At 53.6% G+C, this 68,334-nt stretch overlaps 5 protein-coding genes across 8 annotated transcripts in view; 3 read left to right on the forward strand and 2 right to left on the reverse strand.

Moving 5' to 3' along the window:
• The window catches only part of UBE2L6 (ubiquitin conjugating enzyme E2 L6), a 12,276-nt gene extending 8,631 nt beyond the window's left edge, over positions 1-3,645 (forward strand). Inside the window, exons 3-4 of the mRNA XM_021684852.1 lie at positions 934-1,120; positions 2,969-3,645. Coding sequence (XP_021540527.1) covers positions 934-1,120; positions 2,969-3,120 — 339 coding nt within the window. The 3' untranslated portion in view covers positions 3,121-3,645. The remainder of the gene's footprint in view (positions 1-933; positions 1,121-2,968) is intronic.
• A 1,856-nt stretch (positions 3,646-5,501) lies between these two features.
• On the reverse strand, positions 5,502-12,163 carry SMTNL1 (smoothelin like 1). Its single transcript, XM_021684851.1, has 7 exons — positions 11,432-12,163; positions 11,085-11,217; positions 10,920-10,971; positions 9,563-9,730; positions 9,256-9,370; positions 8,993-9,144; positions 5,502-5,646 (listed from the first exon to the last, which is right to left on the reverse strand). The coding sequence occupies exons 1-7, from the start codon at positions 12,161-12,163 to the stop codon at positions 5,502-5,504; spliced, it is 1,497 nt and encodes a 498-aa protein (XP_021540526.1).
• A 10,330-nt stretch (positions 12,164-22,493) lies between these two features.
• TIMM10 (translocase of inner mitochondrial membrane 10) lies at positions 22,494-25,340 on the forward strand. 3 transcript variants are annotated; one of them, XM_021684848.1, is made up of 3 exons: positions 22,494-22,624; positions 23,055-23,170; positions 24,884-25,340. In XM_021684848.1, exons 2-3 carry the CDS (start codon positions 23,100-23,102, stop codon positions 25,083-25,085), a joined length of 273 nt encoding a protein of 90 aa, XP_021540523.1. In that variant the 5' UTR covers positions 22,494-22,624; positions 23,055-23,099; the 3' UTR covers positions 25,086-25,340. The 3 variants fall into 3 exon arrangements, with proteins under 3 accessions (XP_021540523.1, XP_021540524.1, XP_021540525.1); XM_021684849.1 differs by having other exon boundaries at positions 22,510-22,559; XM_021684850.1 differs by lacking the exon at positions 22,494-22,624 and adding an exon at positions 22,684-22,712.
• Positions 25,341-37,546: 12,206 nt separating this feature from the next.
• SLC43A1 (solute carrier family 43 member 1) lies at positions 37,547-60,225 on the forward strand. 2 transcript variants are annotated; one of them, XM_044919383.1, is made up of 15 exons: positions 37,547-37,744; positions 39,212-39,213; positions 46,470-46,642; positions 46,752-46,807; positions 46,943-47,019; positions 49,344-49,436; positions 51,231-51,364; positions 52,253-52,431; positions 53,526-53,672; positions 53,768-53,803; positions 54,016-54,154; positions 57,122-57,263; positions 57,479-57,552; positions 58,252-58,375; positions 59,473-60,225. In XM_044919383.1, the coding sequence occupies exons 1-15, from the start codon at positions 37,591-37,593 to the stop codon at positions 59,617-59,619; spliced, it is 1,677 nt and encodes a 558-aa protein (XP_044775318.1). In that variant the 5' UTR covers positions 37,547-37,590; the 3' UTR covers positions 59,620-60,225. The 2 variants fall into 2 exon arrangements, with proteins under 2 accessions (XP_044775318.1, XP_021540522.1); XM_021684847.2 differs by lacking the exon at positions 39,212-39,213 and having other exon boundaries at positions 37,576-37,744; positions 46,465-46,642.
• A 7,316-nt stretch (positions 60,226-67,541) lies between these two features.
• The window catches only part of RTN4RL2 (reticulon 4 receptor like 2), a 13,677-nt gene continuing 12,884 nt past the window's right edge, over positions 67,542-68,334 (reverse strand). The window contains exon 3 of the mRNA XM_021684846.1: positions 67,542-68,291. Within this exon, the coding sequence (XP_021540521.1) occupies positions 67,542-68,291 (750 nt within the window). The remainder of the gene's footprint in view (positions 68,292-68,334) is intronic.

The following is a 68,334-nucleotide window of genomic DNA, read 5'->3' on the forward strand; positions in this document are numbered from 1 at the left end:
GGGATCGAGTCCCGCGTTGGGCTCCCCGCTCAGTGGGGAGTCTGCTTCTCCGTCTCCCTCTGCCTCTCTCCCTGCTCATGCTCTCTCTCTTTATCTCTGTGTCTCAAATGAATAAATAAAATCTTTAAAAAAATAAAATAAAACATTTTTTCTATCATGGTAAAGTACACAGTAACAATATTTACCATTCTAACTCTTTTTTTTTCTTTTTAAAGATTTTATTTATTCATTTGAGAGGGAAGTCGTGGGGAGGGAGATGGACAAGCAGACTCCATGCAGAGCTCGGAGCCCGACACGGGGCTCGATCCCAGGGCCCCGAGATCATGACCTGAGCCAAAACCAAGAGTCGGACCCTTCACCGACTGAGCCACTCCAGTGCCCCCCTTCTTTTTCTTTCCTTTTTACTGTATCTATGTGAGAAGATGGATGTTAACTGAACCCACTGTGCTCATCATTTTACCATGTATGTATATCAAACCGTTACGCCGTACACCTTAAACTTACGCAGTGATGCCTGTCAATTATTTTTCAATAAAACTGGAAAAAAGCTAATTATCAAAAAGAAAAAAAAAACCCACAAAAAAAGCAGAGATAGTCCTTAGAGCTCATCTAATCAAACTTGCCGCAGTCTTCGATGAGGAAACGGGCCCTAAGGTGAGAGGCGGCTGGTCCACAGTCAGTTATACGGCCTGAGCCAGGACCTGACGTTGGTGTCTCCCAGGCCAGGGTTCTTCTGTGACTCTATTCTCCCACGAATCCAGGTGGCGCGGTCACCAAGTGAGTGCAGGTGCCACCTGGGAGTGTGGCAGAGAGGATGCCTGGGAGCCCGGGGTGGGGCGGAGTGGGGGGAGCCAGACCGAGGTCCTAGGAGGAAACCAATCTTTTCAAAGCAGACCTGTCTTGGAACAGAGCTTGACCCCTTCTCTTGCACAGGAGAAACCACCCTACAACCTCAAGGCCTTCCACCTGCGCATCAACTTCCCCGAGGACTATCCGTTCAAGCCCCCTACGGTGACATTCACCACCAGGATCTACCACCCCAACGTGGGCCACAATGGAAGCGTTTGCCTGCCCATCATCAGCCGTGAGAACTGGAAGCCTCACACCAAGACCTGCCAAGGTGGGACTGGGCCTCGCTTAACAGGAGGGACTGATCCTGGGTGCGGGGTTATGGGACTGATTTTGAGTCAGAAAAGCCCAAAAGAGAGGAGATGAAAATCGCGGGTCTCAGCTGAGCCTGTCTTTGTTTTGTTTTGTTTTTAAGATTTATTTATTTATTTATCTGAGAGAGCGAGGATGAGAGAGAGAGAGAGTACATGAAAGGGGGGAGGGTCAGAGGGAGAAGCAGGCTCCCCGCTGAGCAGGGAGCCCGATGCGGGACTCGATCCCGGGACTCCGGGATCATGACCTGAGCCGAAGGCATTCGCTTAACCAACGGAGCCACCCGGGCGCCCCTGAGCCTGTCTTTGGATAGAAGGGATGCGTCCTGAGACGCTGGACTGGCTGACCTGGTCCTGCCCCTGCTCTTCTACCTGGACAGGTGCGACAGAGCAGCGTGGCTGTGGGTCATGGGAGAGAGAAACCACGGGCTGTGAAGGGAAGGGCTCTGCTGCTCTGCCTGCAGACCTTGGTGAGGTCTGTTCCTTCCCAGGCTCAGTGCCTGAAACGACAGTTGAGGAGACTGGCCCAGTGACAGCAGTACATCCCGATGAAGCACTGTGAGCACTGTGCTAGGAGCTTCACACGCCGACTGCATCCAATCCCAGCAGCCCCATGCGTGGTGCTGTCATTGCCTCTCGAGTCGATGAGGACCCCGGGGCACATGACAGCTAAAGCACTTGCCTACGGTCACATAGCAAGTGGCCGAGCGGGGCTTCAAAGCCAGGCTTGGCTGACTCTAGAACAGTGCTACCCAGCAGAACGTTCTGGAGTGATAGAAATGTTCCACAGCTGCATAGTCCAGTTCCTAATCAGTAGCCACAGGTAGCTACTGAGCACCTGAAATGTGGCTAATGTGACGGAGGAACTGAATTCCTCATTGCGTTAATTTTCATTCATTTCAATGTAGATATATACATGTGGCTAGTGGCTACCTTGTATATCGGACAGTGCGTTCTGTGTGCAGTCTGTCCTGCTTCTGGACCGGCTCAGGAGTTCTTTTTTTTTTAAATTAATTAATTATTTTTTAAGAGAGAGAGAGAGTGTGTGTGTTTGCACGAGTGAGGGTGAGAGAGGGGTGAGGGAGAGGGAGAGAATCTCAAGCAAACTCCCCACTGCACGAGGAGCCTGATGCCTCAATCTCATGACCCTGAGTTCATGACCTGAGAGCACAAGCTGAGCTGAAATCAAGAGTCAGAGGCTTCACCGACCGAGCCACCCAGGCACCCCGACCAGCTCAGGAGTTCTTAGCCTTTGGGAACAAGGATCCCCAGGGGGACAGGAGGAGTGGTCCAGGGGGACTGTGGAGCACTCTTAATGTCGAACCACATGTTTGTGTGTGTTCATACGTGCACGTGCCTTGAGCGATGGACCACTGCCTTCACGGGGTTCCCAGAGCCACGGGCAATAGTGGTTTCCAGTCTTTAGCCTCAGAACCCTTTTTCCCAAATAAAAGTTGATTTGGAGTCCTAATGTCAAGCAGAAAAACAGAGTGGTTCTTGTTGAAAAGGGAGTGGGACCCCGAAACCCCAGTTATCTCATCGACCCCCGTGATGGGAAGCTTTTCTAAAGCATGGAACATAGTTTGAAAGCACTGGTGTAGCCAGTCAGGGCTTTGAGCATCATCAGTGAGGAACGAGGGGCATTTGACTTGGTCATAGAGTCATCCTCATCCTGAGAGATGGAACCTCCCTGGGAGTCTTCCACGGAGTGAGTGTGGAATGCCGGGGCATCTGGGGGTGGGCTGCCATCGCCTCCTTCCCCGGGTTTTTCTCTCATCCTGCTGTCCTGATCTGGCCTCTCTCCCCAGTCTTGGAGGCCCTCAGCGTGCTGGTGAATAGACCGGACCTGGGGCAGCCGATTCGGATGGAGCTCGCGGATCTGCTGACACACAATCCGGAGCTGTTCAACATAGAGGCCAGAGAGTTCACCCTCCGGTATGGAGCGGACCGACCCTCCTAACTGTTCTCACCCATCCTCTACGTGATGGATGGACACGTGTCATGGACTGGGGGCTGGAGCCCCTCTCCTTTGTTCCATGTTTTCCTTCATAGATTGTTAGTCATTAGTCTGTGTGTGTGATGTGTGGGCCCATTCCCAGGTTCACCTGGCCACAGGTGGGCTTTTCCCGCTCTCTTTCTCTGCCCCAGAGCCAGAGGAGTTCACGGCTGCACAGTTCTCCAGTGCCCTAGGGCCTGGAAATCCTGGTCTCACTAATTGCTCTGTCTTACAGTCACAGGTCACCTCCAGGCCGGCTGGCAGGAAATGAGCCCAGAAGGCAACCAGAATCCCCGCAGGGCCCAGGCATCAGGGGGCAGAGGGCACGTGGGGAGGATGCATGGAAGGCTAGGGCACTCAGAATCATATTTACAATTGAGCAATTTGTTTATTGAGTGACTGCAGTTGGCCAGACTGCTAATAGGTATTACATGTCTAGATTTAGGTGCTAAACCTTTCCTTTTCCACTGATAAATCACGAAATGAAGAATTTCCATCCTGGAAATCTGACTACATGGTTTGTTTGTTTTTTTAATTTATTATTTATTTTAGAGAGATCGAGCACACGAGTAGGGAGAGGGGCAAAGGGAGAGGGAGAGAATCTCAAGCAGACACCCTGCTGAGCACAGAGCCTGACACACGGCTCCATCTCATGACCGCGAGATCATGACCTGAGCTGAAACCAAGAGTCGGTCACTCAATCGAATGAGCCCCCCAGGTGCCCCTGACGACATGATTTTAAACTCTTTTTTTTCCTTTTTCTAAAGATTTTATTTATTTATTTATTTATTTATTTATTTATTTGGAAGAATGCGTGCACAAGCGGAGGGCAGGGACAGAGGGAGAGGGAGAGAAAGAGAATCTCAAGCAGATTGTACCCTGAGCGCGGAGCCTGATGCGGGGCTCGATCCCACAACCCTGAGATCATGACTTGGACCAAAACCAAGAGTCAGACGCTTAACCAACTAAGCTGCTCAGGTGTCCCCTGACTACATGGTTTTAAAGCCACTTGCTACCCCCTGAGGTTGCTGGTTTCTGGAAGCCAGCCTTCAGGCCGGGAGGAGTGTTCCCTCCATAGTTTCCAGTCCAGGGGGACCCCAAAAACCATCCACTTGTCCACCCATTAAAGTCACAGATGAATTTGGAGGCTGGCTGAGTGTTCGTTGAGAGGATGGGGTGGTTTCATTGGGAGAAGGTGAGGCTGAGGGTTAGCTGCTCTCTACTAAAAGGTGTGACCCTGCTCCCCAAAATGGACGGCTCGCTCGGCTCCAAGCCTCATGTAACCCCAAACGCTGTGGGGAAAACTGGCCATGAGGGACTAGGCTGTCAACCCATCCACAGGGGGAGCACCCCCATTTTACAGATGAGGCAACTGAGGCACAGAGTGCTTCGGTGGATGGCCGGGTCTGCCCTGCCAGTCAGGGCGGCGTCCACACCTTCGGCCGCAGCGCCAAGCTGGCTGGTTTTCTTTTCCGTGTTTCTCATGAGCTGTTCTTGTCAGCACACGTGCTCCGAATGGCTGATAAAGGCAGACAGGCCTGTTAGCAGGAAATTATAAGCAGCTCAGGGGAGCATCCCCAACGAACAATGGAAAAGCAAAAGCAAGCCAGAACTTCAGCCCAAACAGAGGGATTAACTTAACCCGAAAGAAGGACCTTCAGGGAGTGTCGGTGTAAGCTTCTGGAAGGCCGCTGCTTGTAAGAGACAGAGTGCAGGGTATCACCCCAGGCCCTGCTGACCTAGCTTGAGATTCCCAGAGAATCTTCTATCCCAGCACCTAATCTGGGACAAGTGTGGAAAGAGGGAAGAGAATCAGGAAAAGCACCACCAATGGCTCGAAATGTATGAATGCATTTACTTTTGGCCTCATTTAGGGAACACTTAAGTGACAGGCACCAGGCAAGGCTGTTTGCTCGTTTCATTATCTCATTCAACCCTCACAACACCTCCATCACGTTTGAACTCCTGTTATCCCTGTTCAGACGGGAAGCTGAGGCTCAGAGAGATTAACTCACTGGCCCAAGGTCACACAGCTGCGTAGTCGCGGGGGTGGGGCGGGGGGGGGTTGTGGGAGGCTGGGTGGCGCCCAGGCCACTGTCCTTTCCCAAATGACCATGTTGGTTGTTGAGAAGATCGTGTCAGGGGAGGAACCCTGGGGGCGGGGGGTTTTTATTCCAGGGGGGGGGGGGGGGCCCGGGGGGGGGGGGGGGGGGCGGTATGGAGAGTGCACTGAGGGGCCAGACAGGATTTTATAAAAGTACTTTTAATGCATTTAAGACTGGTGCCACCTGCCCTGGCTCAAGCCCCAGCTCTGCCCACCTCCACCCACAGGGCCGGTCCGCTCCTCATTTCTTCTTGGTCTTCACCAGCCCCTTCTGCACAAGGCTGCGGTACAGCTCCTGGATGTAGGTGTAGACGCACTTGGAGTCAGGCACCGCCAAGCGCACCATGTCGTCCACCTCCAGCAGCTGGGCGCAGTCGGCCAGTTTCCTGAGGGGCAGAGCCAAAGCTGAAGGATGCGGGGGCCAGGGGGAGGGGCGCAGCCCAGCCAGGGTGAAACCCAGAGAATTGTGTATGTTGGAGCTGAGAGGTCATCTAGGCCGACCAACCCATTGTACAGATGAGGTCACTGAGCCCCTGACAGTCCAAACTCAAACGCAGCTTGGTCTGATCCCAAAGCCCACGTATGTCCTCTGGGTCAAAGTGAGTTACACAGCTGGGGCTCAATCCCAGGCTTGCCTGTGGCATCCTTGCCCTGAAGCTGGGTCTCGGCAGTCCCAGCCCATCAGACTGCCATGGTGCTGGCAGAGGGAGGATCCAGGCTCCCGGTGGAAACCCTCTCTTGGGGCAGAGACAGCTGGGCTGAAACCCAAGCCGGACTGGCCTGAGAGCCGGGGGAGGGGCACAGTCTGGAGGATTGCCAAGAACGGGACATGCTCCCTGTCGCCAGTGTGGTGACTTCCGTTCCTGGGGGTGGGTCAGGGTGCTGTCCCCCTACACAGGAGAAGCTTCATTCCCACTGGGCCTGAGGGGCGGTGGGACTGGGCTCCTCTGGGAGCACAGCTGATGGGGGCCGGGCGAGCACTGGCTGTTCCCCCACGTCCCAGGATTCCATGGGAATCAGGTGAGTTCTAGAACAGGGGCAGTGGGAGGTGATGGCTGGAGCAGGAGCCTCCTTACTTTGCACACTTAATCTTCACACCAAACCCAAAGAGAAGGGAAGTCAGCTGCCAAGAGTCACAGAGCTAAGGCCGGGGTGGGGTGGGGTGTGTGTGTGGCAAGATTCGAATTCTGCAGGTCAGCTCCTCCATCCTGTGGCCCCACGCATCCCTACCAACAGCCTTCCCTTTTCACTGCTGCCTGATGTCTCCTGGCAGCCCAGTCCTCGTCACCTGATTATTCAACTCCCCCCCCCCCCCCCGGCTCTGCCTGGCTTGGAACTGAGGCAAGGCAGGTGCAGGAGGACAATGATCTGTGTCCTGCGGGCCAGGCACACTTGGTTCCTGGCGTTCACTTACAGCTCTCAGTCTCGACTGGGAGTTTCACATCTATGTCACGGCTCTGCCAGGACCTCCTGTATGAACCTAGGACGTCGAGGGACCTCACTACTCATCCGCCCTCTAAGATTGCTAAGAGCATAGAATGAGATGATCTAAGGAAAGCTCTTAGCAGGACGCCCGGCACCTAATCACCCTCAATTCATGGGGCTTGTCATCATCATTAAAGGTGCTTCTGAACCCAGAGCAGGACCTGGTACTCCTGACCCCCTCAGCTTCCCACCCCAGGGCGCTCACTCCATCCCTCGGCAGGAAAATGTGAAACTGGAAGGGGTCTTCTGGAATATCAAGTCTGGTGGTTTTCAAATTGCATCCTTGGTGCCCTAGGGCCCCGTACACGTGCCTCAGGGAGCATCTTGGGAAGGGTGTTAGGTGGGGAGCTGGTGTGCTCCAGGAACCCCTCCCAGCCTAGAAAGGTCCCCTTGTGAGTAATGACACTGATAGACCATGAATTCGGAGCTGGGGAGTGAAGACATAAGGAAGCTGACCAAAAGTGGAAAATGGTGAGGTTACTGGATTAGAAGTCCCCACGGGGTTAAAAATCTCTTGGAGTGGGGCTGCTAACCTAAGTGAGTTAGAGAGGTGAGGGGTGGGGACAGGGAGAGAGTGCTCAATGTCTGAAACCAAGATTCTGAAGGTGGTACAATTACTGGCAAAAACTCTAGGTCATAACCATGAGCAGGTGGCTGAGAAGAGTGATACGCTCAAATAACCTAGAGGCCAGTGGGTTGTAATGATTCCTCTTAGCGGGTCACTTTATCCAGTGTCATCCAGGCTACGGGCAATTATCATTTGGGTTAGGACACGCTTTGGGCCTTCTGTACCAGTTTCACTACATACAAGTTACAGCCATGAAGGTCAACCTCTAGGAATGAGCTAGTGTTTTGAAGCAATATGTACATTTCATAAGAAAAGTGTTATTTAGTTCAATGAAAGTTTAAAAAAAATAAAAAATAAAAAGGTCCCCCTGTAATCTGGTTTATATGTCGGGCATTCACTTAATATTTTGTTTGAGGGATCTGCTGAAAAAAGAAAAACCCATTTGCAAAGCACAGCTCCACATCCATTTTCCCCTTTTGCCCCCGGGGGACACGCAGGGCAAGAGAGGGGAACGGTGCTGCCCCAGGCTTCCCTGTGGGTTGGTGGCCAGGCCTGGGCTAGACCAGAGGGCTCAGCGTTCCAGCCCCAAGTGTTGCTGACATCCCCAGGGACTCCCTCCCTGTCCCGAGGCTTTGGAGGTGCCCTCATCTGTCCATTCTGGGCCCTCAGAGTTGACCTCACTGGCAACATCCTCTGCATAATCCATTTCTATCGGATGGCTCAGAAGCCTCTCCCTGGGGCTGGAAAGAAGAGGTGCTCCTGGCATGTGCTCCTTGGGAGCCCTAAGGCCATCAGGATGCATTCAGGCTTCCCAGGTAGGTAGAGACAGAGGCCTCCGGCCGAGGCCGGCTCTGGTACTTTGGTGATGGGAGCACCTCCCCTCACACCACCACTTAGCAGCACGTTTTTTGCCTCTCAGGTTCTTCTTGGGCCACACTGTTCCTCACACTCCTCCTGCTTTTCCAGTATCCCTTTCTCCATCCCACCACCACCACCCCCGGCATCCAGCCGTGTGAGCCTCAGCAAGAAATCCCCCTCCAGATTCCAAAGTGATGAGTAATTATTGTAAAAACTGTGCTATCATCCATCATCGTATAGGAACAACAGCTCAGATTCTTTTTTGGAGGGTTTGCTCTGGGTTAGGCACTGCTAGAGAGACTTCACCTAATTATTTACTTAATTCTCGCAGTAGCCCTTCAGAAGAGGAAACGTGCCCATTTTAGAAATCAGGACGTGAAGGCTCAGAGAGGTAAAGGAGCCTGTTCGAGATCACACCGCTAGGAAATGGCAGAGTCAGACTGTGGCCCCGAATCTCGGGGCCCACCGTGTCTAAAACGGCAGGCCTGGGGCTCTTCTACGGCTTGCCCTGCCTGCGTTCTCTTTAGGGCACGGCCCCCTGCGCCCCGTTACATTTCACACGGAGGGCTGAGCTTATGATCCGTCTCGCCCTTTAGACTCTAAGCCACGGCAAGCGGGCTTTCTGCCCGGTTCACCCACGGCTGTGCCCTGACCCAGCTCCTGGCGATCGAAAAGCGTCTGTCGGACGCGTGGCCGTGTGGCCGAACCACCAGCGCGCTCCCTGCCCCGTGTGAATCCAGCGCGCGTGCGCAGCCCCTCCCCCGCCGCCCCCCGCCCCCCCCGCCCCCGCCCCGGGCCTGCCGTCCGCCCCTGCGGCTTACTCAGCTGTGGAGAAGGCCAGGGTGAAGTTGTGCCGGCGCTGCGTGGGCTGAAGCTCAGCGTAGTCAAAGGCGTCGGGGAAGAACTTGTGGATGAGCGCGCAGAAGGCCATGCCGCTGCTCCAGCTTGAGGAGAAGTTCTGGATGTCCACGTGCTGCCGGTGAGCGGGGCCCAGAGCAGGCCTCGGTGAGCCCCTCGGGCTCTGCGCCACCTGCCGCCCGGGGGAAGGGTCCCCTGCCCCACACGGCCCCTGCTCCCTGCCCACCTCGTAGTTTCTGGTCATGGCCCGGCACCACTCCAGGAGCATGTTCTTGACGCCGCCGATGGCTGCCCCGGCTGCCTTCGTGTTTCGGAACAGGGCCGTGGGGCCCGACGCTGCCCTGCAAGGGGAGGCATGGAGAAGGCCCAGCCAGAGAGGCGAGAGGCCACAGGACGCCCCATCGGGGAGGAGCCCCGGCCCCAGACAGCAGCCCTCCCACCTGGGCCCGGGCAGTTCCCACGCCCTCAGGCCTCCCCACGAAGCGACCGTTCCGCGGAAAGCCCAGCCCAGCCCAGCCCAGCCTGCATTGTACCCGCCAAACTTGTCCACGATGGCTTTGCGGTTCTGTGCCCGGGGCCCCCGGGGCCCCCGCGGCCGGGCAGGGGCTGTCACCCTGTGCTCTGGTGCCTTCTCTTTCTTCTTCTCCTGGGAGGGAGGGGGCTCTGTGGGACTCTGGGGCATCTCGCTGGGTGAAGACTCACTATGGAGAAGGTTCAGAGCAGTGTGAGAAGGGCTGGGACCAGCCCCTCCAGGGCACAAGGAGGGGTTAGGAGGCAGGGGGCCGGCTGGGGGGGAGCTCCCTGCAGTCAAAAGAGGCGTATGAAGTTGTGGCCCCCACTCCCGGCACACCTCTCCTCTGTGCCCAGCACTGGGAGGGGATCAAGGCGGAATAACGAGGCTCAGTCTAACTTTGGGGAGCGTGTGGTCTGGTGAGATGTGTGGGGAGAGCTAAGACAAGTCTGAGGTCTGACCTGAGTTTGAATCCTGGCTTTGCCTCTTTTTTGCTGTGTGATCTTGGGACTGTCGTGTCATTTCTCTGAGCCTCAGCCTCTTCATCTGGAAACTGGGGACAAGAAGAGCTACCTGACACGGTGGCTCTAAGGCTCGAGAAAGAAGGGGAGTGGAGAGCACCCAACTGAGCCTGTCCCATAACGGCCCAGGTGAACATGTACCCACTACCTTTCCCTAAGAAAGCGGCAGGGAGGTGAATCTCACTCAGGTCAAGACAAAGGATGATTCCTCCAATGAGTCAAGTTATACACTGGCAAGAAGAAAGCTCTCGCTTTATCCAGCACCCGCCGGGTACCAGGCACTGTGCTCAGGGCTCTATACTGTTTTTTATAAAAGTAATCTCTATGCCCAGCGTGGGGCTCAAACTCACGACCCTGAGATCAAGAGTTGCGTGCTCTACCGACTGAGCCAGCCAGGCGCCCCACGTGCTTTATACATTTTATGCCATGTTAGCCTCACGCTATGAGGTAGGTATTGATTACGGGGCCCACTTCATAGAAGAGAACAGTGACACAGACAAGGCCACACAGTTGGTAAGTGGCAGAGTCATTGTCTGAACTCGGGCTTTCTGCTCACACTCCGTGGGCAGGGTTGACGCCACGGAAACGTGCTGAGGGACAAGATGAGGAGCCCCGTGAAGATCTGCCAAGGACGCTGAGGAGGAGGCTTTAGTGGTGGAGTGGGAGTGGCCCCTTTGCTCCCAGCCTCTGGCTCCTTTGGTTTCCTGGGCTCTGCCCTGGGGTAGGGGGCTGAAAGCCAGGAATCCTGGAATATCTCTAGATCAGGCGCCAGGGAGACCCAGGCCCAGGCGATGGTAGACTTGGAAGGGAGAGTGTAGTAGAGGGAGTTGGAACGGGGGCCCCCGAATCTGACATTACCTGGCTGAAGGACTGGTCTCTCCGGAAGCTGCTGTGTCTGGACCCAACCCATCTGGAGGGAGGGAATGGAGAGAGGGAGGGAAGCTGGAGCTACCTTGACGTGCTGTCTGCACACCTCCTCAGGGTAGCTCCCGCAGCACCCCATGGGCCCCTGGACTCACTCACCTGGGCGGAGGCCACTGCCCTCCTCTGTGGGGCTCTCGAGCCATTCCTCAGGGGAGCTGGGAATCACTCCTGCTCCTTCCTCCGACTCTCTCTCCACACCCTGGTCCTGCTCTTCCTTGGGACTACCTGGCTCCTGGAACGAACATGATCTGTGTGGGCTCATGGTCCCACAAGCACCTGCCCGAGTCTTTGTGAGGACTTCAGGAAGAGCCGGAAGGCAACCTGGGGCCACGGGTCTATCCCCCCACCCCAGGCTCTTGATGTCATTGGGAAGACTGGACTTCCCCAAAGGAATAAAGCCAGGGGTGGGGGGCTTACTTCCTGGGGTGCAGGGGACTCCAGAACACTGTGGGGGCCTCCTCCCTCCTCTCCTTTGCCTCACTCACCGCCTCCTCCTTCACGTCAGCCTCCCGAGGTTCAGAGTCCGCCTCCCCTTCCACAGCAGCCTTCGTCTGAGGGTCTGACCTGACCTCTGGGGCACTGGCTTTCTTCTGGGCTTCAGCCACGGGCTCCTCTGTCTTGCTGCTCTTCTCCTGAGAGGCCACCGTGGCCTCCTCTTTCCCATCAGCCTCCCTGGCTCCAGTCTTGGCCTCCTGCTCCCCAGCAGCCTGCTTGGGCTCAGCCTCGGCCTCATCATTCACACAGGCCTCCTCCCTAGATTGGGGCTTGGCCTCCTTCTCGTCAGCTTGCTGCTTCTCAGAGGCCAACGTGGTCCCCTGTGCTTCCTCAGCCTCCTTGGGGTCGGGTTGGGTCTCTTCCTTCCCATCAGTCATCTCCTGAGGAGCCTCTGTGACCTCTTCCTTCCTGCCGTCCTCCTTGTGAAGTTCAGCCTCCGCTTTGGATTCCACCTTGGCGTCATCCAACCCATTGGCTTCCCCCTGAAGTTCAGCTGACGTGCTGTCCTCGGCTGGGGCTCTTTCCTGCTTTCCCGCTGCATCCGGAGGCCCCTCTTTGACGCTCGTCTCGGTTGTACCTTTGGCCTCTTCGGCAGAGGCTCCACCTCCCTGCGTCACCGGGGCCTCTGGGGTTGGGGAGATAGTGGTCCCATCCTCAGAGGGCTTCTCTTCCTTCTGCTCCATCTCTGGAAAGTGGAGACAAGCAGACCTGGTCATGTCATGCCCCATTCCTGCGTGAGGTGAAGACCCCGCCCTCAGTGAGCACTGGCCTGCGAGTCTGGAGGCCTGCTGCTCAGTCCTGGGTCCCCCACTGCTTGGACATGTGACAGGAGCATCCGCGTTCCCTGCGGTAAAATGAAGGGGTCCAGTGCTGCTTCCCCAAAGGTGAGGTGTTGGGCCACATTGACTTGGCCTGGGATGGTGTTCACCTAACAGCCCTCTGCAGGCAGTGGCTCGGGCTTTAAAGAACATTAGGTCACGTAATGCCTCTTCAAGGATTTTGTCTCTTTCCGATTAAGCCAGTGAGATGGTTAGAACGGGATCCTGGCCTTGGGGAACACCTGTGGAGCAGTTGCTCTTCTCCCCTGTTCAGGGAGGTGGTAGCTAGCCTCAGGACAGGCAGGAGTATCCAGATCGAACCTAAAAATTCCGCTTTGTTTCCGCTGTATTTCTTTTTACGGTTACTTTCTATTTCTGGCCAGTGATCTTGAGTTTCCTTTTCCAATAGTGATATAAACTTTCTTTTAATTTGTTGAATTTAAAAATAAGTTAATTCAAAGGAAGGCATTCAGGAAAGCAGGACTCAGGTGGCACAGATGTGCCTAAATCCCCAGGGGTGGCGTAAAAATGCCTGAAATTCGGGAAACCCTGGGCCAGCTGGTCTCTGGGGCTCTTCCAGCTTCACCAGCCGCCACCGCTCTGTCATAGCTCTTCCAGTGGTTCTCGGACAAGGTGGGCCTAGACGTGGGAGAGTTTATCTTGGTGAAGAATAGAAACGTACTCTCCCTAACCTCTGCCAGAGAAATCTGACCCTCCAGCTGCCAGGGATGGGGCGGGGGGAGGGAGGTCATGATACCTTGATATGAGCTTTCCTATTCGAGTACTGTATATATAGTAGGATCTACAAAGACAGGTGGGCGGGGGGCCCAGGTGGGGGCAACAGCAGGAGTAGCTCCTTCATCCCCCTGCCCTTCTGGGGTGTCTGTTTACAAAGAAAACAATCCTCCAATAGTGCTCAGGGCATGACTCAGGCAGTAAGAGGAGGTACTCCTGTCACCAGCTAAAAACACCTCCTGCCCTCTGCCGTGCCGTCATCCTGGGCGACAGTCCCCAGGGCACCTGGGCAGTTGGACAGAGGCAGGAAGACAGGCAGACTGGCGACAGGGCTCCGTTCCTGCCATCCACTCGGGTCTTGCTGCCCCCAGTCCAGAGTCCCTGGGGTCCCTGGGTTTCGGCTTCCGGGGAGGCAGGCTGGGATTTGCAAAGATGCACATACCGTCCTCCAACTCCACCCCTACCGCCAGAGCCCCCTCGCGGTTCAGCAGCCCCAGCAATGTATTAGCTGGGAGCTAACCAGCCGGGGATGGAATGCACATCAGCGGGGAGCCAGATCGACCCCCATCTCTTAGTCGCTCACTCTGAGCCCTGAGCCGTCCCTCTGCTGCTCGAATCCTCAGTTTCTACTGACAATGACAGGATTGGTCTAGATCAGAGTTTCCAAACTGTCCTGTGGAAAACTAGCATCTCCTAAGACCTTAATAGGAGCTGGGGTCGGGGAAATGTATTCTCTGGCTGAGGCTGTTCCAGAAACGGCCTCCTCTTTACCGTTTTAGAGATACATAACTTCATTAGCACGGAAGGGGATTTTAGAGACTCCATAGTAAAGAAATCTTAACTTGGGGCGCCTGGGTGGCTCAGATGGTTAAGCGTCTGCCTTCGGCTCAGGTCATGACCCCAGGGTCCTGGGATCGAGTCCCACATCAGGCTCCCTGCTCCTTGGGAGCCTGCTTCTCCCTCTGCCTCTCTCTCTCTCTCTCTCTGTCTCTCATGAATAAATAAATAAAATCTTAAAAAAAAAAAAAGAAAAGAAATCTTAACTTTGCTTAGCTTTATTTAACTCACTGCTCCCCAAACTTATTCGACCATGGATTTATTTTTTCTTGCTTTCTTTTCTTTTTGCTTTGCTTTTCCTGAGACGCACCTACCGCCATCTTGAGCAATGCCCTGTTTCCCAGAAGCAAGTACGACAGATGCTGGCCTAGATGATCCACACAACCCCAAACTCCGTGGAGCAGTGGTGAAAATCATCAATTCTGGAGTCTTCCCACTGTTTGCTAATTGTGTGATCTTGAGCAAGCTACCTGCCCTCCCTGTGTTGTGATGTGTAGAGGTAAAAACCACCCTGTAGGGTGCTAGAAGGTTAAGGAAGCCAATGCATAGAAAGTCTTTTGAGGTGTGCCTGGCATGAAGGGGGCACTCGGGACTTTACTGTAGCATGCTCTACGGCTGAGCCAGCCAGGGGCCCTGAAGGGGGCCCTCAGTACAGAGCAGTTTCTGTGGTTGTAGGTTGGCCTCTGCCCATTAATGTTGGCCCTGACCCAGCCATGAGGGCAAAGACAAGGCAAAGAGGACTGAACGGCAGTAAGATGGCAACAAGCCCCTTTGATACCTCAAGGTGCGGTGGTGCTTGGCTAAGACTTAGCAGAGCACCGTCGCCATCCTTCCCTTCGGCTACATGCTGCACGCTGTGGGGGGTGGGGGTGGGAGGGAAGGAAGGGCAGGTGCATGCGCACACACACACACACACACACACACACACACACACACACACCCTCTGCCGTCCTGCGTGTTCATCACCTCAGCTTTCCACACCCCCCCAAGCTTGTCATAAATAGATAAGGAGTGAAGAACCCCAGAATGTGAGCAGCCGGGGTGGCATCACCCACCCCAACACTGACGATTCTCTAGCAGGTTTCCTGCTTACCCCGCGGTGCCCTGCAGGACCTCACTCATTCCTCGCTCTGGCCCTTTGCAATCAGTGTTACCGGGCCCCATTTTACAGATTAGGAATTTGAAGTCCCTTAGGTAAGGTCACAGGACAATGAAAGGGCCCAACCAAACCTAGACTCCGGGTCTCCTGACAACCGGTCAGGTGCTTGTGTCCCTTCCGAGGCTCTAGCCCTTTCCTCCCCACCTCCCTCCCTCTCCACCTCCCCTCCCCCTTCCTCCCCAGCAAGCCTATGGGCACCCTGTTTTGTATCCAGAGCAGCACTGCAGACCGCACTCCTTCCCTCTCCTTGTTTCTCTTGGCTGGCTGGGAGAAAAAGAACCCAGGAGCTCGAGTTCCAAGCCCCAGAGAGTGTAGACGACACTTGATCGTTCTGTTAAAACCTCCCCAGGCCCCTGACACACAGTCTGTCTTCTGGTGGTCCTGAGGCTGCCGCCGTCCCCCATCCCAGCCAGTGACCCCGCCTTGAAGAAGCCACTCTCAACTGCTTAGAGAGTCTGCCTCCCACCCCGACCAGACCAGACTCCCAAGGCCCTCTCTGCCCCTGTCAGGTCCTCCTGGGGAATGGCCACCTGCAGGCTACTCTGTAGGTGATCTCGAGTTGCCCAACACCCTAGGGCTGGGTCCCTGACCTCTGGCATCCAAAGAGAGTTGACAGAGAGGTGGAGAGAATTAGCAAAGAGCCTGGATTTCTCCAACTCTGGGGCTCTGCATGGAGGCTCTGGCCTTTGGAAGGTGGGAGAGGGGTTGGCAGCTGGAGGGCAGCACTTAGAAAGGGGCCCGGGGCTTCTCCTACCTGTAGGGCCTCTGCCTCGGGGCTTGGAGCTGTCTCCTTCCTCCAGCTGAGCGGCCTCACTCCCGGCTGCCTTTACCCCAGCCAGTGGCCTCTAGCTGCCAGCTCTTCTGTCTGCCCGCCCCCCCCCCCCCCCCCCCCACTTCAAGAGCCTTCAGCCGAAGAAGAGCATTGTTTACCGCCCTGTTGGTACAACATTTTCCCTTGGCCTAGGAGGCTCAGATTTCCCGTGAAGATCTGACAGGTGGCACCTTTCAATCACAGCCCGTCTTTCCTGCCCTGACCCCGGCGGTATCCATCCTGTGGCCACCTTTCTTCCCAGTGTACTCGCCTGGCCCTGGTGACTCCGAAAACCATTTGCAGGCCCATGTGGAAGATGGTCACCAGCCCTCTGGCCTCGCCTGCCCATCCAGAGCCCAGACTAGGCCTCCTCTGTTTCCTTTGCCCCCCCACCCCATATTCCTTTAAATAGTCTTTACTCTTCCTTAGACAGAAACAGCTGCTGAAGGGTGGGCTGCAGAGGGGGTGAACGGGACAGCTGCCCACAGGGGTATGTCTTGGGGCTCACACAGCACAGGGAGATGTGGAGGGGGAGGGGCGAACAGGTGAGGAGACACAGCCCAAGCCAATGCAGCACTGGGCTTAGGGTCTAGAAAATACAAGACCGAATTCTGTTTTAAGCTGAAGTGACTGGTACGTAGGAGTCTCTGAGCTTTTCATACCGAATTAAGATGTATTTTTAAGATTTTATTTTTAAATATTTTATTTATTTATTTGAGAGAGAGAGAGAACACATGAGAGGGGGGAGGGTCAGAGGGAGAAGCAGACTCCCCGCCGAGCAGGGAGCCCCATGTGGGACTCGATCCTGGGACTCCAGGATCATGAGCCGAAGGCAGTCGCTTAACCAACTGAGCCACCCAGGCACCCCTTTAAGATTTTATTTTTAAGTAATATTTATGCCCAACATGGGGCTTGAACTCATAACCCTGAGATCAAGAGTCACAGGCTCTACTGGCTGAGCCTGCCAGGCGCCCCTGACTTGAGATTTTGCTCAGGTAAACAAATCTGTACCTTCTCTCTGTGTCCTGTGATCTCAGAGAGGTACTACTTTGGGAGAATGTGTGCGGGGGACACCCCTATCGCTTAAGGAGCCTGGGACTCCCCGCAACCACCTCCCCCGTTCCTTCCACCTCAGTCACACTGGCCTCCTTCCTGCTTCTGAAATAAATCGATCCCTTTCCACACTCAGGGCTGTGTGGCTTCAGTCCCTCTCCATCATTTCGTCCTGGTTTATTTTCTTCATAATATTTACTGGAATCCAAAGTGAGCTTATTCATTTCCTTATTATCTGACTCTCGCTGGACTCTAAGCTCCCCGAAGGCAGAGACTTTATCTCCCATGCCCATGGCTATGTGGCCAGGGCCTACCTGATTGCGTGGTTCACATGAGGTGCTCCATACATATATATGGAATAAATAAATAAGTTAATAGAAGGTCATGGGGGGGTGGAATCCTGTGGGGCTTAGAGGCCCCTGTCAGGATGGTGGCTTTTGCTCTTTGATTGGAAGCCAGTGGAACCTTTCAGGTTGTGAAGGGACATGATCTAACTTTAGTTTTTGACAAGATGACTCTGGTTGTTGTTTTGAGACTAGACTGAGCGGGGAGCATGAACTGAGGTGGGGAAACCAGTCAGGACATTACCGCAGTAAGCCAGATGCAAGACGGTGGTGAGGAGACGTGGTGAGGAATGGGAATTGCGGATGACAGTGACCAAGACTGAGCCAACTTTGTCTTCAAACCACTAGAATGACCCTTCCGTTCAAGCCACTGACATTCTTGCTCTCTCATCTCCTGCTCTTCTCCAGGGAGTCCACCATATTCTCTACTCCTCTCATGAGTGGTCAGGGCCCATATCAGATTCTGGGTGACAATCCTGCATACTTTCTTTGGGGTTGAGGTCCCATCCAAGAGGACAGTACTGATCCATGGTGAGTAGCAAATACACAATTCCCTTTCAGGAGCCTGGGAGGCTGGGAAGGGGTGGATCATGGTAGAGAGAGAGGCCAGAGCCTCATGGTGGTGCTGACAGAGGTCAGCAACTTTAGACAACATATCTGGATTCTAGGGGCGCCTGGATGGCTCAGTTGGTTGAGCGACTGCCTTCGGCTCGGGTCATGATCCTGGAGTCCCTGGATTGAGTCCCACATCGGGCTCCCTGCTCGGCGGGGAGTCTGCTTCTCCCTCTGCCCCTTCCCCCTCTCATGTACTCTCTCTCTCTCATTCTCACTCTCTCAAATAAATAAATAAAATCTTTAAAAAAAAAAAGAACAGTGATTACCCAGGCACTGCGGGGAGGGGAAAAGTGAGGAGTTGTTCAATGGGTATAAAGTCTCAGGTGTTCAAAATGAGTAAGTCCCCAAGATCTGTTATACAACATTGTGCATACAGTTAACAAAACAGCATTGTGCACTTAAAAACTTGCTTAGAGGGTAGATCTCATGTGAAGTGTTCTTGCCACATAAAAAAGGGCCATTTTTTAATTTTTATTTTATTTTTATTTTTTAAAGATTTTATTTATTTATGTGACAGAGAGAGAGACAGCTAGAGAGGGAACACGAGCAGGGGGAGCGGGAGAGGGAGAAGCAGGCTCCCGGGCAAGCAGGGAGCCCAATGTGGGGCTCGATCCCAGGACCCTGGGATCATGACCCGAGCCAAAGGCAGACGCTTAACGACTGAGCCACCCAGGTGCCCCAAAAAGGGCCATTTAAAAAAAAAGATTTTAGGGCACCTGGGTGGCTCAGTTGGTTAAGCGACTGCCTTCGGCTCAGGTCATGATCCTGGAGTCCTGGGATCGAGTCCCACATCGGGCTCCCTGCTCAGCGGGGAGTCTGCTTCTCCCTCTGACCCTCCCCCCTCTCATGTGCTCTCTGTCTCTCTCATTCTCTCTGTCTCAAATAAATAAATAAAATCTTTAAAAAAAAAAAAAAAAAAAAAAAGATTTTATTTTTAAGTAATCTCTACACCCAACATGAGACTTGAACTCACAACCCCAAGATCAAGAGTTGCACGGTCCTCCAACTGAGCCAGCCAGATGGACCCCAAAAGGGTTATTTTTTTTAAAAAGATTTTATTTATTTATTTGAGAGAGCGCGCACGCCCGAACACATGGGGGACGGGCAGAAGGAAAGAGAGAGGGAGAAGCAGACTCCCTCCTGAGCAGGGAGCCCGACGTGGGGCTCGATCCCAGTACCCCAGGATCATGACCTGAGCAGAAGGCAGACACTTAACCGACTGAGCTACTGGGGGGCCATTTTTGAGAAATTGGGGGAAATGGAATATGTGCATAAGATTACATTAAGAAATGACTATAATTTTGAGAGTATAAAATGGCACCATGGAAAAGGACTTTATCTGTGAGGTCAAAATAGATGAAGAAAATATGGCTAAATGTTAACAACTGTTAAAGTCTGGTGACGGGTATGTGGAACTTTAATATACTGTGCTCTCCACTTTTCTGTATGTTTTACATTTACTCTAATAAAAAGTCTAAAAATTAAAAGGAATGAGAACAATGATTTCTTTTTGCTGAGCATCTGCCATGGACTCGGTGCTTTACGTACATTTTTTGTTTGTTTTTCTTTTTTGTAATGATTGTTTTAACTTTTATTTTGAAATAATTGTAGGTTTACAGGAAGTTGCATAAACACTACAGAGAGAGTACTGAAAGTCAAATCTTACATAACTATATGCAATATCAGAGCCAAGAAATTGACACTGGAGCAATGGTGTGTATTGTTCTATGACATCTTATCACATGTTTAGATTCCTATAAACCCCTCCACAATCAGGATGCATAACCATCCCATCACCACAAATATCTCCCTGTTCTACCCCTTTATAGGCACACCTACCCCCCCAACTTTAACGCTAGGCAACCATTAATCTCTTTGTCTCTATAATTTTGTCTATTTTTAAAAAAAGATTTTATTTATTTGAGAGAGAAAGAATGAGACAGAGAGAGCATGGGGGGAGGGTCAGAGGGAGAAGCAGACTCTCCGCCCAGCGGGGAGTCCGATGCAAGACTCGATCCCAGGACTCCAGGATCATGACCTGAGCTGAAGGCAGTCACCCAAAAAACTGAGCCACCCAGGCGCCCCTATAATTTTGTCATCTTGAGAATATTATTTAAATGGAATCATACAGTGTGTCACCTTTTGTAACACCTAATAAAAATCCCATCAAGGAAGCCGATTACTCTTGTAAGAACCCATCTCCTTTTCCCATGCAATTTTTTTTTTTAAGATTTTATTTATTTTTTTGACAGAGAGAGACATAGCGAGAGCAGGAACACAAGCAGGGGGAGTGGGAGAGGGAGAAGCAGGCTTCCCGCAGAGCAGGGAGCCTGATGTGGGACTCGATCCCAGGACTCTGGGATCATGACCTGAGCCGAAGGCAGACGCTTAACGACTGAGCCACCCAGGCGCCCCCCCATGCAATTTCTTAATATTCCATAATGTGTTGACTATATTATCAAAAGCAAAACCCAGGGGCGCCTGGCTGGCTCAATCAGTTAAGCGTCTGCCTTCGGCTAAGGTCATGATCCCAAGGTCCTGGGATCGAGCCCCGCATTGGGCTCCCTGCTCAGAGGGGAGCCTGCTTCTCCCTCTGCTTGCTGCTCCCCTTGCTTGTACTCTCTCTCTCGCTCTCTCTTTCTTTGTCAAATAAATGAAATCTTAAAAAAAAAACAAGCTAACACCAGTACAACATGTCTCCACTATGTACAATAATATTATATGTCCAATATTATGTAATATTATATGTCCAATATTGTCCAATATATACAATAATATTCACAGCAGCCTTGTCATAATAGCTTCAAACTGGAAACAACCCAAAAGTCTATCAACTGGTGAAATGATAAATAATTGTGGATTATTCATACACTCAAACACTAGACAGCAATAAAAAAGAATGAATGACAGATACACACAACGTGGATGAAATCTTACGGACATTACACTGAGCTAAAGAAGTCAGGCACAAACCAGCAAATAATGTATAACTCCATTTACATGAAGTTCAAGAGTAGTAGGCAAAACTAACTGATGGCAATAGAAGTCAGAGTAATGGTTACTTTGGGAGTGGGGGTGTTAACTGGGAGGGAACCCAAGATAACTTTTGAAGGTGTTGGAAATACGTTGTATTTTGATCTGAGTGGTGGTTATAAGAATGAATATATATTTTAAAATTAAGCTTAAGTTTAAAAAAATTAAGCTTAAGTTTCATGTACTTTAGTCAGAATGTTATACCTTAATTTTATTGAGAAAAAGTTTTAAAGTAACCTCTACACCTAAGGTGGGGCTCAAATTCAGGAGGAGGTGTGGGGGGGGTGCAAGATCAAGAGTTGTATGCTCTACTGACTGAGCCAGCCAGGGGCCCCTGTTATACTTGAATTTTTTTTTTTTAACAGATTTTATTTGGGGGGGGGAGAGAGAGAGAGCGAGCGAGCTCAAGTGCACACTCAGGGAGGGGCAGAGGGGGAGGGAGAGGGAAAGAATCTCACGGGGATTCTGCACTGAGCCAGGAGCCAAGGCGGGGCTCTATCTCACCACGCTGAGATCATGATCTGACCGGAAACCAATAGTCCCACGCCTAACCGACTGAGCCACCCAGGCACCCCTACCTTAATTTTAAAGTATCGGGGCACAGGGCTTGAGAAAGATGAGTTCTTAGAGCAGAAATGAGGTCCGGTATTTAAAACCTTGACTTTCTTGGGCAATTAGGGAAGCATATAGTGACCAACCAGCCCACCTTCGCCAATGGGCAGTGTACGCTTGCACCATTAATTTGCATCTTCTAAACCTCGTTTACTGGGAAATGTCTTGAAAAATCAAAGGGTTGGGGTGGGTTTTTGTGGTGTAGGGGTGCAGATTGAGGAACACATGAAGTCTGGAAAGATGAAGAGTTCACAAGTACTTTCCCCCTCCCTCGCTCAAATACACTAGGTTAGCTCTCGTGGCAGCCAAAATCGCTCCTATTCATCTCGTTATGGTCCAGGGCGTCCAACAGAAGAAGTTGCATAAAACAGACTGTATACATGTCTCGTTTTTCTGCGAGCAGGAACCGTGCCTCGCTTCTCCGCAACCCCAGGGAAAACTTAGGACCTATATGCAGCTGTAGTCCCACAGTCCCTTGGAGAACTGGTTCTCAAACTTGGCTGCACAAAGAAATCACCTAAGGCACTGAAACATTTACTGATGCCTAGGTGCTACTCCCAGAGGTTCTGATTTAATCGGTGTGAAGTGAGGTATGGACATCGGGATATTTTAAAGCGTCCCAGGTGACCTTAATTTGCAGCACAAACAAGGAGTCCTTCCTTCTCCCCCTTTAGGGGAGTCCTTCCTTCTCCGTGCCTGGGTTTGTGCTGGGGCGTCAACTCTCCGGGGGTGGGGGCGAGATTCACCGAGCTCGGCCCTCTCGCCCCTTCCTACAAAACAGTTAAACTCCGACCTCTCCGCGATAACCCAAAGGACTTGACAGCCAGGCTGCAGGCGCTCTGCACTCCGCCCAAGCCTCTATGGTATTTTGGCGTCCTCTCTAGCATTTGCAAGGCGACTTCGCCTTCAGCCACGGCCGGCGGCTCCCTCTCTATGGTAGCGGATTTCCCAGCGCCGCCTCGTTGGTACTTCATTCCGGAAGCGAGTCCGATCAAAGAAGAGGCGGGACTTCCCTCCCGGAAGTGACCCACGTGCTTCCGCCTTACCCTACCTGGTCGCACGGTGAGTTTCTAGTGTTTGCCCGAAGTTGGGGACACCGCGGGCATTGTGACTGGCCCCAGGCCGTGGTAAGTGACCTCTCACCTCATGGTGACCCTGATGATGGCGCCGCCATTTCAGAGGTGCAGCCCCTGAACCGGGACCTGTGCACCTTAGGTACGCGTGTTTTCGAATTCCCAGGGCCCTGGAGGTTCAGGCCCGCGGTTTAGTGTTCCTTTCGGGTCTCTGGATCTTCTCCTGGGTAGAGGTGACCACGAGGGACTGGGGCGCCAGGGCTCGATTTCCAGCCGTTCCATTGACATGCTATGTGACCTTGGGCTAGGCAGTGTTCCCTTTCTGGGCCTCAGTTTCCACATCTGTGAGATGGGGTGGTTGAGCTCACTGAGGTCAGTGACCCCTGCCAGCCCCATGTCCTATGAATCCTCCGCATCCTCTACCCTCCTCGGGAGGGGAAATGGAACGGGAGGGGTGGAAGCTGACGGTGATGTCTGCTCCCAGGACTAGGAAGCCAGAAGGAGATCTCTTCCACCGTGCAGGGCTGAGATGGATCCGCTCAGGGCCCAGCAGTTGGCTGCGGAGCTGGAGGTAGAGATGATGGCTGATATGTACAACAGGTAAGGGCGGACAGTGCGCTCCCTTGTCTTTGAGAATGATCCTAGGTCACCTTTTCTCAGGGTGCCTTTTGGAGGGTACCCGCCCCCACCTACACTCCTCATGGTTGAGGGCTAATGCAGAGGCGGTTTGGGGGTCACTAGAACGAGTTGGACATCTAGATTGGGATGTAGTTGGCGAGCCAGTAGCTGAGCAGGAAGAGAAGCACCAGTCCAAGCTCTGGTCGGGTTCCAGGAACAGTTGAGCGCTTGCCTTTGTGACAAACAGCACATGGCCGACTTAGTGGTTAACATGTCTTTCTTTCTTTCTTTTTTAAAAGATTTTATTTATTCATTTGACAGAGAGACACAGCGAGAGAGGGAACACAAGCAGGGGGAGCGGGAGAGGGAGAAGCAGGCTTCCTGCCAAGTAGGAGCGTGATGTGGGGCTCAATCCCAGGATCCCGGGATCACGACCTGAGCCAAAGGCAGACGCTTAATGACTGAGCCACCCAGGCGCCCTTGTGGTTAACATTTCTTAAACTCTTACTCCATCTCAGGCACATGCTGAGCAGTTTACATGCCTTAATCCTTTTTAAGCTTCAAAATGATCCACTGGGTCAATTTTAGTTGTCCCATTCTAAGGTGAAGACATTGAGGCTTCTAGAGGTTAAATAACTTTCTCAGGGGTCACAGCTGGTCAGTAACAATGTCAGGACCAGTACCTCAGTCCAACTCCAAACTAGTGCCCACAACCATTTGGCAGATTTGGGAACAAACTGTAACTGCACCAATCACCACTAGTTTGACCTGGGGCAAGATACTTGGACTGTTTGATTGGTGGTTTTCCCATCTATAAAATGGAGGTAGGGGCGCCTGGTTGGCTCAGTCTGTTGAGCATCTGACTGTTGATTTCAGTGCATGTTGTGATCTGAGGGTCACAGGATCAAGCCCCACATTGGGTTTTGTGCTCAGCAGGGAGCTTTCTTGAGATTCTCCCTCTGCTTCTTCCCTGTTCGCCTGCACACTCATGCCCGTGCACATGCTATCTCTCTCTCTCTCTCAAATAAATAAATAATAAATCTTTTTAAAAATAAATAAAATGGAGATAATAACGGTACCTACCTTGTGGAGATCCTATAGATGTTAAATGTAGAAATGTATGACAGGCTCTTAGTATCAAGCCCAGTATGCAGTAAGTAGTCCACACGTGTTTGCTGTTTTTATTGGCTTAAGCCCCCTGGTATTTTCTCTTGATGGTTTATCTTGGAGGCTATATATTAGAATACTTCCAAATATTTTTTTTTTCTTCCAAATATTTTAAAATAATTTTAAAATGCAGGCTGCGAGATCAGACTCTGTGGGTTTATATGCCAGCTTTACATGATCCTGAGGCTCTCCATGCCTTAATTTCTTTATCTGTAAAATGGGGATAATACTGTGCCTACCTCATAGGGTTATTAAGGACTGCATGACAAGCCGTGTCAAGCACTTAGCATGATGCCTAGAACATAGCCAGTACTCAACTAATGGTTCCTATTTAAATAAACACAGGCTCAGATCAGGTGAGCACTCTCAAGGACCTCCTAAGATGGTTGAAATGCAAACTGAGGGTTTATACTGCCTTCCTGGGAGATGAAATCAGCATTGCAGGACAGGAATGATGGAGAGTTCCTTGTATGCCTCAGGATGCTGCTGACCTGACCTTACCCTTCCTTCCCCCACCCCCACTCCCAGAATGACCAGTGCCTGCCACCGGAAGTGCGTGCCTCCCCACTACAAGGAAGCAGAACTGTCCAAGGGCGAGTCTGTGTGCCTGGACCGCTGTGTCTCCAAGTACCTCGACATCCATGAGCGGATGGGCAAGAAGTTGACAGAGTTGTCTATGCAGGATGAAGAGCTGATGAAGAGGGTGCAGCAGAGCTCTGGGCCCGTGTGAGGCCCCAGACAGCATACACCCCAAGGTGTGCCCTGCCCCTTCCCACTTGTCTAATAAAAGTGCCCCCATTGGGTGTCATCTGTGAAGACTGCTGGGCCTCGGCTCCCTCGGGAGAGCCTCCAGGAGCCCAGAATATGGTAGAGCTACTTTCCTGGTTGAAGAAGGGGTATTTGTCCCACTGCGATGTGCCTGTGTATGTACATGTACGTGTGTGTATATATATATATTAAAACAGGTTTCTTGATGCCTACTACACATAAAGCAGTGTGCCTGGCACAGCGTCTACCAGCAGAGGGAGTCTCGTGGTGTTGAAAAGCACAGACTGGTGCGATGTTCTGGCTTGTATCCCAGGTTAGCCTCTTGCTGTATGACCCTGAACATGTCACTTCACTGTGCTTTAGCTTCCTCATCTGTAAAATGGGGATAATCATAGGGCTGTGGCGAGATTTAAATGGTTTAATATGTGTCCAGCATTTAGAGTAATGACTGGGACATAGGAAGTGCTCAATAGATACGAGCTGTATACATAACAACCTAAAATTTAAGTGGAGTCAGGCGGGCATTTTTCCAGATAAATATTTAGAGGAACGAGTGAACAGGAGATGGGATTTGAGAAGGAAGGAGCCAACCCCTGGGTTCTAAGTGGCAATATCCAAACATGTGAGGGGACCAGGTTCATGTGTGATGTGAGTGATCCAGGGAGGGGACTGAGTGAAAACCACTGTCATTCACGGTTTGCCTGAATCAGGGACTGCGCTCCTCACCCTTCATACAACATCCGGTCTAGCTCTTTCCACCATCTTTCCGTGCCGCCATAATGGTGCACACGAATGTCCTGGCAGATGTTCGCAAGAGCATTGACAATGCGGAAAAGAGGCAAGCGCCAGTTTCTTAATTAGGCCGTGCTCCAGAGTCATCGTCTGGTTTCTGTGGTGGTGAAGCATGGTTACCTTGGTGAGTCTGAAATCATCGATGATCACAGAGCCGGGAAACTTGTGGTCATCCTCACGGGCAGGTTAAACAAGTGTGGAGTGATCAGCCCCAGATTCTATGTACAGCTCAAAGATGTAGAAAAATGGCGGGATAATCTGCTCCCATCCTGCCAGTTTGGTTTCATTGTACTGACAGCCTCAGCTGGCGTCATGGCCCGTGAAGAAACAAGACGAAAACACACAGGAGGGAAAATCCTGAGATTCTTTTTCTAGGGATGTAATGCATGCAGATAAAACACCTCAATGGGGGAAAATACCTGATCTAATCCACTCAGGTGGGCTCAGGGGCCCTATTAGGCAGTGGAGGCCCGGAGCGCTGGTTGCTTGTCGGAGGTCTCACGAGGGGAGTGGGGGCTGACTGCTGCTCTTGCTGTCTCCGTGAGGAGACCGCTGCCTCGAATTCCTGAGTGTCCTGAAGAGCTGTGCGGCTTCCAGAATGTGTGGCTCGCTCCCTCCAGGTGGGGTTTTGGTTGACGTCAATGCCCCTGTGGCAGTGCCTCTGTAGTAGAGAAAGGTGGGTGTTGGGCATGGAACCTCACCAGGTCACTGGGCATGGAGTAAAGGAAGCACTAGAGGCAGTGAGTTTGGGGCTTAAAAGGGCAGGCCCAGGGGCTCCGGGGTGGCTCAGTCGGTTGAGCGTCCGACTCTCGATTTTGGTTCAGGCATGATCTCAGGCTTGTGAGGTCAAGCCCTGCCTTGGGCACTGCAGGGTGGGTGTGGACTCTGCTTAAGATTCTCCTTCTCCCTCTGTCCCTCCCTCTACCTCTCCCTCTGTTAAAAAAAAAAAAAAAAGTGCAGGCCCAAGCCAGACCACCTGGGGTGGAATTTTCTAGCTGTGTGATCCTGGGTGAGGCATTTACCTGCCGACTGCCTCAGTGACCCCATCCATAACATGGTAGTAGTGGTGCCTGCCTCCTTGATTGAGTGGTGTGAAAATGAAACGTGTTAATAACTGCAACACTTAGGAAAATGCCTATCTCTGTCAGGTTAAGTGCTCGATAATGTTAGCTTGTTTGTTTGTTATTGCTGAGTTTGGTGTGAGAAGACACGGGATAGACCCTGGGAAACTCTTTTTTTTTAAAGATTTTATTTATTTGACACACAGACACACAGAGAGGGAACATAAGCAGGGGGAGTGGGAGGGGGAGAAGCAGGCCTCCTGCGGAGCAGGGAGCCCGATGCGGGGCTCGATCCCAGGACCCTGGGATCACAACCTGAGCGGAAGGCAGATGCCTGATGACTGAGCCACCCAGGCGCCCAGACCCTGGGAAACCCTCAAAGCGGAGCGCCCTGACCTTAGCGGCAGGCAGAAAGTGAAGGCTCCTTTCTAGGTACTGAAGTGCAAGCTTGGGTCAACAGGTGGCGCTGTCTGCTCACAGGCTCGGCAGGGCTGCGGGCAATTCCACAAAGGCCTATTATTTGCCCCTTGGGTGCCGGCGGCCTCTTGGTAGGGAGAGGGCAGTGGTGAGAAAGATACTGTGCCTGCCCTCGGGTTTAGCAAGGAACATCAAAAATTCTGATAGTGCCTAGCGGGAACATTTAGAAGGGGTAGTGGGAGCGGAGAGAAGAGGTTCCAGCTGGAGGAAATAGTACTTGCAAAGGCTTTGAAGTGGCAGAAAGTGTGGCGCGTTCAAGAAACAGCTTCAGTGTGCCTGGAGTGCCGAGTGTGAAAGGAGGTGGTGGTGAGAGATGAGACTTGGGGGCTGGGCAGGCAGAGCTCCAAAAGAGCCTTGAGAAGCTGTGTTAAAGGAGTTTGGGATTTTCTCTTGCCCAGGGCAGCCGCAAACTGTTGGAGGATGTAAACCCTGGCAGTGAAAGAGATCTGCGTTTCTGAGGCTCTGCCCGGCTGCCAGTTGGGTGGGTAGTGGAGAAGGGTGGTAGGGAATGGATTAAGGGGAGAGGTGCCGGGGAGCCAGTAAGAATAGCTCTTCGGTTGCAGTGCTGTGCTAAGAGGTGTATTAGTTCAGTTAACGTTTATAACAACTCCCAAGCGGGTATGGTTATTCTCACTTTACAGATGAAGAAGCTGAACTCTGACAAGTTAGTTACTTGCTGAAGGTTACACAACAGACAAGGGACAGAGCCAGGATTCCAGTTTGTTCAGACAGCAGAGCCCACTTTTAACCACTCCTCTAGAATTGGGGGGACATGGGGATGCTCCCTCAAGAGGTACATGTCAGCAATTTCATATTTCATTCGACAATATTTGTTATTGGCTGCTACATGCAAAGAGCTACAGAAAGTATCCAAAGTGAATTTGCTTGGTCCCAGCCCTCGTGAATATTGTGGGGAGCGGAAGGGGGTACAGGAGAAATGGAACACACATACATAGGGTGGTAGGATAGTTTAGGTTCTTTCTGCCATAGAGCGGAGTCCAAAACTCCTAAGCCTTGTGTATTTTTGCTAGATTATCAGTATTTATTTATTTAAAAGATTTTATTTATCTGAGAGAGAAAGAGCGTACAAGCAGGGGGAGCTGGAGAGGGAGAAGCAGGCTCCTCACTGAGCAGAGAGCCCAATCCAGGGCTCGATCCCAGGATCCTGGGATCGAGCCTCACATCGGGCTCCCTTCTCAGCGGGAAGCCTGTTTCTCCCTCCCTCATTTGTGTTCCCTCTCTCGCTGTGTCTCTCTCTGTCAAATAAATAAAATCTTTAAAAAAATAAAAAAAATAAAATCAGGAAATGGCTCTCAAAAATCTGGATTTGACTTCTTTTGAAAGTTTAGAATATCTAACCAGTCAGCCTCCATTCCTGCTTGGCAGCAGCCAAGGATGAGCAGCAAAACTCCCACTGCTAATTTCTTCCCTCATCCTCTGCTTGACCTGTAGGCATTTGGTCTGTGCCTGCTCCGGGCTTTCAGGTGAGCCGGACGCTAGGTGAGAACACACGTGGATGTCTGGGAATAGGCAGGCTCTAGATGGCGCGCAGGGGTCCTGCCCGAAGCCAGTCGTTCTGGTACCATCTGCTTCCCCTGAGTGTGCACTAGACCTACAGACTTGCTTCTAACACCTCAGCAGAGGCGACAGGATGTTGTTTCCAGGGTTAAGGTACAAGAGATTGGAATGGTCTTGTTCGTTCTCTCTCTCCTCTTGCTTCCCATGACGAAGCAAGCTTACATCTTGTGAGCTGCCCTGTGAAGAGGCCCGCGTGGAAGGAACTGAGGGCAGCCTCCAGCCAGCGAGGAACTCAGTCCTGCTGACAACCCCACGAGTGAGCTCAGAAGCACATGCTTCTCCAGACGACTGCAGCCCCGGCTGACACTTCACAGCTCTGTGAGCCACCACTGAGGCAGAGGACCCCTCTAAGCTGCATCCTGACTCCTGACCTAGAGAAACCAAGATAGCGAATGTTGTTTGAAGCCATGACACTTCGCGATAATTTGTTACATAGCCATCGCTAACCAACACATGTACAGTTCTCACAACTATTACAATTGAGACTATGATCTTTCTGCACCTAGAACCAGCATGGGCCAGGCACCGTTCTGGGCATCTGGGGCACATCACTGAACAAAACAGAGAAAGATCCCTGCCCTCTTGGAACCTGTATGCTAGTGGGGACAGTTTTGCATAGTAGAAGTCTGGGCTGCCAGTGCTGTTTTGAAGGAGAGACCATCTTCAGTTCCTGGGGGAAGGTTCTTAACTCCTTTCAGGCCTCAGGCCCCCATGAAACTCCAACAAAAGCCATGGATGGTTCTTTAGAAAAATGTACATGCACATAGAATTTTGCATACAATTTTAGGGATCATCATAAAAATATTTGTGGGCTGACCTGAAGGGGGTGTTGTGATGAGCATTGTTTTAAGTTCTGGGGCAAAGAGAAACGATAGAAAAATTGAATGGGGAGACATACTAAAACCAGTTGCTTTTGTAGTTGTGTTAAGTGCTACAGGAGATGTTTGGGACCTCTGGGGCTATATAGAGGAATGTGCCTCCAAGTCTGGGTGCTCAGAGAAGGATGTCCCCCAGAACGTGGTAAGTGAGATTTGAAGGATGAGTGGAGTTTGGCCGGCAGGGCCAGGTAAGTGGTGGGTTCCACGTTAAGTGGTGGGAGGGTAGTGGTGAGGGAGGCGGGCATGGGTCCTTGCCCTCACACGCACGCAGTCCATTGGATGAAACACACATTTTTTTTTAAAGATTTTATTTATTCATTTGAGAGAGTGAGTGAGCAAGCACGAGTGGGGAGGGGAGGGGAGCAGAGGGAGAAGCAGACTTCCTGCTGAGCAGGAGCCCAACGTAGGGCTCCATCCCAGGACCCCAGGATCATGTCCTGATCTGAAGGCAGATCAGATCAGATCACCGAGGCGCCCCCGAAACAGACACATCTTGTTGAATTTCATCAAAAGGAAACTCAGATATATATAGATCACATAGCAAGGGGATTTATTGCTGGAATCGGGCAAGGAGCCTTCACCCAGGAAGTGACCATTAAGCCATAATCTGAAGGATTAGTTAGATAGGCTGGGGCAGGGGAATGTTCCAGGCCCAGGAGAAACTTGAGATGGGAGAACGTGGGGTGTTAACGGGCCTGAAGAGGTCACCATGGTGAAAGCATAGAGAAGAGAGAGGCCAGAAGGGAGGCTGGGGTTGCAGGTGGGGCCCAGACGGACTTGGGAGCATTGTTGGGAGTTTGTATATCTGCCCAAGGGTCATGGGAAGCTTGTAAGGAGAGCAGTCTGATCAAATCCGTGTTTCCAGAAGATCATTCTGACTAGACCGTGGGGTCATGTGCACAGGTGGAATCAGAAAGGCTAGGTTGAGAGGGCGCCTGGCTGGCTCAGTCGGTGGGGCATGTGACTCTTGATCTGGGGGCTGTGAGTTCGAGCCCCATGTTGGGTGTAGAGATGAATTAAAAGTAAAATCTTTAAAAAAAAAAAAAAAAGCCAGATTGAAAGGGCTGCGGGAGTGGAGGTGTAGCTGCTAAGGACCTGGGCTACGGGATGGCAGTGGATGAAGACGAGAAGTCTTTAAAGATAGGGTCCACAGGCTGTCTAGTAGGTTGGATGTGTAAGGTGAGGCAGGGAGCAAGTTGGGTAACCAGTTTTGTGGCCTAAGTGACTAGGTGGCGGGTGGTACTTTCACAGACACAGGCAACAATAGAGCAGGAGCGGGTTAGGGAAGAGGAAGGTCATTTGTGGTCATTATTGGGCACTTACTATTTTAAAAAGTTTTTTTAAAGATTTTATTTTTGGGGTGCCTGGGTGGCTCAGTCGTTAAGCGTCTGCCTTCGGCTCAGGTCATGATCCCAGGGTCCTGGGATTGAGCCCCGCATTGGGCTCCCTGCTCCTCCCTCTCCCCCACTCCCCCTGCTTGTGTTCCCTCTTTCGCTGTCTCTCTCTGTTAAATAAATAAAATCTTAAAAAAAAATAAATAAATAAAGATTTTATTTTTAAGTAATCTCTACACCGAACATGGGGCTCAGACTTACAACCCCAAGATCAAGAGTCCCGCACTCCACCAACTAAGCCAGCCAGGTGCCCCCGCTTACTATTTTAGAAGATCTTTCCAGCTGCATCCTCACACCACAGTCCCCTCATTCTGCGTGCTTCATCCATTCTGGCCTTCATTCAGCACAGAATGTCTCTGGCATCCTCCTGCCGTAGGACCTCCGCATGCACTGTGTCCCCCTCTTTGGAGGGGCTGATAAATCCTACTGATTCGGACATGGGAAGCTATCTTCAGATCAGAGTACAAGCACACTGACCTCCAGTCTAGATTAAACCCCTTCCCCAGTGATATGTTGACATAGCACCCTATGTCTCTCTTCTTTGGCACCTCCTTTAGATGCAATTCCACTTTCTGTGTAATTATTCATCTCTACCTCTGTCCCATTGGACTTTGCATTCTCTGGGGGTAAGGTCTGTATCCTACTCACCATCGAATCCTTAGTGCCCGACACATGCAAAGGTGTTGTGTGTTTTTAATTGAGATATAAATTCACATACCATAAAATTAAATATTTTAAAAAAAGATTTTATTTATTTATTTGCTAGAGAGAGAGCACAAGCGGGGGCGGGGTGCTGCAGGCAGAGGGAGAAGTAGGCTCCCCGCTGAGCAGGGAGCCCTATGCGGGACTTGGTCCCAGGACCCTGGGATCATGACCTGAGCCGAAGGCAGACGCTTAACTGACTGAGCCACCCAGGCGTCGCGTAAATATTTTATTTTTTTAAGATTCCATTTATTTATTTGAGAGACAGAGTGTGAGAGAGAGCATGAGAGAGAGCAAGTGCACACAAGCAGGGGGGAGGGGCAGAGGGAGAAGCAGGCTCCCCACGGAGCAGGGAGCCCGATGTGGGACTCAATCCCAGGACCCCAGATCATTACCTGAACCGAAGGCAGATGCCTAAACGACTGAGCCACCCAAGCACCCAAGAAGAAATTAAAATTAAATATTTTAAAGATTTATATTTATTTTTTAATGTAATCTCTACATGGAAACGGGCTTGAACTCACAACCCCAAGATCAAGAGTCGCATGCTCCACCAACTGAGCCAGCCAGGCGCCCCTTTTCTTTTTTTTTAAAGATTAAAAAAAATTTTTTTTTGGTAATTTTAAAAGTAAATATTTTAAAGTATAAAATTCAGTGGATTTTAGTATATTCACAAAGTTGTACAACCATCACCCCTGTCTAATTGCACATTTTCTTTTTTTTAAAGATTTTATTTATTTATTTGACAGAGAGAGACACAGCAAGAGAGGGAACACAAGCAGGGGGAGCAGGAGAGGGAGAAGCAGGCTTCCCGCCGAGCAGGGAGCCCGATGCGGGGCTCGATCCCAGGACCCTGGGATCATGACCCGAGCCGAAGGCAGACGCTTAACGACTGAGCCACCCAGGCGCCCCTAATTGCACCATTGCCCCAAGAAGAAACTTCACACCCATTAGCCACCACTGCCCATGTTTCCCTCCTCCAGTTCCTGGCAACCACGAATCCACTTCTGTCTCAGTGGATCTGCCTATTCTGGGCATTTCATATAAGTGCAGTCATACAGTATGTGGCCTTTTGTGTCTGGCTTCTTTCACTGAGCAATGTTTACAAGGTTCTTCCATGTGGGAGCAGCATGAGTTGCTATGACCAAATATGATTACGTTGGAGATTAGTACACACACATTGTGTTTATCTACCAGTTGATGGACAATTGGGTTGCTTGCACTCTTCGGCTCTTCTGAATCACGCCGCTATGAACGCTTGTGTCCAAATTTCTGTGTCTGTGGCTGTTCTCAGTTCTCTGGGGTATATTCCTAAAAGCGGAATTTGCTGGGTCATGTGGTAACTCTATGCTAACTACGTGAGGAACTGCCAGCCTGTTTTCCAAAGCGGCTGCACCATTTTATTTACATTCTTCATGCAAAAGTTTATAATAACTATTTATTAGACAGAAGAAATAAGTTCTTCCACAGTGAACTGGATACCATTATTTCCAGCACTTAACGGACTAGAAGAGTGAGGCTCAGGAGTGTGCATGTCTTGGGCAAAATCGCACAGCTCATCAGCTGCAGATTCAGGATCAGGACCCAGCCTGTGTGACTCCGGAGCGGATGCTGCTGCTGGCCCAGCTGTGAAGCAGGCTGCAGCCAGCAGGAGAGCCCATGTGATTGGGGGTGGTGTCAGGGACACGGAGTCGAGAAAAGGGTTACCCCTGGGGTAGGGAGGGGCGCTGAGAAATCCTATCAAGTCTGATACAGAAATGTATCTTCGGTCTCTTCCCTTTTTTTTTTTTTCATCTGAACTATTAACAGTGGCTTTAAGGTTTTTAAACTGTCATAAGTTCTCTCTCCTTTCCAATATATCCTCCATTCATTAAGCACGCTAGACCACATCTATCACCATCCTTAAAAGGAAAAGAAAGGAAAGAAAAGAGAAGAAAAGAAAAAAGAAAGTAAAGGAAAAGAAGAGAAAAGAAAAAGAAAACAAGAAAACACAACCAAAACACAATCCAGGAGCTCCTGTGGGCCATCTCACAACACTGGAAGTCCTTGGCCTTGCAGAGGTCCCCCAGCTTATTTTTTCAGCTTCATGTCCCACACTCCCTTTCATTTATTCAACAAGTGTTCCCAGGGGCTCTTCACATGCCAGGTGCCGGGATAGGAGACAGGCCTACACCTACCACGTGGCTGTGGGCCCCCAGGAGATTTATAGCTCACGGGGAGGAGGCAGACAGCTCAACCAAGGAGTCAAGGTCACTGGGAGGCCTTCAGTGGAGGTGAGACTAGTGTTTTGGGGAATACATGCGCAGGGCCCCAAACCCAGCTTAGGAGACCAGACAGCTTCCAGGAAAAGGTAAAACTTGAGGTGAGTTGTGAAGGAGGAGTGCATTAGAAATGAAGAGGGGAATCTGTCATGCCCGCAAGAAGGAAGAGCAGGTGCAAAGGCAAGGAGGTATGAAACCAGCTGGCTTCACACTTCATTCCACAGGTGCTTGCTGAGGGCCTCTTAGGGGCCAGGGGCTGTTCTAGGTGCTGGGCATACAGAAGGGAACAGGGCAGACCAGGCCCTCGCCCTCATGAAGCTGACCGTCCACGAGGGGAAAATGTGGAAATGTGTTAGGGATGAAGAAGGGCAAGCATTAAAGCCATGGGGGCCCATGAACCTCTAGATCCCAGGGAGGGGGCCCACAGAACCCTGAAATTTGAATGTGAAGATGTGTGTATGTGTGCTCATGTTCACACATGCATTTTCACAGGGAGTGGACTCATAACGTTGCATATTGTATTCTCAAAGGGATCCATAACTTTTGGGTTAGAACCCTTATTCTAGGGCAGCTTGTGTTAAGCTAAGGAGTTTGACCTTGGTCTGGAACTTCTGGGAGCCAGTAATGAATTTTAAGAGGTGAAGCCATCAGAGCCTGCCAGAGAGAACTCCTTGTGCCTTTTTCATTGCTAAGCCTTTGCTCTTGCTCTTCCTCCTGGCCTGGAGGCCCGGAAAGGACCACACTTAAAAGCCAGAAGATCTGACTTTGCATCCTGCCTCCACCCACCATGTTCCAGCTGCCAGCCGCTAGCCTTCTCCCGCTGTGAAAAGCTGTGAGGTTGAGGTGAGCCCATGCTGTTTTGAGGATTTAATAGTTTTTGTTTGGCAAGTGCCCAGCATTTGGTAGCCACTCAGCAAATGTGAATTCCTCTCTGGGCTTGATGGCTTAACTGTTGAGGGATCCCCTCTTGTCTGAGGTCTTCCTGGGCAGTTGCTCACATTGCCACAGAGCTTTGTGGGTATCACCACTCACTCTTAACATGCTGTGTTGAGCTCATATCTGTACTGACTGGCCTTTGCCTCATCTCAGGAACCCACACCTCCCCTCTACTTTACCAAGAGCAATCTGAGGGTCAGGGAGGAGTCAGGAAGTGTCTGGAAGCATCCTACCACCAGGTCTTTGGAAATAATAATACTAAAAATAGCCATAGCAGTAACAACAATGAACCTTTGCTGTGTTACTGAGCACCGTGCTCAGCATTTGCCCTGCAGCACCACAAGCCCCAGTTCCATCCTTCACCTCCCGCCTCCTTAATTAGGTACTGTTACCTGAATTGACAGAGGAGGAAACCGAGGCTCAGCGAGGTTAAGCAGCTCGCCCAGGGTAACCCAGGCCAGTCACTTCCGAAGTCCAGATGCAGACCTCCAGCTGACTAACCCGTGGAAACCCGTGTAATTCTGCTTCTCGGAAAACACTACTCCCAACTGCACGGTTCAAAACCCCACCCAAGCCCGCCCTTGCATCGCGGCCAGTCTGCTCCAGCTCAGTCGTTCTCGGTTTTGGCCAAGGATACAGAGGGCGCTGCCCAATTCATCTGGGGGGCCCGAGGGAGAGGGTGAGGGTGAGCGAGTGAGGGTGAGGGTGGAACTATTAGGTGCTGGGGCGTGTGCCGGGGGAGAGTATCTGGGGACCCGATGGCGAGTCACGTGCGCGTGAAACTCGACCTAGGGGGAGGGGAAGAAAAGGGAGCCCCCGCCCCTACCTCAGGGCGCAGCCCGGGACGAGTGTAAATACAACGCTTAACTCAGTGGATCCACTTGGTCTATGCCCCACCTCAAGGATCCCGGGTGCCCGGCGGGTTCCCAGCCCCCCGACTTCACCCGAGGGGACTGAGGAGGCAAGGACACCGGACTGCGGCGCTGAGTCGCCGAGGCGCCCCGGCCCCGGCGCGCAGAGAAGTCCAAGCGCCCGTGCGGTTCGGAGCTGGGCCCGCGGCTGCAGGAGGCACGTTTGCCCCCAGACCGGAGGTGAGCAGTGGGTGTGGGTAGCGGGTCCCCAACTGCGGGTCCGCTGAGAGCCCCCCCGGGCCGTCTCCCACCGACACTCGCAGGCTCCCCAAGAAGCCCCAACCCCGTGGGTCCCGCGGCGCGCTGTCGCGTCTCTCCAAGCGTGCCCCTCCCTCCCCTTCCCTCCGGCCCCTCGGACTCCCCTCTTCCTCTCCGCCCGCTGGGCTTCACTTCCTCAATTTGGAGCAACAGTCCTGTCGGAGTTTGAACGGACTCGCGGGCGCGCGGGAACACAGAGCCCCATTTCACAGATGAGGGTACTGAGGCCCGGGGACCCGCATCTGGTGTCCTCCGCCCCTCCCTCTTGCCCTTCCCCCCCTTGCCCTTCCCCGTCCGTCTCCTCTCGGCGGTGTCCGTCTCCCCCCCGCCGCTCCCCGCCCCCGCGCCGCCCGTGTCCCGTCTCCTCCCACGGTGGTGGCGGCGGCCGCGGCGGGGGGAGCTGGGGCTCCTTCCCTCCCTCTGGTAAACACACCCGCCCGCCGCCGGCCCGCTGGCCCATCCGCCACCACTGCCCTTATAAAGTCAGCGGCCGCGAAACTTCCTGCCGGAGCGCGAGCCCCCTTCCCCGGCCGGAGAGCGCGGGCTGGCGCGGATGCGTGCCGCGTGGTGGCCCGCGCCCCGCCGAGTGAGTGAGGGGCGCCCCGACCCGTCCTAGGTCCCCATCCACGTGGCAGCTGTTGGCCAGGACCGAGAGACTGCAGGGACACGGGTCGCCCGGTGCGGAAAGGGGGAGGGTGGAGGGCTGGCGGGGGCCCGGCCCCGGAGCAGAGGAGTGGTCTCACCCGGGCAGCAGGAAGGGGGGGGGTCTTAGGCGAGCCCCAGACTTCCCCTTCCTCCTCCTGCTTGCTTCTGGGGGTCCTTCCTGGCGCGGGCGGCCGGATACTGGCCAGCGGTGGCTTCAGAGCGCGCTGTGCCCCTTGCTGACCTTTGGGGACTTGGGGAAGTGCGGGTTTGGGCCCGGGCAGCGGGGCGCCGCGCGTTCTGGCCCGGGTGGGAGAGGCCGGCAGCGCGCCAGGAATCTGTTGCGCTCACACAGGACCTTCCTTGTTTCCGATAGTGCGAGCCCGGCGCCGCGTGAACCCCTGGCACTGCCGGTGCGCCCAGAGCCAGGCTGGCGGCACCCGCCGGGAAGCCCGGGGCTGGTTCGAGGGGCTCGGGAGCCACCATGATGCGAGACCCTTCCCGGGGGCCGCTGCGGGGGCGGGGAGGGGGGGTCCCCTCGCTCAGCGCGGTGTTCCTGTGCAGGCTCGCGGCCAGCATGGCCCCCACGCTGCAGCAGGCGTACCGGAGGCGCTGGTGGATGGCCTGCACCGCGGTGCTGGAGAACCTCTTCTTCTCGGCTGTGCTCCTGGGCTGGGGCTCCCTGCTAATCATGCTCAAGCAGGAGGGCTTCTATTCCATCTTGTGCTCAGGTATGCCCGAGGAGGGGCAAGTCCGGCTGGGGGAGGGGCAGCAGAAGTTCTGGCCAGGTGGACGTTGGAAAAGAACAGGTGGCCGAGGGGACAGAAAGCAGGGCTGCCTAAGACGGAGCACTGGGCAGGAGTTGGACAGCCCCACTTCTTGACCTCTTCACACTTCCCCTAGAGAGTGGGTGGCGTTCTGCTCACTCTACCTCGTTGATCTAATCCAGTCTTCACAGAATGCCAGGTGTCCTGCTGGGTATTCAGACCCCAGGACTGACCGGCAGAGTCCTAAGTCTTTGGCAGCCTCAGGTCTAGCTAGAGCAAGATGAAAACCTCTAGAAGGAGAGCTGCTGGCACCTAGCTGGGTGAGGGATTTTTTTTTTTTTTTAACCAGGGCTCCTGTAAGACTAAACAAGACAAAGGAGCGCCTACAATGTGCACTTGAACTTAATAGGTCTGTGCTCTTCCTCTTCTAAGACTTTGAGCCCCCAGGTGTTCAAATCACCCATCTGCACAAGGTTAATAAGCCTGCATTGTGGAGGGACCCTGTTTTCCATTTCAATTCCTTTGGCTTCCTGTGAGCGGCCCCTAATGAGGAAGTAGGAATTCTAAGGCTCCTTAGTGGAGGGGAGGAGTCCAGGTCCCCTCTGAGTTGTTTACGCTGAAAACTGGAGAGGACCTGACCTGCTCTTTGTCACCTCGTGTTCTTTTTTTTTTTTAAAGATTTTATTTATTTATTTGAGACAGAGAGAATGAGAGACAGCATGAGAGGGATGGGGGTCAGAGGGAGAAGCAGACTCCCTGCCGAGCAGGGAGCCCGATGCGGGACTCGATCCCGGGACTCCAGGATCATGACCTGAGCCGAAGGCAGTCGCTTAACCAACTGAGCCACCCAGGCGCCCGTCACCTCGTGTTCTTGATGCTTGCCACTGCCCATCCTGTAGCTCCTTCTTGCCTTACTCCACCTGTTTGGTTTGTTTTTTTGTAATCAACTTTATCGAAGATTAATCTACATCACACATTTTGATGAGACTTGACAAATGTGTGCCTCAGGAACCATCACCCACCTCAATCAATATTTAGAATATTTCCATCACCCCCAAACTCCTGCTTCCCTTTTGCTGCCCATCCCTCCACCTGTGCTTTTTTAAAAACAGGTGTGAAAACTTTATTAAGATCTAAGTCATATACCCTACAATTCACCCATTTAAAATACACAATTTTTTTAAAGATTTTATTTATTTGAGAGTGAGAGAGCAGGAGCAGAGGGGAGGAGCAGACTCTGCTGAGCAGGGAGCCCAACTCGGGGCTCGATCCCAGGACCCTGGGATCATGACCTAGGCCGAAGGCAGCCGCTTAACCGACTGAGCCACCCAAGTGCCCCTAAAGTATACAATTTAGTAAGTTATGCAGCCATCACCATAATCAATTTTAGGACATTTTCTTTACCCCAGAAAGTAATCCTGTACCCATTAGCAGTGCCTCGGTTTACCTAGGACAAAAATAGATTTTTTTTTTTTTTAAAGCACTTGTTACCATTTAGTAAACGCCCACCCCCAGGGCTTCAGGCTACCAGGACACAGCCACCCCTCACCCTTAATCTTCTCTTCAGCTCTTCCGTTGAAAAATTTGGCCTTCCCAATGATGGGCGGCTTTGGGGAGCCCTCCCTTTCTAACACTCTGTAGTAGCCTGATTTTACCCATCAATGATAGGTGCTATTTGAATATTTCATCTACATGGCATCTTATAATATGTGGTCTTTTGTGACTGGCTTTTTTTCACTTAGCATGATGTTTTCAGGGTTGATCCGTGTTGTAGCAGGTGTCAGGACTTGGTTTCTTCCCATTGTTGAATAATAGTGCACTGTATGGATCGACCACATTTTATTTATCCATTCATGAGCTGATAGGCATTTGCTTCCACTTTTTGGCCATGATGAATACTTCTATAAACACTGAGGTACAAATTTTTGTGTGGACATAGGCTTCCCTTCCTCTTAGGTATTTACCGAGGAGTAGAATTGCTAGGTCAGAAAGTAACTCCATGTTGAACCAGACTGTTTTCCACAGTGGCTGCCCCGTTTTCCTTCTCCACCAGCAGTGTAAAGGGTTCCAGTTTCTCCACATCCTTGCCCACACTGATGATTGCTTGTCTTTTTTATTATAATAAACCATTCTAGTGGATGCGAATATCATCTTCTTTTTAAAAAATTTTTTATTGTTATGTTAATCACCATACATTACATCATTAGTTTTAGATGTAGTGTTCCATGATTCATTGTCTGTGCATGACACCCAGTGTTCCATGCAGAATCTGCCCTCTTTAATACCCATCACCAGGCTAACCCCTCCTCCCACCCCCCTCCCCTCTAGAACCCTCAGTTTGTTTCTCAGAGTCCATCGTCTCTCATGGTTCGTCTCCCCCTCCGATTTCCCCCCCTTCATTCTTCCCCTCCTGCTATCTTCTTCTTTTGTTTTTTTTCTTTTTAAAGATTTTATTTATTTATTCATGAGAGACAGAGAGAGAGGCAGAGGGAGAAGCAGGCTCCCAAGGAGCAGGGAGCCCGATGCGGGACTCGATCCCAGGACGCTGGGATCATGACCTGAGCCGAAGGCAGACGCTTAACCATCTGAGCCACCCAGGCGCCCTTTTTGTTTTTTTGTTTTTTTTCTTAACATATATTGCATTATTTGTTTCAGAGGTACAGATCTGAGATTCAACAGTCTTGCACAATTCACAGCGCTTACCAGAGCACATACCCTCCCCAGTGTCTATCACCCAGTCACCCCATCCCTCCCACCTCACCCCCCACTCCAGCAACCCTCAGTTTGTTTCCTGAGATTAAGAATTCCTCATATCAGTGAGGTCATATGATACATGTCTTTCTCTGTTTGACTTATTTCGCTCAGCATAATACCCTCCAGTTCCATCCACGTCGTTGCAGCAAATATCATCTTCTTAGGGTTTTGATTTGCAATTCCCTAATGGCTAATGATGGTGGGCAACTTTTCATGTGTTTCTTGGCCTTTGGTATATCTTCTTTGGAGAAATGTCTGTTCAGATTCTTTGGCCATTTTTAAGTTGGGTTATTTGCTCTTTTATCATTGAGTTGTAAGCGTTCTTTATATTCTAGATACAAGTCCCTTATGAGATCTACAGTTTGCAAAATTTTGCTCCCCCTGTGGATGGTCTTCTCACATTCTTCATAGTGTCCTTGGGAGCACAAAAGTTTTTTAATATTGATGAAGTCCAATCTATCCTTTTCTTTGCCATTTGTGTTCTGGTGTCATGTATAAGAAATCCTTGCCTAACCTACAGTCATAAAGATTTATGCCTGTGTTTTCTTCTAAGAGTTTTTATAGTTACAGCTCTTACATTTAGATCTTGGGTCCATGTGGGGGTAATTTCATCTGGTGTGAGGTGTCCACCTGGTGTTTTGAGCTGTCCGGAAGTGAGCATGTGTCTGAGCCCAGTTGTCTGGGATCACTAGAGGTGACCAAAGCGAACCCTCCTTTCTCAGAACTTACTTGTCCACTCTTGGAAAGCAAGGCAGAGCCTGTCTCTCTTCCCCTGGCTCTCATTCCCTCAAGTGACTTAGCCTAAATCCTTGAGCCGTCAGGCTGATTGGGGGTGCTGTACCCTCAGTCATGCTGCCCTATCAAAAGTGGTTATTTTCTGTTTCTTTTAAACATTTTTTTTTAAAGATTTTATTTATTTATCTGACAGAGAGAGACAGCAAGAGAGGGAATACAAGCAGGGGGAGTGGGTGAGGGAGAAGCAGGCTTCCCGCGGAGCAGGGAGCCTGATGCGGGGCTCGATCCCAGGACCCTGGGATCATGACCTGAGCCGAAGGCAGACACTTGATGACTGAGCCACCCAGGCGTTCCTATTTTAAACATTTTTTAAAAAGATTTTATTTATTTGAGAAAGAGAGGAGTGAGCACGAGAGCGAGAGAGCACGAGTTGGGGGAGGGGCAGAACGAGAGGAGAAGCAGACTCTCCAGCTGAACAGGGAGCCCCGATCCCAGGACCCCAGGACCCCAGGATCAGGACCTGAGCTGAAGACAGACACCCAACCAACTGAGCCACCCAGGCACCCCTATTTTCTGCTTCCTGAAGCCACATTCACAAGGACACCAAATCAGACCAGGAATGTGTGTCCCCACAGTGTGTGGAAAGAGCCAGGCAGCATGGCTTCCAACTCTGTGTGTCTCTTGGCTTATTTTAGGTGTTTACTTAGCTTTCTGAATATCTCAGTTTTCCCGTATGTAAAATGGGACCAATCATCCCTACCCCATGGGACTGCTGTGAAAATGAAGTGAGAACAAGCATGTGGACTACAGGTGGAGGTCGTTATTATGTGCTGGACCCAGTTTTTGCTGTCATTTGCCGTGTGACCTTAGACAAGTCACCCGTCCTCTCTGGATCTCCACTTCTAAGTCTGCAAAACAGAGTGGATGCCCCTCATCCTTCTTGCCACAGAGTAATGATGTGAGCACCAAATGATGGCAGTTAAAAAATGTGGAGTTCATGATTGAGGTGTTCACTAGTGTTGGCCTTGGGGGTCCCTGGCCACACCGTCTGTCTTCTCAGTGTTTTCTGTTCCCCCTCAAGCTGTGCCCTGGGGTGGGCGGTCGAACCACCTCTAGGGGTGTCAATAGTTGAAGAGGGCTCTGTTACACAGAATTCAGGCAGGGGCAAATCAATTTAACACATACTGCTGTATATCCAGCAAAAGTTCCAAAACAATGAAACAACACCTAAAGTTCATCAAACCTTTACTATTTGCTATTTAGATCTTCAGTCCTCACAGCAAATCTGTGATCTAGGTATTATTATTAACATATTTTGTAGAAGAGAAAGCTGAAGCTCAGAGAGGCTAAGTAACTTGCCTGAGCTCACACAGCTAATAAGGGGCAAAGTGAGGATTCAACCCAAGATCTGACTCCTCGACCTGTCTCCTGGTCCTCAACCTTCTTTAGCTTAGAGTTCTCCTGGAGCAGTCCTGCCATAGACGAAACAACCAGCTAGAACCTAATCCTACAGGTGTTTGGTGAATGTGACTGTCGACTGCAGGAAAGTGAAGCATCAGGGCATGAGGATGATGGTATCTTTTCTGTGTCATAGGTACTGTTTACTTAGTGCTTCCTTTAAAATCAACCCATTTAAAAAAATTAGCCAAAATTTAAAGTGTAATATCCTTGGAATGTTGGGTTTGATTGTACTTACCCACACACACACATCACACACATATATGTGTCTGATACATACACATATGTATCTGTATGCATCAGAAACACATACGGACATAGATATGTGAATATATTAGAAAAACATGCATGTTTCTTTTTTTTAACTTTATTTTTTAAACGTTTTTTTATTTTTCATTTCTTTTTAAGATTTTTATTTATTTGCTTGACAGAAAGAGAGAGAACACAAGCAGGGGGAGCGGCAGGCAGAGGGAGAAGCAGGCTCCCAGCTGAGCGAGGAGCCCGAGGCGGAGCTCGATCCCAGGACCCTGGGATCATGACCTGAACCGAAGGCAGATGCTTAACGACTGAGCCACCCAGGCGCCCCATATGCATGTTTCTTTTTTTTTTTAATGTTGCAGTTTATTTATTTTTTAAGATTTTATTTATTTACTTGACAGAGAGAGAGATCACAAGTAGGCAGACAGGCAGGCAGAGGGAGATGGAGAAGCAGGCTCCCCGCTGAGCACCCCATATGCATATTTCTAATGTACATATTCATGCATACATTTTTTCCAATACATTCACATATGTATGTGTGTACTTACGTGTGTTTCTGATATATACTGAAATGACTAATAACTGGGCGCTTGGGTGGCTCAGTTGGTTAAGCGACTGCCTTCAGCTCAGGTCATGATCCTGGAGTCCCAGGATCGAGTCCCACATTGGGCTCCCCGCTCAGTGGGGAGTCTGCTTCTCCCTCTGACCCTCTCCCCTCTCGTGCTCTCTCTCATTCTCTCTCTCTCAAATAAATAAATAAAATCTTAAAAAAAAAAAAGAAATGACTAATAACTATGAAACATCAAAATCCATTCCCTGTACCCCCTAACCCATCTTGAGTGTCCCACATGCTGTGCATACCACAATTTGGGAAACAAATTCTTTTCTAAGGCTTCAGCTCTACCACTAACTCAATACATTTTCCCTGTGCCACCCCATGCCTCACTTTACTTGCCTATACGAGTGGGGCTGTTGGATTTCGACGACCTCTTCTATTGTAATTGGCATGGATAGCGTTCTAAGGAGCCTTTGCAACTTGGGCTGGCTTTATCCAAGAAGTCCAGCTTTAGCCAATTACCAGAGTGATCAGGCCTCAGGAGCTATCTCACGTTAACCAGGCTCACAAGAGGCTGATTGATAAGCCAGACAGACTGGTGCACTAACTGACCTTGATTACCAGCCATCCACAGGGCTGGCATGCTCCATGGGCGGAGGAACACGTCTCCTCGCCAGCACCAACACAAGCTTGGGAAGCGCCCTGAGCTGCTGCGTTCAGGACTGAGGGGTCCTGTGGGGGATGGAAGAGTGCTGGCCTTGGAGACGGTCTTGAGTCTGAATGGAAGCCTGCCTGTAGGAAGCGGTGCGGCTGCGAATTGCCAGCTTCTCAGAGCCTCATTATCTGTAAAATGGGGATCATCGGGCTCACTTCGCAGGGAGGTTGTGAGGATCGGATGAGATACTGTATAAAAAAGCCTGGCACAAAGTAGGTGTTAATCCAGAGCTAGTGGGACAGTGTAAGGGAAGGTGCCATCTGATGGTGAGAGACTGAGGAGTGGGGCCAGGGTCTAATTCAGGGGCTGCACGCTCATATGCCAACAGGGATCAAGCAGGTCATAATAACTAATTAATAATCAGAGTTTAATAATCATAATAAAGTAGGACAGGTGTAAGATGGCAAATGTCCGGGAGCTACAGCAGAGGGGAGGACTTGGGTGGCCTAGAGAGGGCAAGCTGTGGTGGGAAGGGTTGACCTCCATTCATCTCCAGCAACGGCCAGATCTTCTGGCTTCTTTCTCTCTCTCTCTCTCTCTTTTTTAAAACATTTTATTTACTTATTTGAGAGAGAGAGAGCACGAGCACGAGCAGGGGAAGATGGAGAAGCAGGCTCCCCACTGAGCAGGGAGTCCGAGGCGGGGCTCAATCCCAGGACCCTGGGATCATGACCTGAGCCGAAGGCAGACACTTAACTGACTGAGCCACCCAGGTGCCCCGATCTTCTGGCTTCTTAAAGAGAAGCCAAATTGTTCGGGGATAAGTCCTGATTTTAAACTGCACCCAGTTACAATTTGCACGCCAAGCAAAACACGTGTGTGGGCCACTACTGGCCGCCTGTTTGCAGCCTCTGGTCTAAATGATCTTTGCATCTTTGAATCTCTTCCCGCTTCACCCACTGCCCCAACTCGGTGCCTGGCATACAGTAGATGTTCCGGAAGTGCACGGAGACTGAATAAAGCGAAGCAGATGAACCTGGTGGAGAAATGAGTGATCGTGACCACCACGAAATTATGAGGCTAGCCTGAACCCCAAAGGCCGTGGTCTGAACCCCCCCACTGCTTCTCCCACGGGCCTGAGCACTCTCCCCCAGTGTCCCGGGCAGCTGGTACTGTGGCTGGCTCCCCGTGGCCCGAGGTGCCTCCTCGCCTGGTTGGCCAGCACTCATGATCTGAAACTTCTTCCTCATATTCTTCCTCACGTTAACACACAGGTCACTTCACCCCTCTGCTGCCTGCAAGCCCTTCGGATATCTGAAGTCAGGAGTCATTGTGGCCACCCAGGGCAGGTGCTTCCCCTTCCAGCATTCAGGCATCCTCACGTCCTCCTGTTTTGTTCTCTTGACAGCACCCGTCACTCTTCACTTTTCTTTCTTTATTTCTTTTCCTTTCTTTCTTTTCTTTCCTTTCTTTCCTTCTATGTAAGCCCTACGCCCAACATGGAGCTTGAACTCACAACCCTGAGATCGAGTCGCATGCTCTACTGACTGAGTCAGCCAGGCGCCCCAAAAGCACCTGTCACTCTTTCAATCAGGGTCCATTTGTTTACTTGTTTAGTATCTAATATAAGCCCCACGAGAGCTGAGAGCTTCCGTTTTTATTCACTGGGATCCCCAGCACCTAGAGAAGAGGCTGACTACATTGAGACCCCCCGGGAGGGCCACCACCTACCCCTTCGTCAGGTGTTTCAGGAGAACCTTCTCTGGGCCAGGCCCTGTGCCAAACTTACCTTCCCCAGCTGAATCTAAGGAACCCACGGGCTAGGCCTCCTCCGCTCCCTGTCACAGGCTAGGGGCCTGTGGCTCAGAGAGGAAGCGACTTGTTCCAGGTTGCCCAGCCTGTAGGGACGGCAGTGGGAATTCAGACCCTGCTTGGGCTGCCCTCCCGGTGCACCCCCGAGTGCACCCTTTGGCAGTGATGCGTAGGCAAAAAACGGGGCAGGGAAGCAGCCACCTCATGACTCAGTGAGCACTGAGTGAAGTGAATCGCCCTCCTTCCCCTTAACCTTTTCTATTAGCTTGTCATGACTCCAAGTTAGCAGTTTACCTTGAGGATGAGTCCTCACCAGAGTAGATAGGACCCTGGGCCACACGCAAAGTTGCCAAGTTGGCAGGAAGTCCTAAGCTCAGGAGCCCCGGCCCCAGGCCCTTCTGTCCTGTGCCCAGCAGCTCGTGCTGCCGCGTGCTGAGCCCTCCCTTGCCTCCTCAGCTGAGAACACCACCAACATCACCCAGGATGAGCAATACAAGTGGCTGAGCTGTGACGGCCAGGAAGAGATGCTCAACCTGGGCTTCACCATCGGCTCCTTCGTGCTCAGCGCCACCACCCTGCCGCTGGGGATCCTCATGGACCGCTTTGGCCCCCGGCCCACGCGGCTAGTCGGCAGGTGAGGCGGCCGGGCCCGTCTGGGGCTGAAAGGTGGGCTGGCACCACAGGGCGAGGAGAGGCTCAGAGTGTTCACGGGCAACTCCTCCCCCTGCCCTGGGTCTCCACAGCGCCAGCTTCGCTGCATCCTGCGCCCTCATGGCCCTGGCCTCTCGGGACACCAGAGGTGAGCTGTTTGGCCTCTCGTGTGCCCACAAGAAAAGAATGGGTGGATGCAGGTGGATCATCTGCCATCCCAGCTCCCCCCTTGGCCTCACAACAGCTCCCCAAATGCCCTCACCCATCCCTCTCCCCTTCCCAGTTCTGTCTCCGTTGATATTCCTGGCGCTGTCCCTGAATGGCTTTGGTGGCATCTGCCTAACGTTCTCTTCACTCACGGTGAGTGTGACAGGCCCCACTTGGCAGCAGGGCACCCAGGAGTGGGGTGGGGGTAGAGGTGAGTGAGGGGGAGAATGGGTGAGGGAGGGGCCAGTGGCTGCAGAGCAAATGCTTGTGTGGGTCTGGAACCCTGTAGGCTGCAGCTAAGGGTGAGTGTGAGGCTGTGCACGTGGGGATGCGACAGTGTGTGAGTGTGGGTGTTGGGCTTTGCGTGTGTCCCGAGCATGTGATGTCTGCTGTTCTACACACTGGGGCCACGGCTCAAACAGAACTGCCAACTTCCTCACCTTCCTGGAACTTCCGTTTGGGGGGGGGGTGGTTGAGCGACCAGGCAACGCCCCCAAACAAGTAAACTCGTAAATGATGTCAGTAGTCGTTAGTGCTGGAAAGAAAATAAAATTGGGTGTCGTGATGGATAGTGACAGAGAAGGAGCAGCTGGGGTGTGCGTTTGCCACGTTGTGTATTGTGTGGTGCTCTAGATGGGGAAGGGCGTGTGTCCGTGAATATGAGCGTATGAGCTTAAACCGTGTGAACTTGCCGGCGCTTGACCGTGCTGGACCTACAGAAACAGCTTTTTCCACGACGCGACCTCTTACATATGTGTGTTTGGTGTGCGTGTTGCTCTGAGTGTGTATGTTTATAGATGTGAGTGAGCGCAAGGGTTAAAGGCTTCTGAGTGTGTGGTGGGGGAAGGGTTCCTGGCTGGGCCAGCCTCAGGCTGTTTATCCCTGACCGCCAAACGGGGTGTTTTTGGCTGAATTTCACCTCACCCAGCAGCCGCCTTTAATTCCAGCCTGGGACATTTCACAACTCTCTAAGGAAGCGGATCCCTTCCTCCCCGCCCCCCTGCGCAGCCCCTTCTCCACGCTACGCAACTTGGCTCGGGCCCTGAATCCCTTCCCTCCGCGGCGCCCAACCTCGGACCCTGCCCCGGCCTGCCTAGGGGTCTCTGCCCGCCGCCCCGCCGCTCCTCCCCCTGCCCCGCCGCCAGTAATCTCCAGCCAATAGCAGGGCCCGGCGCCCGCCCCGCCTCCCGGCCCCGCCCCGCCCCGCCCCCCGCCCCGGGCCTCTGCCCTAGCCCGCCAGGACCGACCCAGCTGGGACATCCAGTGCTGCCCAACCCCTCGGCCCGGGTTAGCCAGGTCGGCCTCGCGCCCTGCCCCCGGCGCGCCTTGCCGGGCGGAGGCAGCGCCCGGGGACCCTGGGGCGGGGGCGCCAAGGGTTCGGCCGCTCTCCGGCCCTGGCCCTGGCACTTTCCCCCCGCGTCCTTGGCGGCGTGCCTTGCAGATACTGGGTGTCAGGGAAACCTCTACCCCAGTGAGGGTCAGCCTGGTCCCACCCCCTTTTCATAGCCACTTGGAAGGTGGTGGAGGACTCCGTTCTCCGTGTTTACCATCTTCCTTCCCCAAGGTATTTGAGGTCCCCCTTCTTGGCCTGGGTTACCCCCTTTGTAGAGAGGGTTGAAGTTCGGTATGGCATCTAAGGCCCTTCCCGGCTATGGGATCTGTTGACCTGGGGAGGATGATGGGGCCAGAGGGGGGTGTACACAAAGGGCAGCGTGACTTTGCTTTCTCCTCCCCGGAGGGCCTGGCTCAGGCGGGTGAGCAGAACATATGATCAGTTCTCTACTGGTGGGAATTCTGGGCCTGCTCTGGACGTCGGAGCCGCCTCTCCTGGACACCTGGCCTGCCCCTGCCCCTCCTTTAGCTCCACCCTAACCTCCCTGGCACCTCCCATGACTTGTCCTGGCTCAGCAGACTGGGACCTTTGGCGTCACCAGGAGGGTTAATTCCAGAGCCAGCCATGGTCACAGCCTTGGGGCTTGGGAGAGAGCAAGGATCGCCAGAACAGGGGAGAAAGTCAGTAACGAGCTCTGTGAACTTGACTACATTTCTCTCCCTCGCTGGGCCTCAGTTTTCTCATCTGTCAAATGGGTTGCACTAGATCAGCTTTTCTTAAACACCCATTGCATGGGTTATTAAGAGGCGGCACCCAATAGAAGGGCTCCATTAACAACTAACTTTGGAAACCCCGGGGGGGGGGGTTAAACAAAATTGACAAATTTTTGTCTTTGAGGGCATGTCCGGGAACCTTTCAGATGCCAAAGTGCATTGGGAGTCTCTAGGAGGCTGTTGGCTAGTTTCCGACCGTGATTTTGCCTTCAGACTTTTCTGCTGCATCTCCCGGAGCTAGTGTTCCTGGAGCTCACTTTGAGGGCGGTGGGGCTGGATGCATCCAGGCTTTACCCCATGGGGCTGGGCAAGGGGCACCCTGGGTGGCTGTGAGGGTCCCCCGGCTCACTAGGGCTACTTCCCTCCCTCAGCTGCCCAACATGTTCGGGAGCCTGCGGTCCACGTTCATGGCCCTCATGATCGGCTCCTATGCCTCTTCTGCCATCACGTTCCCAGGAGTCAAGGTATTGGGACTGTTTGGGGGTGGGGGCAGTGAGGTCACTTGGGTTTTCTTTTTGCCTCGACACAAAAACTCGGGGTTGGCTGAGTAGTGGCCGGCGTGTCTGAGGATCCTGTTCCTGCCGGTCAGAGGTCCATCCCCACCACCATGGGGCAAAGCACTGAAGCATCATGGGGAGAGCCTGGACATTGCTGTGGACTTGCAGGTCTAACCTCCCTGCTTTGCCCCCTTCCCTTTACTGCCGCCCCAGGCCAAGCCTCCATCCTCTCTCCTGGGCTAGTTCAAGCCTTCCTAGCTGGTCTCCCTGCCTTCACATGATTCTATTTTTTTTCTATTAAGATTTTATTTACTTATTCGAGAGAGAGAAAGGGAGAGACAGAGCACAAGTGGAGGGGGAGGGGCAAAGGGAGAGGAAGAAGCAGACTCCCCCCTGAGCAGGGAGCTGGAGCAGGCGAGATCCTAGGACCCAGGGATCACGACCTGAGCGGAAGGCAGACGTCTGCCCAACCAACCGAACCACCTAGGCAGCCCCTCTCATGACTTCTAGAATGCTCTTAGTTGGAGGCCTGGCTCACTGACAGAATCAAGTCCAACCCCTTCAGGAATGCATTCAATGCCCTTGACCTCTCTGGCCTCACCCAGCCTTTCCAGCCACGTCTCCTTCTCCTGCCTTGGAGAGACTATTTGCCTTGGGTCCAGGGTCATGAACGTAGTCCATACCGGGCTGGAGCCTGGACAGATCCGCCCGGTGGAACTAGAACCAGAAGGCCTGAATTCTAGCCTGGGGGCAAGCTTGGGGCCTCACTTCTTCCTCTGATATCAAAGGACATCAAGGCGTGATTTCACCTGGGCCATCGCATACCCTTCAGATTCCGCCTGGGGCAGTCACGTTTGTTAGTTTAGAAGGCACTTGCTAGGCATCCGAAGGAGTTTGAGAGTGCATTGGTGGGGGTGGCCATCAACTGTTCAGGTAGCACCAGGCATGGAGGGTGGCAGGTTCTCCATTTTCTTTGAAGCGCTGTCCCGTCTGCAGGGAAGAAAGAGCACCCAGGCCCCAGGCTGAGGAGGAACAGAAATGCTCCCAGGCTGCACGGGAGCTCTGAGCCAGAGCCCGAGGGGATGGCAGATGTCAGTCATCCCAAGCAGGGAGGACAAGGGGAGGGACACCATCTCTGTGTACCTGGCTTCCCCGTTGGCACCGAATCCCAATCAGTTCAGAACCTACTTGTCCTGGGGTGGGGAGGCCTTGGGCAGAGCTCTTGCATGTGCGCGCATACACACACACAGTTGTCCTGCGCACCTGGGAACACCTGTGCAAGGAGAGATAAGGCTTCTCAGATTGGGTTTGTCTTTCCCTCGGGGAATGTGCCAGGAAGGGGCAAGATAAACAGTTAGGCCCGGGAAACCTAGAACATTAATTTTTCTCTTTTGTACATAAAATGAAATGGCATTTTTGTGTGAAAGCCAACATGCACATGGACTCATAGGCAGATTTGTGCACCTTTTTTAGATAGTAATTGAGATTTCAAAGACCTTTTGTGCTTGTGGCCAGCAGCTTCAGCTCTCTGTGGGAACTGTTTCAGATCTCGTTAGGGGGCTGGGGTTACAAAGGAAGAGGGTGGTGGGTCTTCTGGGTCTGACTCTTCACTTCTGCCTCAGCTTCCTCATCTGCAAATTAGGCACAAGGAATGGGGTAAAAGAAACCTTGTCTCGGGCCAGTGGGGCCTGGGCTTGGCCTTGGGCTGGAAGAGGTGGGGCCAGGCGGCCACCCCCATGGGCCTGCCCCCTCCTTCCACAGCTGATCTACGACGCCGGCGTGTCCTTCGTGGTCATCATGTTCACCTGGTCGGGCCTGGCCTGTCTCATCTTTCTGAACTGTGCCCTCAACTGGCCCGGTGAAGCCTTTCCGGCTCCTGAAGAAGTCAACTACACGTGAGTGGCTGTGTCAGGAGGGGAGCTCCCCTCCCTGTGGAGGGAGAGATGGGGGGGCGGCAGCGGTGGTCGTGCAATGCACAGAATCAGCTTTGGTGTCAGAGACCTACATTTGCAGATGGCCTCTGTTTTCTCATCTGTACAATGGGCTCGATCCTCCCCACCCACAAGTGTGTGAATAGACGTGGCACCTAACAGGTGGTCAAACAGGGTGACTGGTACTGGTAATATCCTTTCTGAGTTTGGAGGGTGGGATCAGAGTAGGAGGGATCCCAGCAAGGGTGCCCTGTGCCATATGGTCCTAGGAGGGGGATACAAAGACTCAAATGCCCCACCCTTTATGGGGCAAGCTAAATGCCAACTTTTCCCCATGCCCTATCAGTTCAGTGGGGGTGGGGTGATGCTCCACAAGGAAGCACATAGGGTGCCGGTCAAAAGCTGATGTTTTTCCAGTGTCTTCTACAGGCCAGGCGCTGTGCGTAGCTCTCATACCATTCTCAACAGCCCTATGGTGTGGCTTCTGTTATTAACTCCATTAATAACAAAGGCTCAGGGAACAAAGTGACTTTCCTAAAGTAGTACCACCGAAGGGGGTTGAGGTAAAGCTTGGAACCAGGCTCTCTGACTCTAGAGTCTGAATTCTTAATGCTGCCTCCACGGCAACAGCCCAGGTTGCCTCACGACTCACCCACCCTTCACTTACTGGGTGCCAAGCTGGCCCCTGGCCCGGGCTCTGAGTGACCAAGATGTAGTGGGCACATCGGTCAGCGCTAGGTCCCGGGGTGCTTAGCACCCCTGGGACCGACTAGGACAGACCTGGAGAGGCAGGCTGTTGAGGGCAGGGTCTGCATAGCTGGTCCCCACATGCCCTGGCCTGGCTGCCGGCAGGAAGAAGATCAAGCTCAGAGGGTTGGCCCTAGATCACAAGGTGACAGGTGACCGCTTCTACACCCATGTGACCGTCGTGGGCCAGCGTCTGAGCCAGAAGGCCCCCAGCCTGGAGGAGGGGGCTGACGTCTTCATCTCATCCCAGGATGTTCGTGGCGCCTCAGAAAGCCCTCCTGAGAGTGAGTTGTCTGGTCAGGGAGGGTGGACCCTCAGGCTCAGTGAGTACTCATCCTAAGCGCTCATTCTCTCCCCTTGTGTTCTCTCCACACCCCATGATGTAGGTGGGTCATGCTCCCCATTTACAGAATGGGGAGAAATCAGAGCTCAGAGAATTCTGGAAGTTCAGACTCAGGGGTACTCTGCTGGATTCCTGGGTGAAGGAGGGAGGGAGGAGCTTCCAGAAGGGGGAGGCTCTGCAGGCCTGTGGGGCAGTCGGGGCAACCCTCTGAAACGCTAGCTTCAGACCCTGACTGCGTGAGCCCGCGGCCAGGACCGGCACTCTAACGCCCGGCCGGCTGGCTGGCTCCCCCTGCTGGCTGGACGAGGAGCTGCAGCCTCCTGCCTGGGCCACTTCGCAAGGTATCAATCAGCTCCCAGATTAGGGGAAGGTACACCTGCCTTAGAGTCAAGAGATGGGGGTTTGAGTCTGGCGCACCCGTTGCAGACCATGTGACCTGGGCAGATCCTGTAACCCTGCTCTGGCTTTCCTTATCTCTTAAACTAGCAGCAATAACACCCACTGAACAGGGAAGTTAATCGTGAGGATTAAATGGTCCACGGATGTGGAAGCTCTGTTCCGGGCACAGGGGTGTGCAGGTGTGAGGGTGTTACCTGTGCTGCTGGCCTCTCATGGCAGAGTGAGGCCGGGCAACCTGCCGCTTCCAGCCCCGTGAGCTTGAGCAAGTCATTGAGCTCTGGGCCTCAGTTTCCTCAGCTGTAGAATGTGCTAAAGACAGGGTTTTGTACGCTTTGAGTAATGGGATGATATGTGTCAAGTGTGCGGCACATAGTGCTTAATACATAGTAGCTAGAGTTATTATTACCACACCAGCGTGGACATCCAGAGGTCACCTGGAAATGTTCTGTTGCAATCGTTATAAAACTGGGCAAGAACCTGGAGGCCGGTGAGTCTGAACAGTCCTTTTTGAAGAAACCAGTCCCTCCAGAGTCACGTAGTGAGTGTCAGAGCCCCCTCTGGAACTGCATCCGCTGGGACAATCAGAGGGAAATGGAACATCGGGAGGCTCAGGGGCGCCCTCTGCTGTCTCCCCAGAGTCCGTCCCCTTCCGCCAGAGCCTCTGCTCCCCCATTTTCCTGTGGAGCCTCCTCACCATGGGCATGACCCAGTTGCGGGTCATCTTCTACATGGCCGCCATGAACAAGATGCTGGAGTACCTCGTGACTGGGGGCCAGGAGCATGGTGAGGTGCTGCTGAGCCCGCTGGGGGCCGGGGGCACGGGAGGGTCACCCTGCTGAGCTCCTCTCACTCTGGCTTCTCTCCCCACCCCCCATCAGAGACGGACATCCTGAGAAAAAGGGCGGCAGAGACAGGTAGGGGGATGAGGCCCTGGCCCACACCCGTCCCACCACTGCCTGCTCCAGAGGGAGCCTGGGCCCACCCTCGGAGCTCTGGGCGTTCGGGGCATCGAAGAATCTGGGGTCCCGGGGGAGGCTCTTCTGGCACCCCTTGTCCTGCCCCGAAGTGGGCTGCTGGCATCTGTCATGCCGTCTCCTGACTCCGCTTCTCTTCCCGTCCTTCCCAGTGGGGTTCTACTCCTCCATCTTTGGGGCCATGCAGCTCTTGTGCCTCCTCACCTGCCCGCTCATCGGCTACATCATGGACTGGCGGATCAAGGACTGTGTGGACGCCCCCAGTGAGGGCACTGCCCTCGGAGATGCCAGGTGACTGGCACAGGGGTGGCCACAGCTTGTCACTTTCTCTGCGCTTTCACAGCCAGCATCTCATTTCATTCTGCCCAGAGCCCTGGGAGAGCAGGAGCCTCTCCCCATTTTACAGAGGAGGAAGCTGAGGGGGTGCACGGCTTGCTCGATGATAAGTGTAGCCCACCTCAGGTGCTGACTGCACGAGGTACCTTGCATTGTCCTGTTGAGTCCTGCAGCAGCTCTCTGAGGGAGGTGCGGTGTCCTCATTTCACAGATGAGGACGCTGAGACACAGAAAGGTTAAGTAACTTACCCAAGATCACACAGCTTTTATTTATTTTATTTTATTTTTTTTCTAAGATTTTATTTATTTATTTGACAGAGAGATAGAGAGAGAGCACAAGTAGGCAGAGAGGCAGGCAGAGGGAGAGGGAGAAGCAGGCTCCCCACCTAGCAGGGAGCCCGACATGGGGCTCGATCCCAGGACCCTGGGATCATGACCTGAGCCGAAGGCAGCCGCTTAACCGACTGAGCCACCCAGGTGCCCCTATTTTATTTTATTTTAAAGATTTTATTTATTGGAGCGCCTGGGTGGCCCAGTCGGTTGAGCATCTGACTTTTGGTTTTGGCTCAGGTTGTGATCTCAGGGTGCTGGGATCAAGCCCCGGGCCTCCCTGCTCAGTGGGAAGTCTGCTTCTCCCTCCCCCTCTGCCCTTCCCCCCACTTGTGTGCCCGCGTGTGTGCATTCTCTCAAATAAATAAATAAAATATATTTTTAAAGGATTTTATTTATTTACTTGAGAGAGAGAGAGGGCCCAAGCAGAGGGAGGGACAGAGAGAGAGAATCTCAAGCAGATTCAAGTATGGAGCCCAACACGGGGCTCAATCCCAGGACCCAAAGATGGTGACCTGAACTGAAACCAAGAGTCCACCGTTGAACCGACTGAACCACCCAGGCGCCCCGATCACACAGCTTTTAGTAGCAGGTTGTAGAAGCTATCTTATAAAGGGTATGTATATATGTATATATATATATACCCTAAAGCCTTCTTTCTTTCTTTCTTTCTTTATTTATTTTTAAAGATTTTTTTAATTTATTTATTTGAGACAGAGAGAATGAGAGAGAGAGAGCACATGAGAGGGGGGAGGGTCAGAGGCAGAAGCAGGCTCCCTGCTGAGCAGGGAGCCCGATGCGGGACTCGATCCAGGGACTCCAGGATCATGACCTGAGCCGAAGGCAGTCGCTTAACCAACTGAGCCACCCAGGCGCCCAAGCCTTCTTTTTTTAAAGATTTTTATTTATTGAGAGAGATAGTGATAGAGAGAGAGCATGAGATGGGGAGAGTCAGAGGGAAAAGCAGACTCCCCGCTGAGCAGGGAGCCCGACATGGGACTCGATCCCGGGACTCCAGGATCATGACCTGAGCCGAAGGCAGTCGCTTAAACAACTGAGCCACCCAGGCGCCCCTACCCTAAAGCCTTCTTTAAGCAGCTAACATTTATTGTCTCATATAGTTTCTGAGTCAGGAATCTGGGAATGACTTAGCTGGGTGGTTCTGGCTCAGTGTCTGTCTGAGTCTGTTTGAGCTGGTATAACAAAACACCACCACACACTGGGTAGCTTAAAAACAACAGAAAGCTAGTTCTCATGGTTCTAGAAGCTGGAAGTCTCAGATCAGAGAGCCACTGGTTGAGTGAGGGCCCTCTTCTGGGTGGCAGACTTCTCCCTGTGTCCTCACATGGCCTAAGGAATAGAGAACTCTGTGGGCCCTCCTTTCTAAGGACACTAATCCCATGAGGAGGGCTCTGCCCTTGTGACCTAATCACCCTGCAGAGCCCCACCTCCTAATACCATCATGTTGGGCTTTAGGATTTTCAGCATACGAATTTCGGGGGGACACAGCCATTTGGACCATAGCAGGGTCTCATGAGGCTACAGTCTGGCTGTCGGCCAAGACTACAGATATCTGGGGTGTTGACCAGGGTGGGGGAATCCATTACTGAGCTCCCTCACATGGCTGTTGGCAGAAGAGGCGGCTCCTCCCTGCCTGGGTCCCTCCATAGGGCTGCTCACCACCGGGCAGCTGGCTTCCCCCAGAGCCAGGGGTCTAAGGGAGGGAGACCAAGATGGAAGCCTCTGTGTCCTTCACAGTGAAATCTCACGAGTGACGTCCCATCGCTTCCGTAGTATTCTGTCGGTCACACAGAGTGACCGGTCCGGTGTGGGAGGGGATGACACAGGGTATGGCTAGCAGGAGGTGGGGCTCACTGAGGCCCATCTTGCTGGCTGGAGACCACCGTTGGGTCTTGAACTGGGGTTTTCTGACTGCGTGTGTTCTTTTTGTGTTTGTCCTGAGAGGATAGGAGGGAAGGCATCTTAAGGAACAATCCAGTGGCTTCCCTCCCCAGCATTGTACTACCCCAGCCTCCTGAAGGCAGGGCCGTCTGTCTAGGATAGATGGGCAGCCTGCCCTCATCCCAGCCTACTGACCTCTCCCCTGGGGCAGCTCTCAGAGCCCTTGATTGTGCCAGAGTGGGGCTTGCTGGACAGTCAGGGGCCAAGCTGCTGTCCCCAGAGCAGCATCTACTTTTGTCCAGGCTGATGGGCAGAGACGCTTTTGTAGGGGCTTCCAGTGGGGGGTGGTGTGAGAGCTCCCGGTTCTCCACCTTCCTTCCCATCCTTGAGCCTCAGACTTCAGTGTGCGTGAGACATACCTGGGCTGTTTGCCAAAATGCAGATTCCTGGGCCCCACTCCTGAGATTCTGGGGGTGGGAGCCTGGAATCTGCATTTTAAAGAAAGGCCCCAGGTGATACTGGGGTCATAGGTGGGGGAGCCACATTTCGAGAAACACAGTGCTGGAGAAATGGCCTGCTCCCTTTGCTGCCCCACAGCAAAGGCACAGTAGAAGAGGGGAGGCCAGCCCGAGAGCCAGGGAGCTGCTGGGGAGGTGGAGGCAGCGGCCAGTGACACCCTGTTCTCCTCAGGGATGGGGTTGCCACCAAGTCTGCCAGACCCCGCTACCGCAAGATCCAGAAGCTCACCAATGCCATCAACGCCTTCACCCTGACCAACTTTCTGCTGGTGGGGTTTGGCATCACCTGCCTCATCAACAGCTTACACCTCCAGGTACCCACTTCCATCCTTCCTGCCTCCCTGCCTCCCAGGACCCCTCCAGAGGGACATTTCACCCAGTGCCTGCCTTCCAGGAAGCACGGTTCTCATCCTCTGGGCCTGTTTTCCGGGCACTGGTTTGTCAGGGGCTCAGTGTCCCTCTTCACCTTACCCATCCTTCCTCTTGCCTCCACACCTGCTCTTCACCTCTTCCCTCTCTTTGGTTTCAGTTTGTGACCTTCGTCCTGCACACCATGGTTCGAGGTTTCTACCACTCAGCCTGTGGCAGCCTCTATGCGGCAGTGTGAGTCAGCCCGCGCTGAACTGCCTTCCCGAGCTTTCCCTCCATAACCAGAGAATCCCGGAGCAGAGTTGAAAGGGCCCCGGACACCCCTTCACGCCCTCCCTGCGCTCCGCTGCTCCCCCGGAGTGCTGACTGACATCTCAGAGTCAGCGGGGAGCTGGGAGGTGTCTGGGGGGGCCGTCCTCTCGGAGCTTCCCTGGTGGTGGGGCCCCCGCCTCTATCAAAGGCAGCCTGCCCCGCCACCAGCCGCCTCCAGCACCAGGAGGTCCTGCCTTAGAGGAAGCCGAAATTCTTGGTTTGATGACACTTTGGTCCTACGTCTGCTCTCCTCTTAACCGCCCCCCCGCCACCGCCGGCAGCCCTGTGTCCTTCATCGGCTCCAGCCAGAGTCTCGGAGTCACCCTTGATTCTGCCCTTCCTCACACTCCACGTCCAGTCCCGCCAGTTCCCCGTCCACAGACCCCAAATGCAACCCTCTCCTCCTCCCCACCGCCACTCCCCTGCCCTGGCCGAGTGCAGCAGCTCCCAGCGGGCTCCCCGTGCCTGCTCTCGCCTCCCTTGGTCTATTTTTAACACAGGGGCTGGAGACACCTGTTGGGACATAAGTCTTTTCCTGTCACTCCGTGGCTTCCTGCTACGCTCTCAGAAAAAGCCAGAGGCTTTGTTATGGCTGAACAGGCCCCCCCCCCCCATTGACAGGTTCCCCTCCAACCACTTCGGGACGCTGACGGGCCTGCAGTCCCTCATCAGTGCTGTGTTTGCCCTGCTCCAGCAGCCACTTTTTATGGCCATGGTGGGACCCTTGAAAGGAGAGCCCTTCTGGGTGAGAACTGGGGGTGGCACGCGGGGAGCAGGACCCCGTTTCCAGGGGTTCTGAGGAGCTGGGGCTGGGAGCGGGGGGCTTGTATCTGACAGAATCCCTGACTCCTATCTCCGACTGAAGGTCTCTAATCGGGGGCTTCCCAAGCTGGCTACCCATCACAACCCCTCACAGAGTGAAAAATAGATTCCCCAGCCTGCCGACTCAGCGCCTCTTGCTCTGGGCCAGGAGTGTCTCTGAAAGAAGCTCCAGGTGCCTGGTGAAGTGGCCCAGTTCTGATGCCGTCTGGTTTCACCCAGGGCACGGATGCTCTTAGCACCTCTGGAAAGGGGTTCCTCCAAGCCCTCTCAGCTCAAACACCCTCAAGACAGGGCAGCAGCCTTTGGTATAGTTAGAAGGGCTTTTCCTTCCACCGACCACACGTCTGCCTCCCCAGAGCTGGTCCTCTCTCCGCCCTCTGGGGCCACCTGTCCCGTAACCCTTCTCCCAGCAGAGCGATCAAGAAAGGACAGTCATGGTTTATGGCGTGCTCACGAGGTGCTGAGGTCATTTTGCCCTGACGAGGCACTTAGAGTCAAGGCGATTTGCCTAAGTCGCACAGCGAGTCATGCAGAGCGGGCTGTGAGCCGAGGCCACGCCCGAGTGAGGGCCACTGTCCTGGGCCTTCCGTCCCCTGGCTGCATGCCTGGGCTCCTTTCACCATCTGCCAACCTCTTCTCACCAACCTCAATGGAATCAATGGGATCCCGTCATCAATGTCCCCAGCCCAGAAGCTTCCATTTCAGAAGGTGCCCTGCATTGGGCACCAGCCCAGACTCCCCCAGTATCTCCCCAGAGGGCACCAGCTCGTGTGGGCACTGGCCTCAGCCAGGGTTCAGACCACGCTCTGATACTTTACGAGGCTGTTGAACATTAGATGAGATATTGGTGAAACGGTGATTGAACACAGTACGTGCTAGCCATATTTCTCATTCTGGCCCAGGACCTGGAATGAAAATGGCTGCCTCCTCCTCTCTGTTGGAAGTTGAGGAGGGTCCTTGAGGGTGATGAGGGAAAATCGGTACCTACTTGACTCTTGTCTCTCTCTCCTTGCCCTCAAGGTGAATCTGGGCCTCCTGCTCTTCTCACTCCTGGGCTTCCTGCTACCTTCCTACCTCTTCTACTACCGTGCCCGACTCCAGAGGGAGTATGCCACCTACTGGGAGGGCCCAAAGAAGGTGCTTGGCGGCTCTGAGGTGACCGCGTAGACCTCTTAAGGCCAAGGGACCTGGATGACAGGCAGCCAAGGCCTGAGCAACGAAAGGGAATGCCTCATGTGGCTTTTCTACCTGTAACATACACACAGAGCTGGGCCATGGATTTATAAATACCAAGAGAAGTTCTATTTTTGTAGGGACTTGCTAAAAGGGAGAAAAAAAAAACACCTAAAAAAAATTTCCCCAAAGCAATGCTCCATTGACTGAAGACAGCCCCTGTGCTAAAAGGATTGGGCCCTCTTCCTTCGCAGATTGGCAGATACCAGGGTGTGGGGCTGCCCTTTCTCTAGGCCTGCATCCTAGGGGCCTGCCTGCTGGTGCCCCCTGGGGGCTTGTGGGATCAACAGGCAAACAGGCTACCCCTAGGGTTCCAGCTAGGCAATGCCCAGAGCCCGCGTGTGTGTATATGCTCACGTGTGCATGTGTGTGCGTGTGTAGGTGTGTGTATGAAACATCCTTCCCCTCAGAGGAAAGGGGCCTGAGGTGCTCGCTGTGTCTTGGACGGGGTGTTGGGGGGTAAGCCCCTTCCAGGGGCTGGAGGGCGGGTTCCCTCCCTGGTACTGCTTTTGGCAGGTCTTAGAGAAAAATAAAAAGGGAAGTGAGAGACCGGCTGGTGTGTGCCTGTATCTTTGTTGGGGGGTAGGGGGGAGTGTTTTCCCACACCCCCATCTCTCGTCCTCACCCAGGCTCCCCTGGGCATTAAGTAGGACACCTGTCCACCTCTGGCTGTTTGGCTCATCTTCCGGTTCTTAACCGTGCCCTGCCCTTGGTGTCCGGAGGGAGTCCACATCCTCCCTCTGCTCCTACCCCCCACTTCCCATGATTTGAGGTGCATCTAGGAAGTCGCCTTTCTCTGTACAGGGGATCAGGGCAGGATGCTTTAGAAATAATGCTGAGGGATGGTGGAGGGTTGTTGAAATGTACACTTTTTTATAGTCTCCTGTTTTATCTTAAAACCTCATGCAAATTTGGAGCTTCACTTTGTACTATATTTATACTTATTTTTAACATCTAAGTGAGGCTTTAAAATTACATAGGTAAAGACACCATCTTTGAGAACAAGGGGCCTTCCAAGAAGATATATCTTATTTTTCCCAGGCCTACACTTCTTCGTGTCCCTGGGACATAAGCCTTAGAGGCTAGAGTAAGTCACAGAATGGAGGGATGGGGCCCAGAGGGCTACTGACATTTGTTGGGGATCTGCCTGTGCTTCACAAGTATCTCATTTCATCCTAACCACGGCGCAAGAGGTTGGTATGTTCACAATGTTTTGTAGGTTGAGGAAAGCCCAGGCAGGTTAAGGCACAAGACCAGTTGGTAGGTGATAGAGCTGAGCTCAACTCTGACTGCTGAGTCCCGACCACAGGGCTACCAGGACAGTCAGCAGAAAGGAGGTCCCAAGCTTCTCAGGCTAGCTCAGCTGTCCTCTCAGGGCTGAGAGACCTCAAAGGCCCTAGTCACAACCCCCCTCCCCAGGGGAAAAAAAAACAACTTTGGAGAACCCACAAATGTTAGTGCTGAAGACAGTATTACAGATAAAACTGCCCCTTTGTCTTAAACTCTCTTTAGAAGGTAATGAAACAGACTGATCCACCCATTTCATGGATGAGAAAACATGTCCAGAGGGGTCTGGAGGCTTGACAAAGTCACATAGCAGACTCCCAGCTGCTCTGAGCCCAGACTCCTGGCTTTCAACACAGTTTCCTTTTTGCAAAATACCAAACCAGAATTGGACAGCACCCACAAGGGGTTGGGTGGGTTCCCGGAGGGCCTGCCTGGGTCTCACCGTGCTCGCCGTCCCGGACCTTGACCTTCCGAGTAATCTGGTGGGGAGTTTAATCACGAGCGACGGGGGGTTTGATCACGAGCGACGGATCCCACCGGGCCGGGTTGGGTTAGGGTTAGGGTTAGGGTTAGCAGAAGAAGCAAGGCGGGTGCGCCGGGGGCTGGGTGTGCCCAGCAGGCGGCGCTGCGGGGCTGCGTCTGGGATGGGGTGGGGGTGGGGAGAGGGGGACGGAGAACCAAAAGGGAACCCCACCCGCCACACACGCACACCCCTGCACGCACACAGCCTCCCCGCTGGCCGGTCCTCCCTGGGCCTCGACCCCCAGACTCCCACCCTGGCTTGCGCTGCCCTCTTTGGACCGCTTACGCCTTCACGACCCCCACCCTTTCAAGCGTTATCCGCACCCCCACCGACCCTCGGACGGAGGCAGGGGCTGGACGCCGGCCCCTGCCCGGCTGGGGCTTCGGACCGGGTGGGAGTTGCCGCCAGAAATCTCGGCCTCCCCGGGGAGGGGTGGAGAGCTTGGGGAGGGGGCTGGGCAGGGGCGGAAGCGAGCTAGAGCCGTGTTTGTCGCGGCGCTGCCGAGTGGAACAGATGGCTGGGGAGGGGAGAGGGTACGTGGCGGGGGGGTTGGTGGGGAGGAGGGGTGCGGGGGCCGGAGGATGAGGAACGAGGAATTTCGACGCCCCGAGTCTCCCAGGAGAAATCCTCCTCCCCATCTCTTCCCTGCAAGAGTGGGGCCAGCGCCGGCCTTTCTCCCCGAGAGCCTAGCTTCTGGCCTGCCGCGGCCCCCGCTGCGCAGCCGGCCGTCCCAGGGCGCGCCCCTCGCCCCTGGGCCGCCCCCCTGCGCGGGCCTGGCCGGCTGGGTCAGGGCCGCCGCGAGCCGCCCGGGGCGCTAGGGTTAATGGGGCCGCACCCCGAGGGGCTAGGGGGCGGCGGGAAGCCGGCTCCCGAGCTGGGAGCGAGTTCAGGGATCGTAAATAGCTGAGGGAAAACGTGTTAATTGGAACTTTATGCAGATGAGCTGGGACCGGGGGCCGGGAGGTGGAGGGAGGGAGGTCACGCGGGTGCGGGACCCGAGCCCAGTTCCGAGGGCAGGGGAGGAGGGCTCTGGCCCGGGAGGGGTAGGTGAGTGTCCTGACGTCTGGGCGTTGGCCTCCGGGGAGGGCCGCGGGTCCCTGCAGGCTAGCCTTCCTCCCTGACCACCCCACCCCCCCGCCCCAGAAACCGAGACGACTCTTCCAGCGTGTCCGCATCCCGCGTCCAGAAGTCCAGGGTCTCAAATCGCCGCGAGGGTGGGGGACACCTTGCAAGCATCTGTTTCCGCTAGTGGCTGCTTACCTCGGGTCTCACTTCTGCTGTGTCCCCGCCCCCTTCGGTCTCTGCGTCCTCCCTCTCTGCCTCCTCCCTCCTTTATTCCCCATCCCCGGCATCACCCTCTCGGCGCTGGAGTGTCGTCTGTTACTTTCACCAAGTGTGCCTGCGGTGGGGGTGGGGGTGAATTTAACTTTTCTCCCTTTGCTTTCCCCAGTCTGCCCCCCCTTCCCTGACCACCCCACCTTTGGGATGTTTCTCAGCCTTTAGAGTGCTTGGTAACGAACCCCCTCTTGTCTAAAATGAGTTCCAGGGTCCCTCCGTGATCTGATTCAGCAGGGCTGAGGGGCTCAGGAATCTGCATTTTAGCAACTTCCCACCTAAATCAGATGTAAAAGACCCCCGTTCTTAAAAACCACTGGCAGGGAATTGGTGGGCAGGAAAGACTGGGCAAGTCTCCTTCGACAGCACCCCCCTTCCCCCTGCCAACGCTGCCTCCATGCTCCTGACCTCACCTCTGCTCAGAATGGCCATCCCGGCTTCTGGCGTGATTGGCCCAGGTGTGAAGAAGGTGCCAGGAAGGAGGGAAGGAAAGAGAAAGGGAGAAAAGGAAAGAAATGAGCCTGCACCTAGCTCTTCCCTCTCTGAGTAGGGTCTTCCCCTTCCTGGCAGCTGCCTGCTTCCCTCCCCTTCACCTCAGCTGGACCATCTTCTCTTACTCCACCAGCCTGGCCTCAGCTTCTCACTTCCTTTCCCCCTCTTCAGCTGAAGTTTCTAGAAAGGCCAAAGGATCTTAGGGGGGAATGGCAGAGCTGACCAAAGCCCCCGCCTCCAAAAGAAAGGGGCAAGAGGCACCCCTGGGATTGGAAGGAAGAGGGGGAAGGAAGCTGGACTTGAGGGAAGATAATAATAACAGCAAATGTGTAGGTCACCTTTCCACGGGGTTATTGTACTTACTCCTCACAGCAAGTCGATTTAAGCAGGTGCTATTGTCCCCAGGTCACAAATGGAAAAAACACAACAGACATTCAGAGAGGTTAAGTAACTTGCTGAAGGTCACACAGTAAGTGGAAGAATAACTAGGTCATTCACCTTCCACTTTCCCCAAATCATTTCTCCAGAGGCCACTGGTAGCTGTCCCAGGCCTGTCCTCCCTGCCCTACCCCCAGGGGCAATGGGGATGGGGAAGGGCACGGCGTACAGAAATGAAAGGAGATGCTCAGGTTTCGGAACATCTGACAGGTCTGGCTGGAAGCATTAAAAATTCATGTAGAAACCTGACCCCAGACGGACCTTGGGTCTGCCACCTGGACTGTCCCTGGCCTGTGGCCTCTCAGAGCCTGGTGGGCGAATTTCCCTTCAGCAGTGGCCTGGAAGCCCCAAGTCTTTGTAGCTCAGAGGAGAGGGGTTCTCTTAGGGATTAGGGGTCTGAAGTCAGGTGCCAGCAGTTCCGAAAGCAGGGCTGAGAGCCCTCCCTGCTACTCTGAGTGTAAGAACCTTAGAGGCTTAAGGGCTTATGAACCCCATCATCTGGCGTCCTCCTGTTCCGCTCCCCAGGCGGGTGGATGGATGCTCACGCTCAGTTTACGTTGACTGGAGCCTGGCTGTGAGTCCCAAGGTGGCCAGTGGGGGGCAGCCATCTGCCTGGAGGTAGCCTGAGCCTGAGCCTTTACCGCCGCTTTGAAGGACAAAGAACCCCCACTGATAACGTCAGAGAGGTGCAGACTGGGCCTCTGGGAAGGGGTCTGGAGTCTGTCATCTGAGGAGAAGGGGAGAGGCTTCCTAGTTCGGGGGAGATCGAGGAACTTTAGGGAGAGCTCAAAGTAGGTTTGTGGGTTGCAAATGCATGATAACTGACGGCCAGCGTGATGGAATCATTCTAGCTGGAGTGAAGATTTGGGGCGAGGCCATGAGAGAAAAGTCTAGAAAGGCAGTTGGTAACCGACTCTGAAGGATCTTTGATGGTCTGCTATGGCATTTCATCTTTAACCTGTAGGCAGTAAGGAGGCATTGTAGGTTTCTGAGGGACAGAAAAACACAATGCAAATTTTGGTCGGCTGAATCTGGCCACCATGGGCAGTGGGTGGGAGGGAGAGAGACTGAAGGTAGGAAAACCAGAGCTGGTACTGCTATTTTCTTCTCTATTCTAGGCATGAGGTAATGAGGAGATGGAGCAGGGAGGTGGTAGGGGGAATGGAAAGGGAGGGATGAGTCGGGCCGGGGGGGGGGGGGGGGGGGGGCAGGGGACTGGGTAACTGGGCAGATTAGAGAGAGGAGTTAAGCACAGCACGCCCGGGGGGCTGGCAGACAATTCAGGTCGTGGGTCCACTCACAGAATGAGGCAGGTGAATGAGCTTTGTTTTGTTCAGGGGTGGGGACTCTCGGACAAATCCCTTCTCCTCTCTGGGCCTCAGTTTCCCCATCAGAGCACACTGGTGGTTGGACAGGATGGCCTTGAAAGCCTCTCCTGTTTCAGGGTGTGAGGCTCAAGGCTGTAAATCTGAGTTGTCCAGAGTCGCTGGGGGGGGGGGGGTGCGGTGCGTGAGATCTCTGGAGGTGGTCTCTGTGCAGGGTCCTGCGTGCATGCATTTGGGGTGCATCTGCCTGTTTGTGGGGCCCGTGGGTGTCAGCTTGCCTGCACGTGCTCCACTGCTCCGCATTGTGCGAGTGTGTGTGAGAGAGCGTGTGAGCGTGGGTGTGCACGTGATGGGCGTCCGTGGGTCTGTCTGGGCTGATGGTGGTGGAGGTGGGGTGGTGGAAAGAGGCATTGCTGTGGACTTCTTCCTGAGGCTCACACACTCCTCTTGCTTTCACTGTTCTGAAATAGCATCTGGACCGAAGGCCCATGAATATTTCACAACGATAATTCTGTGACCTGGACAGCCTGCTTCTGATTTCCCAGCATCCTCCCTCCCCCTGCCCAGTCCCCAGCAGCTCCTCCTCCATCAGAGCTCTTGCCCCCCATCCCGCTCGCTAGCCTCCCCAAAGCCAGCCTGACACAGGCTCCCTGTGAGGCCCCATACCCGGAGCTCCCCAGGTTCCTGATTCAGGCTCACTGTTCCCCCACCCATCCACAGTCTTATCCAAGGTCCACCTGCCTCAGGCCCTCATTGTCGACTCCTTCCCGTTTCTGCCTCCTCTTCTTGTCATCCTTCTGACTTGCCTGGCCAGTGTCACAGGATCTCAGCATCCCTGCTCTCTGAGCCCTGGCATCCAGGTCCCCTCTCTTTCCATTCCCCCCACCCCCCGCGGTTAGATTCTTAATCCTAAATGTAAACCATCAAACTTCTCCCTGGTTGCTCTGATGAGGCTCACCCCTAACCTCTATCCCAAGTTCTTCTCAGTTGGGCTTTTTCCTTCCCCAGGCCTCCCTAGCCCTAACCCTAACCCTCCCTTGCACACACTGGAAAGATGAGGCTTCGGATCATACCTCAAGCCAGCAGAGTACCCCAACGTGGGATTCATGTCCCTCTGGTCACCCTAGGACCTTGGTTTCTCCTCTAATGTGCTTGCAGAACTGCTTCTTGACCTGGTCTGTCCCACCTCTGGAGCCAAGGGAAAGAGACCATTGATCTCTAGGGTTGTTGTGTACAGCTGTGCAGGCTGTACACTGCACAAAGACACTCAGCCAACGGGGCAAGTACGAGCTGAAATTCAGCCTTAGGCTCTGCTTGCTGAGGTGTTTCTTGTGGTGTGGGGCTGGGTTCCCCTGAGGATGAGGTGCCTTTTTCAGATTTGCCTAAAGCCATATTTGGGCTGGCTGTGACCCTGGATGTCTGTTATTTCTCCTTGCAGGGTAAGATGGGAAATGCTCTTCCTTCCTGAAGGAACAGGCCTGGGAGGGAGCCGTTAACCAGGCTGGAGGGCTTCCCCAGCCTCAGCTCCTCAGGCGCCAGACAACTCAGGGTCATCTGTAGCTGCTTCCCCGGACCAATGGGAGGTGAGGTGATGTCAGCACCCACTCTTGGCTGTCAGATTTCACCAGATTTCAATGGCCTGCTTGGGACTCCAGGGTCACCCCTCTTTCTCAATCTTCAGCTTCTCATCATGGGGGAGCAGCTCTCCAGCCAGCAAGAAGCACTTTGGTGGCCTGGGAAGGATCCCCTTTCTCTAACCCTCCTGGCCCTGGAATCCTGATTGTTCTAAGCCCTCCTCCGACTTTTGAGGTCCTGAGCCAACAAATCTTACAGAAGAAGATAAAATAATAGAATTTTTTAATAAATTTTTTTTTTTTCCCAAACAACTTCTGTTGATCTTCACCACACAGGGGCCACGGTGGAGAGGAAAGTTCTCTCCAGGCACCCTAAAAAGTGTCCCGGGTAGACTTAGGAGAAAAGTATTCCTCCAGTGTTGGGAGGCTGAGGGGGGCTAGGATAAGCAGGGGCCTAGGGTTAGCCTGGCCCCAACTGAGGCATCCCTCCAAAGGGCTCCTGGGTGGGGCTCCCTTCCCGGGAGCTTCCAAAGGCTCTGCTGGTGGAAGATGCTCTGCAGACAAAAGCCCCCTCTCGAGTCCACGGGTGGGCACTGGGAGAAGGGGTCAGCGGCTGCCTGGGGTGCCCCACCCCAGGCTTGGGGAGGGAAAGAGTTAATGGCCGGACTTGGGGAGAACAGGGCTGAGCCACCCAACGCAACCCCGTCCTCAGCCAGCAGCCCAGGAGGCAGGGAGAGGCGGCCGGTCTGTCCCTGGGGAGGGGACAGGAAGGCCGGGGCGGGACGGGGTAAGGGGGCGGGTGGCCCAAGCCGCAGCTGGGGGCGGGGGCGGAGGCGGGGGCGGGCGACGGACACACTGGCCTCTTCAGTCTCAGCACCGCAGTCAGAGGTGGTGGGGCGCCAGGAGCAGGAGGCAAAGCAGAGGGGTGGGCAGCCCGGCCGAGAGCGCCGGGCCGCGGGAGTCCGGGGGCGCCTGGCAGGCGGCGCCCGGGCACGTCTGCTCCCCTCGCTGGTCCTCGCCCCCGTAGCCCCCCCAGTAGTCGTCCTCTGTGGGCGCGTCCCCGCCCTGGCGCCCCCGCGGGTCTTCGGCGGGCAGGTCTCGGTAGAGGGTGGAGGGGTCGGCGGGCGGCGCCCCGGCCTCTGCCACGCCGTACAGGTGGTTGGACGAGCTGTTGCCGCGCGCGCGGCTGCCCGGCCGCGTGGGCGCCGCGGGCGGGCACGCCTGGAAGTCGGACTCGCGGAGGGCGCGCAGGTCGCGGCCCTGGCGCTCCGGGGGGGTGGCGCAGGTCACGTCGGAGCTGGACACGCGCGCGCGCTGGAACCAGGCCCAGAGCGGCCGCGCGCGGCAGTCGCACGCCCAGGGGTTGGCGTTGAGCCGCAGGAACTCGAGCGCGGGCAGGTCGGCCAGCGCCTCGCCGGGCAGCGAAGCCAGGCTGTTGTTGAATAGGTAGAGGATGGTGAGGCGGCTGAGGCCGCGGAAGGCCGCGCGGTGCACGCCCTGCAGCCGGTTCCCGTGCAGCAGCAGTCGGTCCAGGCTGCCCAGGCCGCGGAACACGTGTTCCGTGAGCAGCCGCAGGCGGTTCCCGTGCAGGAAGAGGTGGCTCAGGTTGGCCAGGTCCGCGAACAGGTCATCCTGGGGGGGGGGGGGAGAAGAAGAGAGTGGGCCTCAGAGGCAG

This window comes from Neomonachus schauinslandi, chromosome 11, assembly GCF_002201575.2.
Source record: "Neomonachus schauinslandi chromosome 11, ASM220157v2, whole genome shotgun sequence".
In the NCBI taxonomy this organism is placed as follows: Eukaryota; Metazoa; Chordata; class Mammalia; order Carnivora; family Phocidae; genus Neomonachus; species Neomonachus schauinslandi.

Bases quoted from the DNA above. Each gene is read 5' to 3' on its own strand.
- SMTNL1 (XM_021684851.1), bottom strand. From the start codon at position 12,163: ATGGAGCAGAAGGAAGAGAAGCCCTCTGAGGATGGGACCACTATCTCC. The intron at 11,218-11,431 runs GTGTTCTGGAGT...TGTTCGTTCCAG, and splicing joins GGAGGGAGGAGGCCCCCACA to GAGCCAGGTAGTCCCAAGGA. The intron at 10,972-11,084 runs GTGAGTGAGTCC...CCCTCCCTCCAG, and splicing joins GGGCAGTGGCCTCCGCCCAG to ATGGGTTGGGTCCAGACACA.
- SLC43A1 (XM_021684847.2), top strand. From the start codon at position 37,591: ATGGCCCCCACGCTGCAGCAGGCGTACCGGAGGCGCTGGTGGATGGCC. The intron at 37,745-46,464 runs GTATGCCCGAGG...TTGCCTCCTCAG, and splicing joins CTATTCCATCTTGTGCTCAG to CTGAGAACACCACCAACATC. The intron at 53,673-53,767 runs GTGAGGTGCTGC...ACCCCCCATCAG, and splicing joins GACTGGGGGCCAGGAGCATG to AGACGGACATCCTGAGAAAA.
- TIMM10 (XM_021684848.1), top strand. From the start codon at position 23,100: ATGGATCCGCTCAGGGCCCAGCAGTTGGCTGCGGAGCTGGAGGTAGAG. The intron at 23,171-24,883 runs GTAAGGGCGGAC...CCCCACTCCCAG, and splicing joins ATGGCTGATATGTACAACAG to AATGACCAGTGCCTGCCACC.